The sequence below is a fragment of the Wolffia australiana genome, chromosome 16, assembly GCF_029677425.1.
Source record: "Wolffia australiana isolate 7733 chromosome 16, ASM2967742v1".
Classification (NCBI taxonomy): domain Eukaryota; kingdom Viridiplantae; phylum Streptophyta; class Magnoliopsida; order Alismatales; family Araceae; genus Wolffia; species Wolffia australiana.
In genome coordinates this window covers 12662493-12734581 of record NC_135850.1, presented here as the reverse complement: position 1 = coordinate 12734581, position 72089 = coordinate 12662493, and the positions used below count along the sequence as shown (strand labels likewise).

Sequence of the window (72089 nt, the reverse complement as noted above, 5' to 3'; positions counted from 1 at the left end):
AGGAGCTAGCGCTGTTGTCACAGGACCGTTCCCTCCCTATCCTCTATCCATGTCTTCCTTCGTCCTCCCTCTTCCTCTGTAGTATCTCTGCTTTTCGTTCACCCCCCCCCCCCCATTCTTAAATATTATGTTTCATATATTCCAAAATTCTATCTCCCTACCTTACCTTTTACAAGTGATTACATCGTGAGTTATAAAGCATAAACGATAGTTCACCAATACGAAACGACACATAAAATTTGCTGAAAAGGTATGCCTAAATCGGACTTCAATAACCCCCCTCACTCCCGTCCGCTCTCTAATTGTTCGATTCTATATTTCTCGCTTTTACCCCCCTTCTCTCTTGAATATTTTTATTCTGAATTTCTCGTTCTCATTCCTCCCTCTCCTGTTCTACTTCCTTCTCATATTTACTCTTTGTAATTCTATCTTCCTCTCTCTTTTACAATGTCTCTCTCATTTTCAGTCCCTGACTCTCTTGAATTCCATCTCCATCCCTCTTACTCTGTCCCTTCCCTAATTTTTTGATTCTACCATTATCCCAGTCCCTTTACCTCCATAGTTTCGATCGCACTCTCCTTACCCCCCACTTTTTTTTTTGGACGAGGAAGCTGATTTGGAGGAAATCTAAGTAGGCTTTGACAATTTGGACCGGGGACCGGTCGGATCGAACCCAACTGGGACCGAAGAAGACCAGATCGGAACTGGACCAAACATCAAGTAAGGTTTAGGTCCATGCCAAAAAACCAGACCGGACCGCACCCTGTCCCACGCATTCCCCATCCCCCTCTCCGTCGCCCTCCCCATCACCTGCCCCAAGCGCTCATCTCCGCTGCTTTGCGCGCACAACGCCTCTGCCACCCCCCTACGGGACCGGTCAGGGACCGACCAAGACCAGACCGGAAACGGACCGAACAGGGACTGAACAAGACTGTACCAAATTTCAGGTAAGGTTTAGGTCCATGCCAGAAAATGTGACTGGACTGGGACCGTTAAACACTAATTTAAAGACTAAAAATTATGAGATCATTTTTGCTACTCTTTTTTTTTTTTACCATTTCACCCTTTTAATCATGATATATTTCTTTTTTTCTTTCAGATTAAATATATCCAACACTGTCTCCCACTGAGCGCTCTCCAATCTAACCCCCTGTTGCGCGTGGTGTGACGACAAAGTGGAGTCAATGAGATCTAGGAAGGAGCATCTGACGCCATGGAGGGTGGGGTACGTACAATGTCATTCTTTGTAATAAACTTCATGGCCTCCAAAAGGGATTTCACAAATCGTTTGATAATTATGGATCTATCTTATAATTTTGAGGTTTTATCTCTTATCCTTTTTGGACTTTTTACTTCAATGTTTTCATTGACTAGTTAATCTTACCTCATTGAGGTCAGATCAAGCTTGGACCAATCTTTAGATTTAAGTTAAGATTATTCTTAAAATTGTGACTGAGATTGATACTGATATTCCAAATGTTTCAGTAACGTTTGATGGAGCGCAACAGCTTACTCCATCGGAGACGTCATCAGAGCCGCCATTGTTGTCATTGTCATCAAGCCTACAAACATGCCCCGACGTCAATGAAGACACCCAGGTTCAAGTTCCCCGGGTAAAGCACATCTGTAATTTTTGCGTTTTGATTTTGTCGGTAGGTGCTTCTTATCTTCGGTATTTTATCGCGTTCATGTGTCTGTGTTCATCGCATCCGTGTTTGTCATGTCATGTTTGTATCGTCATCAGTTGTGTCGTTTCCTGTTGTCGTCTTCGTGTTGTCAGACATGTGTAAAAATAGTTTAATTTTCCATTAAGGGGTTCCTATGTATAAGACCACCCCCCCTAGTAAGGGCACTCGAACCCTTCCTAAGGGCACCCTTGCTCTTACTAAGGGTCATCGTGCCGCCATATAAGGGGGCATGATGGTGCCCTAGCGTTTCCAGACCATAATGTAGTATTTAAGAATTTTTGTTCTCCTGCTGGTCTCAATGAAAAGAATGAGAGGAGAGGGAGGAAGAAGAAGATGAAGAAGTAGGAGGAGAGGAATGGGTAGAGAACGAGGGAGGGCTGAGGGGAACATTTTGCCCTGTAGGAGCTATTGTGTGCCGCTGACCCATCCTCGCACAGCCCACAGTTGCTTCACCCAATGTCGACGTACTGTGTGTCGACGAGGACTTCACCTCTCGATGGCACCACTCTTCCTAGTCTGGGCTTAGTGGACCCATGAGACCCCTTGTAGCGGTTGAGGGCTGACTTCGGGCACTTGTTGTACATGGGCCGGACTACCTTGCAACTGCGGATCACGGTGGGGACGTTCTTCTAGTGCACTGGTTAGTTGATGCATCGTCGAGTGACTTGTGCCCCGCTGCCAATGCAAGCGGGCTTCAAGTATGACCGATTGACCTGGCCATACTGCCTGCGTCTACGCAGGCATCTCCTCCTGTCCGCATTGTGCGCATCAACTAGGGGCTAGTGAGCATGTGAAACACTCACGATGGCCGACTCGAGACTTCTGGCACCTACTGCAGGAGTGTCCTCTGGCCGCCCTACAACCGCAGACCATCCCGCGGGTGTATTCCCACGTACGAGAGAGACCATTGATCCATTGTAGTGCGGCCGGTCTCCCGCTGCAAAGCATGTGCCCTTGGCTGATTGAGTTCCAGACACTATTTCTCTACAGCACGTCGACTCCCATCCTAGGCTCGCGGCATGCCACAAGCTCACAACCCTCCAAAGTTATCGACGCCGCCCGTGGTCGCCGCTGCGATTGGTGCCCGTGTCGTATTCTGGGCTTGCGCCATACCTTGACCACACTGTTTTCACATGCCCAATCGTGGTCTACTGCGCCCATGTCACCAATGCTACCCTAGTCATTGCAACCTCTCGTGCTTTTGCCATACCACACTATGCCACCCGGATGCCATTGACGTTTGCTCAACCATCGAGCCACCAGATATCGCACGCAATAGCTGTTTGTCGTCACTCGCGCCAAACCCCATCAGGTCACCCCTCTCGCACTTAGCCGTTTGCTTGAGCCGCACGCTGCTCCTCTACCTCTTCATCCTTCGCCTTCGCTCTCCAAATACTGATCGAGCACCACGCCGTCGTCGCCTATTGAGCTACACCATGCCTATATTCGACGCTACTACACCATTTCTACCTGCACCGTGATGGAAATATATGTGGCCAGCAAGCCAATCACACATTCCACATCTCGTTTCATGTTCACAAATACAACATATCCTTATAGTGCACATGTCATGCTTATAATGAAGTCCATGAATACATGATCAGACTTAGTGAACTATGATGAGATCGTAATACGGATATCACTAGTCTTTAAGCATGTGTTCTAAACATTCTTATTCCAAGGATACACGATAAGGACATCGAAGTATCCGGCTAGAATAGCACTATCTAGTCTCACTCATATGATGAATATGGTCCGTCCCGTAGCCATTAGTGTGGAGACATGAAGGATAGATAGTTGGTGCTCTTTAGAGGAAAGAGTTCACTAAATTGATTCGTACGAATCCCAAAATGGTATTATACCGAACTGTCAATCATGTTGATTTACGTCATGGTTGTGTAAGTGGTCCTTAGACCTGAGACACCAAAGACATCTTGTTGACGGATGGTTGTATTTTGGCTATGGCCAACGAGTCTCTAATCATGGGATTCTAAATGATCTTAGTTCGGGTGCATCATGAAATTCACGAAGACGATTGAGTGATCAAGATGGGATCATATACCCGCGGTATAAGAGGTGACATCTCAAGGAAGATGATGCGATGAAGTCCTTGGCCAAGGTAGTGAAATATGGGAGAAGAGTTCTCCAATGATTTCCGAATGCATCAGTACTAACTTGGATGACTGATTAGGGTTTGACAGTTGACCATTACCGTAGTCGTCCAAGGAGCGTTAAGTGGATGAGGGATTATATGTACACGGTAACTGATAATGGGTTCCATGAGTGCGTGATACGCACTCCTTTGTATTTTCTAGAATATGAGGTATAGCTTGGCACCCCACGTGTTGGAGTCTCAATCTATTGTTGGGTTAAATTGATCCGACATTAATATATCAATATGTTGATATAGTTAATTAGTTTGGAAGGGAAATAAAGGTTATTTGGCCATTGGAGGCATTAACTAGACTGATACATGGGCCTAGAGGGTCACATGCAAATGGTCTTTTGGACGTCAAAAGATATTATTAAGTTTTGGGGGTTTTAATGAAAAATACCCACTTAGTATAAATAGGTGAAGGCCTTGAAAAAAATTCACCCAGGCCAGAATTTTTCAGGCGCCTTCCCCTTCTTCTTCCCTCTCCCAACACCCCTCTCCATGCCCGATACGATCAGAATGGTGTAACGTCGACGGTGGACGTAGAACAGGGCTTGTCAACGAGAAGGAGGAAATTTGACATGTCGAGGATCGCGTGGATGCATCTAGAGGCTGCACACTTGAGCAGCTAGACACGTCTCACTAGGGATCTAAGAAATCAAGGATGCGATCCGTGGAAAGGTACATCGTTTCATGTTTTTAATGATGTCGTTCGATTCTGGAAAAGTCTTCCGCTGAGTGTTGATTTGATTTCTTCATCCATGTCAAGGCCTCAAGAGCCCAACAGTGGTATCAGAGCCAGGTTCCTCCTTGATTTGGATGAAGAACAACATCAAAATCGTCCAAAACGGAGTGCAAAAAGATGTCTTTCGCACTATTTTTTTCATTCTTGTTCGGACGCCCTTCTCGTTCCGTTCTCGGCACTCTAAAGCTTGAAAGGACCCCATTCAATGGTTGAATGGGGTCTGTCCAGGGTGTAACGGGTCCCAGTTCAGCTTGAACGGGACCCCTAGCCTCCCCATGGCATAACAGGCCCCGTTCAGTAGAACGGGGCCACCATAGGGCTGAAGGGGGCTACCGCAAGGCAGAACGAAATCCCGTTCCACTGAATGGGGCCACTACAAGGCATAACGGGGCCTCGTTTGGTCTGAACGAGGCCTGTTCAGCGGTGTCAGGTCACGTCGACTCACCAATGCCCAATGGTGGCTATAGCCAGCCTAGCATCGGTTGACCGGGACCAAGCCGACGCAGGCTGTGTGGGGCATGCCAGGGGTGCCCCCCTAGCTTGACCTAGGATATCTCATTTACTCAAAGAAATAACACTTTTAAATCTCTGAGACCTAATATATTAATAAATATACTCCTTGACGTATTTTACAGATAAATCCAATGTGAAGAAATCCATAAAATGGGTCAGTATTAGGATATGCATCATGAACTCTGAAGCAAAAATAAACCCCTAAATATATGTAAATAATTGACAATTATTTTGTTTCCTTTTTGTTTTAATGTCAATTATTTTGTAAAATACTAAAAATAGGTTTAAATCATAAATTTATTATATATCATAGAATGCATTTTGATCGCAAATGCAATAATGATTATCTGAATGATAAAAAGCACATGAACTTCTTGTGAAAACTATTATGTATTTGTATAATTATCAAATACGTTTCCATTTAAGTCAATCATATCTTTATCATGAGCGTCCCCTTTAATAATTTAGGTACTAGGTTGTTCACAATTTTATGGAATAAAAACTCCTTGTCTGGGAAGGGCTGGAGGTCATGCAAAGCGAAGCCCCAATTTCCTCACCTTGAAATCAAGTTTAGTATTCCTAAGAATTTATTTGTATTTTTGTATGACATATGATTTAGGTAAATAAAACACAAATGTTTTTATTAAAATGAGAGGTAGTATAAGACTAAGCCGTGGTATATCTCATAATTGGAGGCCCAATATTGAAGGATGATAAGAAAATACCTAACTTAACACTTTTTAAATAGCAGGTCAAAGAGAGGCATGGTTTTTAAAACTAACTGCATAAATTCATTTTTGGATGCTTTCCCTTGAGGGGATAAAAAATATGTTTATCAAGGCTCCATGGAGTTGGATCTAAGATATGAAAACATAAAGTTTTTTATTTACATTTATTGTCATACTCTTTCTGTCTAGTCCTTAAATCCTGTCCTAATAAATTTTGGTGACCTTAATAAATCAATTTTGTAATTAGTTTATTTATCATGGTTGCGAGACTAAGAAATAAGCGATCTAAAGCCCTCGATGTAGAGATGAAAAATTATTATTGTCTTGTGGCGTGACCTGTATGAGAAAAAGGTTTGTAAATTATCTTTTATTATCTCATATTTTCTCATTTTTTTATCAAGTTATCACACATGAATATAAGGCACATGCAGATATTTTCTTTGAATAAGATCGCACTAAAACATTACCACTGCAGCAAGCATCATTATTTTCCAGGCATCATTTGCTGTAGCCAAATTCTGGTATGGTCGTCACTCAGACTATCTTTGTAGGTAATAACCTCGAAAAAAAACATGTGTAAATTTGGAAAGAATATACAACATTTTGGTACACATGTTTGGGCCTAAGATTGCATTTATCCATTTTAGTTTCCAGATCAATTGACATGGATCACTGCTTCCTCAATCTAACACTCTTAGGAAAGAGGGGAACAGATAAAGCCACTGCCATAAAGCCGTCAATCGTGTATTGTGCCAGAATTCAATGATTATATAGAAATAGGGGGGAAGGGATAAGTTTATATTGAGAAGCCCTAGGGTTCTCAGCCCTTGGATCTTATTCTGGGGGATTATAAGGCTGTTATATATTGATATGCAGCTTTGGCAAATATTTATTGAACAAAATGTGAAATAGAAAAGCTTTTAAGATCAAAAAAGAAGATATGCAGTTAGTTTCCAAAACCATACCTTGTTTTCCCATAGCATACAAAGAGGATTGAGTATGGGGTTTTGCCCTAATACTTAAACATTGGACACCGGACTTTGATGCACACCAGGTTATATGATTATATCGATCTGAATTTGCATCCATGATTTCAATTGTTTGTTTACATAAATATTAAAATGTAGTAAATTGAAAGGAAAATGTAAGAATAGTACAATTAATTAAAGAAAATAAAGTAGGACTAGATTCAGAAACTATAAATTCAAAAAAATAAGAACTGATTATTTAAATATTTAATTTTTAATCATATGTAATGTATAATGTCTAAAAACAACTATAAAGAATAACTAAATAATTTATACTTATGCATAGTTTTCAAAACCCATCTGATCATATCACATGCTATAAAACTCAAATAATAGTACTTGCATTGCACGTAATATAGCTTCTTGAAACGCTCCTGAATCCTTGTCACCAAATACTAATGTGAGTTGAAGTGTGTCAAAAATATCAATAATTACAGAGAATGATTATCTTTTAAGATAATTAGATAATTTCCTCAAAAAGAGAAGCCAAATAGCACATAGAAAAAATTGAGCTGAGTATCTGAACAAATACCTACTTTTTGGGTTTGGTTTTATGAACAAGTTTGAGATTAAATCTCTTATTGAAAATTTGGGTTTTCCGACAATGTTTTTCTGTATCGAGGTTTTATAGTCAAAACAAGAGACTTCTTCTATATGTCTATCTACTTGACACGAGGAGATACGCACTCCTTTATGCATATGCAAGCACAAAAGGAAAAATACAAAATATCATACATGAAGAGGTTTTTCTCGACCGTAATGGTAAAAAAAGGAATGAAAAGATGGATGGGAAAACAATAGGGCAAAAGGTAGGCACAGATGATGCTGTATAGGAGTGAAGCAGATAATAAAGACACAGGATCAAACTTAATAATTTAATATACGCATGATTGGCTATCCATCATGCGAACTGGAATTATAACTACACTAGTTCACTCGCTCTTGTTTCAACCTTCTCATGCCCTGTTAGCTTTTTGATTTTTCCTCCCCTCTAACTTGGCTAGATATCCTCATTCCCTAAGTGGTCTCATAATTCTTATCTATAAATTATAATTCATCAGCTGTCCCTGTTGATTCTGTTAAAGATTCTAGCTTGTATTCTCGTCTGCTTTGGGCCAAGGATTCAATAGACAATTCAACGCGAGGCTTTTTAAACTTGTATAATTGTTTTAGAAGAATTAATGAATGTACTTTTAGGTAAACGTGAACTTAGATAATACTCGGTTATTTCTTCCATGCATAATTTTAATGCAATAAAACCAAACATTAAAATGAGTGGAATAAAAAACGGAGGGTACCTCATACTATTCATGCATTTTCTTCGCTCTGGATGATAATACAGTTGCGTGGTCATATCTGGTAGAAAATGCAAAAAAAGAAAAGGGGAGAAACAGATTTAGCAATTTACTATTAGTTTTCTTGCAGAGAAATGTGTAAGGATGCACTGAAAAGCAAAATGTGAGATACCGAAAATAAAAACAAATCTTAATTGGTGGGTTAAAGATGTTAAAAAAAATTAGGGATTAATCATAGGATCAAATTTATATCCCATTGTTGGTTTGAGAGATATTTTTCTCCACTGCTTTCTTGTGTATGTTTTGATTTTTGAAATATCCTTTTGGAAACATAAGTAATTTCATAAAAAACTGAAACGGATGTAAATAGTTTCAAGAAGTTAAGGTAACCTTCCATTTGATAGTGTATAGTGCTGAATTATTAATGTATATATCTTACTCACATTCGTATTGTTTATTAATAAAGAACCAATTATTACAAAATGTATTATGAAAAATAATCAAAATATCAGTTTTAAAATACATGAATAGGTTCTTATCATAAGAAATACGTTTCAAAATGAGGAAGGTGACCCCTCATGATATAAATATTCATGATAAATATAAATGGGGAACAGGATTGGCCTAGTATGTAGTCATATTAATGTTCATGTTCTTCTTTAAAAGGGATTTGACCTGTCCAATTTATCCTTCCTTAATGTCATTGATGTGATTATTTACATACCCATGTTCTTAATGGTATTTTTGTAATAAAAGGTGTATAATCTCCATTATTATATTTTTAAAATTCAAAACTACACATTATTCATCTGAAAAAAGAAACATGCCACATAAAATAAGATTAAAATTTTGTATGAAGTGTTTCTTCACTCCCTTGATTATGGTTCTGGCTAGAGTTCATGTGTCTTACTTTGTATTTAAATTTATTTTTAATTAGAATAAAAATGTATTTTATCAGGCTCACATTTTTATAATAAATAATTTAGGGTTATTAAATTTCTTACATGGAACCAACAATAAATCATCAAAGTCCCTCACAGGTCATAATATCAAATGACGTGTCTAACAAACTATAGGTCATAATAGCATCTTTAATCTCATATGAAACAAGTTACTTTGTACATATTATGATCTGGAAGGTTAAAAGAAGATCATTTCAATAGTTTAGGAGTCTCAGGTAAATCTTTAATGCTTAAAATTATTAACCAAGCAAAATATTAAGGGATACAATGATTCTGAAAATAGTTGCAACAAAAATGTGAATTAGATTGTTAACACGTTTCTGTAGATACTAACAAAAGTTTTTCTAGTAGGATGACAACTCATGTAAGGTGCATAGAGCTGATGGCGTGGGTCATAAGGGTCATTGTTTTTATCACATGACTATTATGCAAGTTTACTAGTGAAGTGCTCCTTTGATGTAGTTCTTGACAACAAAAAATATGAACATCAATCATTCTAACAATATTCACTAATTAGGCTTTAAATGTATGAGCATGAATAATTAGGCTTTAAATAATCAAAATATTCTTCTTTACAACTTTCTTTTTTAAGGTAATACAGATCATCGAAGTATTATGGCGTTAGTATGGACTAATCCATCTAGAGAAAATATTATAAAAGAAGTTTTGCGTATTTGGAAGAAAAAAACTATTCAGATGCAATGAAGCTAATAAAAATAAATTAAAAATATTTCAAATGTGATAAAAAAATTTAATTATATTTTAAGTATAGAAAATATTTAATTTAATATTAGATTTTTGACACTTCTTTACTTACAAATAATAATTAAATATGAACTAAGTTACTTTTATCAACACTTGGGTAGTTTTGAGTGATTGGGGGCTGTGGTAAGGGCTTGTGATGATCTGAAAAAAGTGATTTTACAATCACTGGTTTCATTGCAAATGGTGGTTCATACAGTCTGAAAAAGAGTTTAGGTTGCATAAACATGAGCAAGCGGCACAGTTGGTAATGGTGTGTGAATTGGTGAGGATTACTGTATCATGAGGGATGACAACCGAAGAAAAAGAACAATACCATGAATTTGAAAAAAAAAGATTACGATAATAATGTGGCCATGTTTGAAATAATATGGCTTGCATCTTCACTAGTCTTTATAATAATGCCACTTATTCTCTTGTTCGTGCTCTTAGCTAAGGAAACCAATTGTTTTTTGTTTGTGAATGAGAGTATCATTATGCTGAACTATTAAGGAAATATACAAGAATGTTGTTTATCAAAAACGTGGGTGTGGTTTCTCTGCATATTAAAGATAGTGGATTGATAGAGTAAGACAAACTACAATACAAAATATCAGTCCAAAACTCTTAAATTCATAGCAATCTGGGCACTTCTTTGTTTTGTCTCATCGTCACATATTGTTAATTTTGCATGAAATCCTTGGCGTTTGCTAATGGTCCAGATCAAATTTTATTTTTATCAATTTGCATCATTTATATATTGATACATGTCCTCAACCAAGATAAAAGATCAGGAATAGTTATATCTATATCCATGTTTAAGTCAGACACCTTACTTTTTACGATGTGTGCATTACGAAGTAAATAAAAATCAATAAAAATGTGGCACGTGTCCTTGCACCTTAAAAATGGGATGGCACGTGTTTTTGCTCCCTCTACCTGGTAAAAGGAGAACTAGAAAAAAACACCATAGTCATTAGCCACCAGTAATTGTTCGATGATATAAATTGTTTGAAACCAATCATTTGTCGTAATCTAATTAATGATGTCGTAATCTAATTAATTTGGAAGAAAAATATTATTCAAATAATATTTTTTAACCTCAGAAAAATTATTAAGTTTTCAATTTAGACTAAAATGTTCCAAAAAATTCACTTATGATTCACGTGTCAAGCTGATCAAACCTTGTCTAATTGGGTGAATCACTTCAATTTTATTTGTACAAATTAGATTGGTCACTGTCACAGTGTAAGAAAGTGCTGCAATGTTCCCCAAACAGTATCAGGACTATAAGACTTCTGTAGTAAACTTCGAGAGAGTAGTAATATAGCTTTGAAAATTATGAATAAAAATTCAAGTACTCTAGGTTGTGAAATATTGGCAATTGATTTCAAAAAAAAGTGTAGGTAGTCATGTTTACGTACATAATATAAATGACGACAATGAGTAGAAAAATATATAATATTGTCCTATTGAATATTTATACATACATCTAAAGGGAGCCTCGAGAATGTAACCTCAAAAACATTGCCAACAACAACATCCCCTACAAGATGAACAAATAGGAAGACGATGAAGTTGAGTCAAGGTGCAGCCGTCGAGCCATTGTAGGACCTTATTTTACATAGTAGCAGCCGAGGCCGGCAAGAAAGTTGTTTGGTTGAAGAAGTTCATTACAGAACTTGGCGTTGTTCCTTCCATCTCAGAACCTATTCCATTGTTATGCGAAAACAATGGTGAAATAGCACACGCGAAAGAACCATGGTCTCATCAGAAGTCAAAACACATTCTTAGGTTATTTCACTTTATTAGGCAGATCATTCAATGAGGAGACATTGTGACGGAAAGGTTTCCATCAGCAGACAACATAGCAGACCCTTTAACAATGGAATAGGTTATGAAGTCTTTAAACACAACTGTCAAACAATGGGATTGTTGAACCAAGATGATTGGCATTAGCCCAAGTGGGAGATTGATGGATATTATGTGGCCGTCAAGCCAATCACACCACCATGTTTATTTAACTTCACTGAATAAAATGTTTAAGTTCATTATTATTGCGGTGTGATGTTTATAATAAAGTCCATGAGTACATGCAATGGCGTAGTGAGTTATGAGGAGACCACAATACAGTGATCACTAGTCTTTAAACATGTATTCTAAATATTACTATTAGATGGACAGTCAAGATGAACATTGAATTATCTAGATAGAATTGCACTAGCTGATCCTACTTTTAGGATAAGTATAGATGATTATGTGGCTACTTGTGTGGTGAAACTAAGGACAAATAGTGGGTGCTCTTCGGAGAAGAATTCACTGAATTGATGTGTATGAAACCCTGAATAGTATTATACCTAAATGTCAATCAGATGGATTCAAGTCACGATTTGATAAGTGATCAACTGAATTGACACACCAAGAGCATCTCGTGAGTGGACAACTACATTTTAACTACAACTTACAAGTCTCTAATCATGGGATTGAAATAAGTCATAGCTTGCATGTAGAAAGAAGCTCACATAGATGATTGAGTGGTCAAGACGACATCATCTGCACTTAGAATAAGAGGAGATCGAATCGATGAAGACAATGCAGAAAATCCATGGCCAGGGTAGTGAGCAGACTGAAGGAGTTCTCCAATGATCCTCGTTACACATTAGTGCTAATTGAATGATGGATTAGAGTTTGACGATAAACCATATCCTAAGTTGTTTGGGAGTCTCGCGCAGTTGATGGGTTATGAATTACGATAAACTATGACGGCAAAGGTTCCATGTGATATTTCAACATTACTCGGTATATTTTAGAGCACGAGGTGTAGTTTGGTGACCAGGGGTAGGACGCTAAACCTATCGATTGGGTTAAATGAATCTGTAGTTACTTAATCTATATGTTTACATAATTAATAAGGTCGGCCAATATTTTTTATTGGGGCACTAAAGTTATTTACTAGAATGATACTTCAACCTAGAAGGTCCTACACGTAAGGTCATAAGGGCATTCGTGGATATATTTTATGTTTTATTGTTTTGGAGAAAACTTTAAGTGAAATATAAACAGGGAAGGGGCACTCAATTAAAACACCCGGGCCAGCCAGATTTGAGAGCCCCTTCCTTTCTCAACTCTCTTCTTCACTCATCCAAGGAAAGTGTCTTCATGGTCAGAATATCTGCTAGATTTTAAAGAGGAGTTGATGAAGAAGACGTGGAGATCGAAGCTCCAAGTGATCGTGTGGATACTTATAGACGTTGGACACATGAATGACTTCAAAACAATATCACAGTGGCAATGACAAGGGTGAAACGAGTTCCACACAAGGTACAATCAATGTTTGATTTTAAAGATCGATTGTGAATCAATCAACACGCTTCCACATCCATGGAATTGTGTTTTTCAAAGACAAATCAAGGCACAAAACACAACATTCTCGTTACTAGAGTGTGCTTTGTGTTTGTGGATTCAAGCACAACCTTTGTGGACTCAAGGGTTGGAGAAGCTATTCCTATGGATTTAAGACTTGGCTCCTTAAAGTAGAGAAAGGCTCGTGGATTCAAGTCCGGTTCCTATGCTGTTCTTTTAGTAAGGTTGCGTCACGCCTCAATGTGACAGCCCTTTGGCCTAGTCACAATCAAATCATCAACATAGAGTCCCACGAGCAAGTGTACGTCAACTGCAATCTTCAGGTAGAGTACATGGTCTTGGACGTTTCTCACAAAACCAAGGAAACTAAGAAAGTTATCCAAGTTGGTATACCATGCTCATGGTGCTTGTCTTAGGCCATACCAGGCCTTCTTCAATTTCAAAACCACATGCTCTTTGCCCCTCTTTATGAACCCCTATGGTTGCTTTGCATAGACTTATTTCTTTATCTATTCATTGAGAAAGGTTGACTTGACATCAAGATGATGAAAATCCCATCCTCTTTGTGGTGCCAAATCCACCAAGACACAAATGGTGTCAATTCTTGCCACTAGCACAACTGCCTCTTTGAAGTCAACTTTAAGTCTCTAGATGTTGCCCTTCACTATTGGCCTACCCTTGTGTCTCACCACATCTCCTTGTGTTCCTTGTGAGCTCTTCTTTAGCTTGAGAACCCACTAAAGGCAAGTTGTATCGTAGCATTTAGGTGGATTCATCAGCTCCCATGTCTGATTCTTCTCAATAGAGTCCATCTCCTCCTTCATGGCACGTCTCCAAAACTACTCCTTTGAAGCTTCGAAGATTCTTTCTACCTCCCTCTCAATTACCAAGCACTCTTACGGGTAAAAGTAAATTTCCTCGGTGTCTTCATAAAATCGTCAGAAACCTCTAAACCACTTGGGTGAGATTTCTTAAGCAGTGAGAACACAATCTCATTCAAATTTTACATGACTCACCCCATGCAGATAAGATGCAACATCAAATTTCTCCACCAACGCTATCTCATCCACCTGACCATCACAATCATCAGTTAACATTGGAAAATCATGAGAGAGCAGGGTACCTTGCCTCTTATTCACTTTAAGGACATTCCAATCCCACTTGTCATCTTCTTCAAAGATGATGTCGTTGCGCACATACACCTTTCTATTGACAGAGTCATGGCAGCAATAAGCTTTAGACCCCTTTTCATAGCACATGAAGATCATATGATTGCTTCAGTCATCCGACTTGCGTGAGTGCCCTCCTAGCACTTTCACATGAGCTAGACAGCAAAAGACATTATGATGTGAAACCTTAGGCTTTGACTTAGTCCAAGGTTAATAAGGTGTAGCTCCCTTAAGGCTTCTAGTTGGAGCTTGGTTATGAGGGTTGCGAAAGTTCTTCCCATAGCTCCTTGGATAGGCTTCACCCATTTAACATAGACTTAACCATGGACATAATTGTCTGTTTCCTTCTCTCAACGAAATAATTCTGCTGCGGAGAATATGGGGCCGTCAACTGCCTCTTTATCCCATTCTTATCACCATAAGCTAAAAGCTCTGCTGAAGCAAACTCGCCTCCTCTATTGGGTCCTAAGAACTCTAACCCTCGCATTAATCTCACCTTAAGCGATCTCCCGGAACTTTATTAAAACCCGAAGAGCTTCAGACTTCTTCTACAGCAAAGCAACATACGTGCGCCGACTAAACATCATCGACAATCAACATAAAATAAGAATTACCACTCCAATTGTATGGAGTGATTTGACCAAATAAGTCAACGTGTAGCAACTCAAATGGTGTCTTCACTCTATATGGTGACGAAGATTGAAATAGAGCTCTCAAATGCTTGCATGCTTTAACATCAGTGGTCTCGAGGCCATACAGAGGGTAATCCTTTGACCGTCTTTTGATCGGCCTGCAACTTGAATGCTTGGTGGTTGAGATGCCCATAGGGCTAATGCCATACTCAAGTAAAATATCAACTAATAGTGTTTAACTTCTTTACATGACCAAAAAATCTCTCATTCTGATTTTATATGATCAAATGCCCACGCTCCAACACAGTCTTGCAGCCATGTTCATCAAGCTGCCCAGTACTCAAGATGTTAGAGCACAATTAAGGGATAAATAGAACATAACCCAGCATCATTTATCCTCCAGCGTAACACTACGGTATGATGCTTCCTTTGCCTTGAATGTCCACCTTCAACCGATTGCAAAAAATGAACAAAGCCAATGTGAGCTTCATCTAGCTGATAAATTATATTTCTTATGTCTGTCACATGGTTGTTGGCCTCAGTATCAAGGTACCACATATCAGGCATAAGAGGATCTACCCCACTCCCTTCGAGTAGTGCATGATCTAGAGACTGTGTGAATGTAAAAGAAAGTTCGACTCACCCTTCTACTCTACGCTAGCAAATTTGCTTTCTTTGCTTTCTGGTTAGTGTGGTATGATAACATGGTATATGCATGTATATTTTATACATTTTACACATTTTTTTAATTATTAATTCAGAATTTATCTTACAATCACTCAAATTTACTAAATATTTATGCACTATCTATAAATTCTAATTTTTGTACATTATGCTTTTTTTTTACAAAAATACTTAACTTCTTTGAAGTCAAGCAATTGTATTAATGATGAGTATTCTATAGTTTCACATGTGCAGAAATTTACAGGAATGAGAAGATGGTCACTCTTAAAAAGTTTGAAGATTTTTGTGAGCTTAGTGATTCTACAATGGGGCTTGAAAGTATCAAGTGGAGTTGTGGACGTTCAAAAGAGAAATCTGAGGAAGATGGGCCACTACCTGACCTGCCCATTTGGCTCTCAAAAGCCTAATAAAGAAAGAAGCTAAAGATTACAAGGGGAAGCTCAAACCAGTGAAGAAAAAGAGGCAAAATGGAAAGTAAAGAAAAAAATTTCCAAAGGGTATTTTAGTAATTTACCAAATCTATAAATATACTTTACTCCCTCATTTCCCCTCATTCTGGATGTGATCTAGCAAGTTGCTGGCAAGCAGGACATGGCATTTTGTAGAGTCCAGGTTGTTCAACCTGCTTACTATAAGTTTATTGAAGTTTTCTCTTTATCCCATCTCTTGTTCGGATTAAAAAATGCCTGATCCTGAAAAAATATAAGGATCCAGATTTTGAAGGAAGCATTAAGGTCTCAGTGAAATTTGATTCAGGTTTTAGGATATTAGATTTCTATTTTCTCTATCATTACCCATCCATTTGCCCTTAAAATCCATCATTTTCCCACTCTAAACATTCATTTTCTCTACTTTTTTCTATTTGGAATAGGTTTTTTATCTATCTAGACCATCCTCTATATTCCTAGTTATTCTCCTAAAAACTGCATAAAAATCTCTTCCTTTGCACCTTCACATTCTATCTCAAACTCCTTCTACACTCTCTCTTCATTTTCTATCTCTATCTCCTCATTTTGGCTGTTTCTCTCTCTAGAATTGGTTCCTTCTCTCTCTAGACCTTCATCGATATCACTAGTTTATCCCCTGAAATTTTCATGAAAAATATCCTATTAAAATTCCCACTCAAACTCTCTCTAAACCATCTCTTCTTTTTCTCTCTTTATCTCTTCATTTTCTCTCTTTATCCTCTCATTTTGACATTTTCTCTCTCTAAAAATGTTTATTTTTTCCTCTAAAATATCTCCATCTCTCGCTATATCTTCAAGCATTCCCCACTCTGAATCCCAAAAAAGATCGCATTAATATCCCTTTTATCCTTTTAAAACTCAAAATTTTCCTCTTCTAGCCGCCACGATGCGCTGCCGTGGGTTGCTTGTGCGGCAGGGACAACCATCTGTCCCCTTGTCCACGATCAGGCAGCGCACATGATTTCAGGGCACAGGGTAGCCTTGTGAAAGGACTGGGCCAAATTGGCCAAGTCATGACCATTGGGTTAAGCCCAATAGGGTTAAGCCCATTTGCCTAAGTCTTTACATAGCCAAATTGGGCTGAACATTAGTGGGCGCACCCACTAAGGCCAGCCCTGTACCGGCCACACCAGACCCGCCGGTCCATCTGGTCCGCCGCTGCAACCGCCGTTCTGTCACAACTTCACTACTCATCGCCGCTGCCACCACCGCTCCGCCACTACCGCCACCGCAGTGCCACCGCCTGCTGCCACCACTAATGCTCCATCTCCACCGCCGACGCTCCACCATCGACCCTGCCGCCACTCCACTATCGCCACCACCGCCGCTGCTCCACCAACGCCACCGCTGCACTGCCGTCGCGGAAAATCACCCAATTCAATATATCTAATATTTCAAAATCACCAAAAACTTGAGTAAAAAATCAGGAAAACAGGAAACTTTTTTTTTGCATTTAAAAGTTCCAAAATGTTAGGAAAATCCAAAAAATGATAGAATCAATTTACAGCCATTTGAACATCTGAAGAAAATTATAAAAAGTATCTAACCCTCATTTATATTTGTGGTGATTTTTTGGTGTAAGTTAAATTCCAGAAATTTATAAAAATATTTATTTTGTTATGCAAATTTTGTAAAATCAGAGTAAAAATATTTTGTGTTTTTTTTTGTAGTTCTGCTTCAGTTTAAATCACGGGAAATTATATAAACTGCATAGAAACCAGAAAAGTCCCAAAAAGTTGTATTTTTCACTTTTAAAATCATTTTCTTCATCCCAAGCTTGAGAAATAATTCTGAAGTAAAATTTCTGCCTCTTTGGGGGTCAACCTTTACTTTCTGTGTATTAATTATAGAGTATTTGAGTGAAAAATTTACATAAATATTGTTGGTTAAGCCTGAATAAAAAACATTGACATAAAACCCCTAAAGTTGTACTTATCATGGTACTCATAAGCAAAACGCCCAATTTTGTCATAATTGTAACCTTTTTGTCTTATTTTTTGGTCTGTAGTATTTGTCTTTACCCATCGTTTGCCATCATTGCTTTGGCCATGACCTATTCCTCTAGCGCGCCCATGTCCAGGGCCACGAGAGCTTTCAACTGTTTTGTTGCTTCCCTATTTTGATAGCTTTTGCAAGCAGAACTAGGTCCAATCTTGTTTATTCGTGATCCTATTTCCCTAAATTTCCTAATGGAGTCAAATTTTTCCGGAGTAGCTCAGAGAAGCTTGTCTACCACGTCTCCCTCTTATAACTTATTTCCCATGGTCTGTTGATGAGTGGCAACCTTGGACAGCTTCCCTGCAAAATGAGTAACATGCTCCTCTTCTGCCATGACGAGCAGCTAGAACCCACATTTCAGGGCTTGAACTTCTGAACACGAGGAGTTCCCAAATTATTTGTCTTCAAAATCATCAATGTCTCCTTGGACTTTAGCTTGCTATCCAACCGTCCCAATCTCTCATTATATATTGCACCATAGATAACCAACACGTTTGTCGATCCTTCTTCTTCGTTATTGTCTCTACCTCACTAGCTTCCCATAAACCATTTGCCTCCAACATAATTTGGATTCTTATAGCCCATAGAGAATAGTGCTGCTTGAAGAGAATGAGGAAATGATGTCCACTATCGACCAGAGGCCTAGGCATCACAATAGAGGTTCCACCAAGTACCTTCTATTGAAGACATCCAACCAACTTGAGAGACAGAATCACCCGCCCGCCGTGGCATGGATCTGTTCTTACTTCCTCATTGGACCACACTAGCTCTGATACCAAATGATGGGATAAGATCCCTGCTGTCCCATTTTGGCAGCAGAAGTCCTGATGGGAGAGAACAAGGAAAAAGAAGAAGAAGGAGAAGAAGAAGACCAAAGAAGCAACCCTTGTTCTGCTTTCAAAATACCTAACATTGTTCTTTTGAACAAGGAACATTGAGAAGGAGAGTAAAGAAACTTTGAGCGGGATAGTAAAATGATGTGATCCCTAGTTTGACTCAAGAGATACCTCCAAAGGGGACACTAAGAAACATTTTTTGACCTTAAATCCATGAAGTGCCCCCTCAAAGCCCAAGGCAGATGCCAGACTGACCAGGGAGTTTAACTAGCACCGATTGCTTAGAACAACACTAAGACATGACACTGTTGTGATGTTGACTGACTTTTGTTGGCATTCTTCATAGTGGTAAGCATTTTCTTTGTTGAAATGGGCTTGCCCATTCCTGGACTTACGCTTCCTGTAGCGTAAATGATGAAGCGTGAACGACTAAGTAGCCTTATTTTTAGAGTCTCTCATCTAACTAAGTACTTATCCTTGATTCGTCTTTATGAGCAGAAACTGTTCAGACCTGGAAAGTGTTTCCACGTTTAAATGATTAAGACATAAATAAGCCATTGTCATTCAACTAATGACTTGTTAAGGTGTCACCTTTTTCCCAACAAAATAATGTTTGATGCTGGCTGTCCCGACAATGTTAGGATAGTGATTATTTCAAGTTCAATCCAATAAAGGTGTGACTTACCATTCTCTGGAAGCAATTTAGAGATACATATATCATACCAAATATTTATCGTATTTGTCTAAAGTCAATGTGTGACTAAACCCACGCTTAACAAAGCCTGCTATTAACCACTATACCTTATCATGTTCAAACCTTCTGTTAAGAATTATACATACACAATGCGTAATTTACATTTCATATAAAAATAAAGTGTCCAAATAATGTGTATGGTGAATGTAGGTGATAAAGTTCAACTCATAATAATCTTATATCTGTGAACAAAAAATTAATATTCTGAAAATTATCCAATAATATTGCATTGCTAAACTTATTTTTAAGATATCCGAGTGCAATAGCTAATTTGGGTAAGCGTATAAAGTCTGGGGGTTCTAAACTTTAACAATGGCATTATAAACTAGTCATCCAACAATGCTTTTACCAAATGATTGCATCACCAATTAGTTAAGAAGTACGATGTACATTAAGTATATCCAGGTCTATGTTTAGCCAAGTTAAGCTTGAATTTTCATACATCATTTTCTTCGAGTATGTGGCGAACATCAGTCTGTTTTGACTAGACATGGAAAAACTTAAAATAGACTGACTGTGTCCATGTATATGTTTTCCACTAAATATTTAAAGTCATTGTGATGGAGCGCACCAGCCAGCTCTCCTAGATATGCCATCAAAGCCACTAGCACTGTCATCATCAGCCCCATCGGTCCGCGTCCAGGCTAACCAGCACGCCAAAGCGACAGTGAAGACACCCAGGTTCAAATACCCCGGGTGAAAGCATATCCACGCTCGTTCAGTTCGTCGTTTGATCCCATTCGTGCGTTCATTTTGTCATGTTCGTATCGTCATGTGTTTACCATTCACGTTTCTTTGGATTTTCATATTTTTGTCTTTGGTTTTAAATGGGGTCCTATGTATATGGACTAGCTCTTAATGGACCCTCCCTCCGGGCCGATCTTGACCCCCTATATAAGGGGATAAGGGGGTGCCCTAGGTCGGTTAGACCAGGATTTATCATTTGAAAGTTTACGTTCAAGACTTGGTCTCACAGACGAAGAAGGAGAGAAGAGAGGAGGGAGGAGAGGTAGAAAGGAGAAGGGAAGTGAAGGGAGAGAGTGAATAAGGACCTTGTGGTTGTTTCTTTCTCGTGCATCGGCATCTTTGGCAACCACACGGCAACCCTCCCGCGTTTGGCCGATTGTTCAAGCTCACTGGTCAAGCCGTTGTGTCAGCTGACGCACATGTAGTGTAACGATGCACCAGCGCCTCTAGTGTAACAAGGAGACTCTTCGGTGTGCCAATCCGCACTGAGCACTCTCACAGTGTCACCTGGGAGGCTGCGAGACTGTTCACGATCTGGCAGCACCGAGGTTCTAGTCGGCCACCACGTCCATGAGATGTGGCTTCGGACTTCCACCTGCTTGTTTGTCAACCACGCTGTCGATCACCGCGTGTTTGTGGAGTCCATCTCCACTGGGCCCATGCTTGATGGACAAACGTGCAACCACACGATCAAGCAGCCACGTGACAGTTAGCTGTGCGACCACACGACCAAGCCACCACGCGATGGTTAGCCTCGCGATCGTGCAAACCTGATGCCATGCGGTGGGTCAGCCACGCTATTGTGCGACGTAGCCATCACGCGACAAGTCATTTGCGTGACCGTTGGTGACCAACCAGCCCCCGGACGACTCAACTGCGCGCTCACATGATATCACATCCCAAAAATTGGCCGCTTATCGGGCTGCCCCTCGCATGAGTTGTAGGAGCTTCACCCACCCTCCTGTACTATTGTCTTGCCTACGTGATGCACATAGGGACGTTCATTTGTGTGAATGTCGCTAGGTCACTACTGCATCATTCTAAAAGGACAGGACATCACATCGCATGCCACTTGTTCGTTGTTCTATAGGGATGTGCCCGCCGAGCTCAGATGTTAGCTTGAGCCATCTTGTAACTGCTCCTCTAGTCTCTTTGTCCTCACCCAGCTCTCTTGATATATACTCAAGCACCTCATTCTCACACCTGCCGGCCGAGCTACATTATACCTGTCTCATGCACCTCTCCCTCGTGCCCGATCGCACCGGCCCATGGCCCGACGAAGACCCCGACAACAAATTGCTACCTCGACGAGGTACACCGTACCCCGTGCTCGTCAGTTATATTGCATCTTTCGGTATATTTTTGGCTGCACTCCACCATGCTCAGGTTAGTTTAGGTGAGAGTCTACCTATCAAAAACTACGTCTTGAGTGAATTCCCCAGCATGGATTGAGCCCATCCAATACGTGCGAGCGTTAATGGAATTATTCCGTTCAATGTCCCAGTTGATGTCATCGCTCCGACGAGTGTCAGAAGGTCACCTTCACCATTACCTGTCACCCACCATGGAGCCGGAAATTGGTGAATCTGCACAAGTTGGGCTCTGCAAGTACATTGGGGTAAGGTTCACGTCATCACGCAATTACATTCCCCTTAGGGATTTATCCATTGGACAATGTTACTGAGTACGTTAGACATCATCTAGGTAGCGGAGAATCGCCTCGGTATCAGGTTTGAAGTAATATTCTGATCCCTAAATATCCTGGTTCACCAACTAATTTCAGAGTGCTCTATCATAAAGCAATCCACCTGAAATGAACATTTTTTGAACCACACATCCGTCATCATCAGTCATTTACCATTCCAAACATGTCATTTATCACAATACCACATTTATCACCATATAATTAAGGAAACTAGAAATCTGGCAAACATCAGTATGTTTTGACTAGACATGGACTGATTTGAAAATGTAGTTGAAAGGAATGATTGTGTTCCGGTGTATGTTTGACAAGAAAATATTTAAAGTCGTTGGAAGTAATTGTCAAATCCCTAAATATCCTAATTCGTCCAACTAATTTTAAAGGGTATTATCGATAAAGGAATCTACCTGAAATACACAATTCTCACACTAGGCATGTCGCGCAAAGATCAGTCGACTTGGCCAAGACATGAACTGCACAAAGATCTTGATTCACTTGAGTAATTACAAAGTGCTTAATAGATAAATCAATCTACCCTAAATCCACAGTTTTTGGTACACGCATCAGCCATTTTAAGTTGTTAACCATCACAAACATCTCGTAATGTCACTGCACCATATTTAACACCATATAACTAAGCACACTAGACATGTGGCATGAACATCAATTTGTTTTGACTACAGATGGACCAATTTAAAATATATTTCAAATAATTTTTTGTTTCGTGGTATATGTTTTTAAAAAACATTTTAAGTGATTGCAAGTAACTATATATTCAGATTCCCTATTATTCAGATTCACTCAACTAATTTTTGAGGGTATTATTGAGAAAGCAATCTACTTGAAATGCACATTTTTTATCCACACATCAGTCATTTTCACTCGTTTACCATCATTTACATGCCAATATATCATGATAAGACATTTATCGCCGTATACTTCAGAAAACTGGACTTTTTGCAAAGATCATGCTGTTCTATCTAGACTTGAACCAATTTAAAAATATATTTGAAATGATTGAGTGTGTCATAGTGTATGTTTGGCTATAATTTGTTTATAGTCATTAGAAGTAATTGTTTGCCCCCTAAGAATCCTGATTAACTCGACTAACTTTAGAGTGTTTTATCGATAACGCAATCTACCTGAAATGTACATTCACCATTACAAACGTGTCATTATATCACCTTATACTTAAGCAAATTAGACATGCGGCCTGAACACCAGTGTACTTTCACTAGACATGGACCGATTGAAAAATATATTTGAAATGATTGATTGTATCCGGGTGTATGTTTTATAAAAAAGTATTTAAAGTGATTGCAAGTGATTGCCCGTTCTCTAAGAATCGCGATTCACCCAACTTGTTTCAGAGTGCTTTATCGATAAATTATTCTACCGAAATGTACACCTTCCAATATATACATGAGTCATTTTCAGTCATTTACCATCACAAACATGTCATAATATTACAATACAACATTTATCACCATATAATTAAGTAAAATAGATATGTGGCGCGACCATCAATCAGTTTTGACTACACATGGACCAATTTAAAACAATATTTGAAATGATTGCTTCTGTCCGAGTGTATGTTTAAAAAAACATATTTAAAATGATTGGAAGTAATTTCCAGGCCCCTAAATATCCTGATTCATGTAACTAATTTCAGAGTGCTTTTTTTTAAAAAGCAATCTACCTCAAAATGCACTTTTTTGATCCACACATCAGTCATTCTCAATCATTTACCATCACAAACATGTTATTACATCACAATAGCACATTTATCACCTTATAACTAAGCACACAGACATGTGGTGCAAACATCAATATGTTTTGAATACACATGGTCCAATTTAGAATATATTTGAAATGATTGATTGTGTTTGGGTGTATTTTTTTAACAAAAGTATTTAAAGTTGTTTTAAGCAATTGCATGGTCCCTAAATATCCAGATTCTATAAAATAATTTTTGAGTGTATTATTTATAAATAAATCTACCTGAAATGCACATTTATCGATCCACACATCAGCCATTTTCAGCTGTTACCATCACTAGCATGCCAATACATCACGATATCACATTTATCACCCTATAATTATTCAAAATAGACATTTGACAAACATCATGCTGTTTTAACTAGACATGGACCAATTTAAAAATGTATTTAAATGATCGAGTGTGTCAGAAAGTATGTTTTACAATAAAATCTTTGTAGTCATTGAAAGTAATAGCTCGGTCCCAAGGAATCCTGATCCACCCAACGAACTTTAGACAAAGAAATCTACCTAAAATGTACATTTTTTGTTCCACACGTCAGTCATTTACCATCATAAACATGTTATTATATCACATAAAATAATAATCACTACGTTATTAAGCAAACTCAACATGTGGCACAAAGATCAGTCTATTTTGCCAAAACATATTGGTTGAGAATACATTTCAAACTGTTGGTTGAGTCTGGGTGTTTGTTTTACAAAACAATAGTTAAAGTGATTGCAAGTATTTGCCTGGTATCTAAGAATCCTGATTCACCCAACTGACTTCAGAGTGCTTTATCGGGAAAGCAATCTTCCTGAAATGCACATTTATCAATCTAGACACCAGTCATGTTCAGTCTTCTACCATTACGATGTAATAATATTAGAATACCACGTTTATCACCATATAATTAAACACATTTATCAATGTGTTTGGATTGTGAAAGAGCATAAGCTTCACAATAAAATATTTATAGTCATTACAAGTAATTGCTTGGTCCCTCAATATCTTGATTCGCCCTTCTAATTTCAGAGTTCTTTATCAATAAAGCAATGTACCTAAAATGCACATTTTCCATCCACACATCTGTCATTTTGAGTCATTTACCGTCATAAACATGTTACTTTATCACATACAACATTTTACACCCTATACATAAGCGAACATCAGTCTATTTTAACAAGACGTTGATCAATTTAAAAATACATTTGAAATGGTTCATTATGTCCGATTGTATGTTTTACAATGAATTTTTATAGTGATTGGAAGTAATTGATTGGCCCATAAATATCCTGATTCACCCAACAAATTTCAGAAGGCTTCATGGATAAAACAACCTACTTGAAATGCACATTTTTTATTCCACGCACCAGTCATTTGCAGCCATTTACCATGATAAACATGTCATGATTTCACAATACCACATTTATGACCCTATTATTAATCAAACTGAATTCAAATGTCACACTTAAAAATAAAATCTTTATACGTATAATGGTTTTTCTGTACTATTTTGACCTCATCTTATTTAAAGCTTTGCTACTCAACGAATACATATATCTCGTACCATTTATTGAGTAAGTTAAAGTTTTATTATTTTCGTAGCATTTTACTTTTTGGAATCATATTGAATTTTGAATTCATTAAAGAGGTACTGTGGCCTTTCTAAAGAATATAGTCTGTTTCTTTTCGAAAGTTTTGTCTTTAATATTTAAATAAGTGGAATTAATTTCTAGAGAAGCATTCATACCAAAGGCCTGGAATATTTTACTTAGTATACTTTAAGTTAAGAATTTTTGCTTTGTGTCACGACTATTTTGTGCTGTGCATATTTATACCTTTGCAAAAGACCATAACCTTAGTAATTTTACTATCCATGGCATTTCTCCTGAATGCAACTATAAGTGTTAGATTATTCAGGGCGAAAAATTTTGATATCGAGAAAAGGTCTGTAATTGTATGTTATACTAAAGAGATCAAGACCACTATAGGAAGAATATATATCAATATCAAATGATAACATAAAATCATTATTGTCAACAAATCAGAAATTTCACTATTAATTTATGGAATTCCCGTTTTTATGCTTTGGCAAATAAATGGTAACATAATTATGTTTTCTTGTAAGGAAGGCTACAGTTCTAGATTTATATAAAATAGTATTACATATTCTCCTATTACATTCTGAAATGACAAGGTCGTAGTCTCCTATTTCATAATAGAGAGCATTTTCACTTCAGAACTCAATACTTTATGTTAATCTGCGCGCCCATGCTGCAAACATTCATTAGATTTAAATGATGAGTTGCATCTTAGGCATATTTATGTACTTTATATAAATCATTAAAAGTAAACTGTTGATATTTTATTCACCATCTTATGGAGGATCATTGCGTCGATCGAGCCCTGACACGTCGCTAGGGACGTCTGGGAGCCCGAGCTGACGTGAATAATCTACAGTTCCATTATCAAGTTTGAGAAGTGGTGTCGTCATCTCACTTAGTGTCATTTGTGTTTCTATAAAAAAAATTTGTCGTCTTTGGATTGTTGGGAGGCCTCTCCTGCATGAGTACCGCCTCCTGCGTGCATTTTTTATTTTCAAATATTTATTGAAAAATACCCAACATTAATAATTAATAAGTAAAAAACCCACAAAGAGATAAAGAAAGAACAATATTTAGTAGGCAATTCACAGAAATTTCCTCATAGATTCACAAAAACAAAAACAAAAGATTTATTTTTTTGGCTTTGAACTTTTTGTATTTGATTTGAAGCTTTCAATTAAATAAAAAAGCTGCATTGGATTAGTAGGTTATCATTCGTGAAATCAGTGCCATAATTATGATAAACTGTATGAAGTTTCATTGTTTATGTTGGAAAAAGAGTTATGTCCTGGGTCCTATATAACCATGCTGATAACGTTTCATAGGGCTCTGTTGAAAGTTTATGGTTGTATTGATTTTCTAGAAGGTTCGTTAATATTGTCTCAATAATCCATATGGGATGATAGAACATAGAAAAATTGGAAAATTACCAAGTCTTCATAAATTAATTAGTTAGTGTTGTGAGCTTCTATAGTATGAAGAGGTGTGTCTTTCACTAGTGATGAAATGTAATGATGGCCATAGGTTGTGACAGGGTGAGATTCGAGTAATCCATAATCATATTGTTTTTTGAGTAGATCAAAATACAAAATATTTTCTTAAAGAGTACATGCAGCTAAATGTAGAACTTACTTTTGAGAACCAATGTACTTCTAAAGAAAACATGCATTGAGCTACAAACAACAGTTATACTCCCTGTACAGCCGTAAATATATATATATATAAGAGAATAATCAAAAAGTTATTAGATTTTATTAATCTGGAACTTGTTCAAATAACTTTGGAAGGGTAATTTATTCATCTCTAAAGGTATGTATTTTTTTAATATGGTATGTTGTAGTTGCTTGACCTTTCATATGCATGGTAGAATAAAGAAGTATGTCAAGAGATGATCCTCCAATGGTTTAGTGTTTGGCTTAAACTTTGCCAGATGTTAACGAGTACTGCGTCAATACATCGAATAATATTTTCTTTTAATACTACAGATATGAGTAAAGAGATTGGTATTATCTTAAAGTAGTTCACAGGGTAAGGAGATATTTTCTGTATATCTTGTGAAGCTAATAACCAATAATACCTCATTTAATTGTTTCACAAGTCAAGCCACATGTGGTTACTGATATTATCAACAAAAACAATTGTATCATGGAATGGAGTAATGAGACTAAATGACTGATACCACAGTACCAGGGGATAAAAGAGAATATTTTATTTGAATATTTAGAGTCATTACAATGATAACTGTACTCTTCTATAAAAATGACGTGAGGAAACCTTTACAATAGAATATTGTCATATGGCTTGAAGCAAGCTTCAGCTGGCTTTCTTCTCATTTACAATATGATAATAACAATAATAATGAACATTAGCCATAGCCAAGATGCTCATATCCATGATTTGTAAACTAATCATTATTTTGTTTATGGTTAGAAATAGACCCAAAATTCGTCATGTAATTATAAAAAATTATAGTCATTTTGGGATCATTTCTTATGATTTTCTCCAGTTATATAAAAATTATACATTTCATGCACTAAATAGAGAAAGTAATAAAATAATGCCTTAGAATGTCATTTTCATGCATGTTTTAGAACTTCAAATACTTCTTGGTAAAAGTATACTTAAGAGATTTTTAATTTTCTAATATAATATATATATGCTATCACTGGGAATAAAATAAAGTTTGAGAAATAAATATAATAAATAAATAAAGAAAATTCATTAAGAAGACAGAAACATATATATAAATATATAAGGTTTATTGGGCCGGCTAAGGAGCTGACCAGGCACATAGAGCCCAGGCCAGCCGTAGGCCAGCTAGCATAGGGCTCAACGCAGCCCATAGTTGACAAGGGGCAGCGCGCCTGGCAGGCAGGCCCAATCTGGGCGCACATGCGGAACAGGCCCACAAAGAAGCCCACAGAGACTGTCGCACTCAAAGTAGTTATGCATATGAATTCGATGATCAATATTCACAGCGACTTATATTGCACTTTTTCTTTTAGAAATTCTCGATATGGGACAACCAGTTTCTTATTTTTAATCGCAGCAGGGCTGGGTCGTTGATTAACCTGTTGATTGCAGACAACCGGGCCATGCTCTTAAAGAAAACAAAGTAAAAAAAGGGGACTGGGCTTTGAACCCTCCTGGCCCAGAGCCCTCTCCTTTCACGATAATTTAAAGAGATGGATATGATCCCGTCGAAGGCCACTGTGGCTGTGTGTGACACCAAACAGAGAGACATCATCGATGCGGCAGCGAGCATCAATGAAGAATGAGTTGCACTTGGCAGTCCAACCGTTGGCAAGAATGGATACGGTATGCAACGGTGCGCGCTTGAAAAAACACTAGCACTTCGTTGGCACGGCTGGTGGAATGGGATGCCTCCACTTCCCTCGTATATTCTCTGCTTTCTTCTTCATCTTCTTCTGCTTCTTCTCCTCCTTCTCCTCCTCCTCCTCCTCCTCCTCCTCTGCCTCCTTTCTCCTACCCTCGTATATGCCTCCACTTCCCTCATATAGTGATCTCGACCCAAAGAACCTTCCACAAATGAAAAAATAGATCTCTAACTGTCTTAGCGCCCCTCATATCATTATATAGGGCCATGATGGGCCCTTACAAAGGGTTCATTATGGGGCCCTTGTGGTTTGGGGCCCCATTTTGAAACAAAATAAAAAAATATATTTTTTAGAAAACACTTGACACCTTAAGCGAACATAAAACGACTAAGAAAGGACATGATATAGAATAGAATGGATATGGGCATGATGAAAAAAAACACAATAAAATGGTAAATCAATCAAGCATGAACCGATGATGATGAAAACACAAAGATTACAAATGTGCTTTAGGCGGGATACTTGAGCCAAGGTGTCTTCACTGATGCCTTGGCATGTCCGCCAGGCGGGACATGGACTGCTTGGGTTGTCGATAACAATGATGGTGGCTCTGAAGACGTCTCTAGTGGATTGGGCTGGCGCGCTCCTCCGATCCTCCCTAGGTCGGAAGAACTTGACTCCGACGGCTTGATGATGGCGAGCGGCAATGACTGAAAATGATTCGGCCACATACGTCATTACTCATCTTCTGTGATGCCCGAGTTGTCTGCACCTGCATGTCCCTGCCAACGCTCTAAAAACCTGTGTGATACTTTGTCACCTGTACAGTTAATTACATCCTCTAGAATACAATCGGCTGAGTCGTTCCAATGGGTGAAGTTATTAGGAGACTAGCCGCCGTAAACTCACTCACACTGAAGGGGTCTAGGATGGCTTAATCATAGGAGGGGGAAGGGGCTTGGTATAGAGCAACATTAAACGTGGAGTGGATCCTCCATGTAGGAGGGATTTCAAAGACGTAGGCCTTATTGTCCACTCTTTGGAGGATCGAGAACGGGTCAGCGCTACAAGCATGCAGCTTCTTAATCATTATGGGAGAATATATCTCCGGTCCAAGTCTCACCACCACGTGATCTCCCCCATCAAACACTTAGGGTGGGCGATGCAAGTCGGCAGTTTTCTTGTACAATGCATTTTGCCTCCTGATTCTATCCTGAATATGCTTATGCAACGAAGAAACATGCTGGGCGAATGCAAGGCCGTCCTTGGATACTTTAACACGAGGATCTACTTGTGCTACGTGATGGAAATATATGTGGCCGTCAAGCCAATCACACATTCCACTTCTTAGTCCATGTTCATTAATAGAAAATATTCATTATAGTGCACGTGTGATGCGTATAATGAAGTCCATGACTACGTGATCAGACTTTGAGAATTATGATGAGATCGTAATACAAAGGTCACTAGTCTTTAAGCATGTGTTCTAAACATTCCAATTTGAAGGATACGCAAGAAGGACATCGAAGTATCCGGCTATAATAGCACTATCTTGCCTCACTCAAATGATGAGTATGGCCGGTCTCGTAACTATTAGTGTGGAGTTACTAAGGACAGATAGTGGGTGCTCTTTAGCGGAAAGAGCTCACTAAATAGATTCGTATGAACCCAATCCGCCCTAGGCGCCACGCCCGCTTGGCGGTTGCCACCTAGGCATCGTGCTTGCACCCTAGACGGACAGGTCAAACCCGATCCGCGCTAGGCGCCATGCCTGCTTGGCGGTCACCACCTAGGAGGGGCGGTGGCAACCTAGGGGGCCGGCCCACGTGGTGCGTGCGCCCTTGGCGTTGTGCACCTAGGCGGGTGCCACGAAGGTGAGCCGCCTGCATGGCAAATGCCACCTGGATCGGGCCCGTGCCACCTAGACTGGACCTGACTGGTTGAAAACTTTTGGCCTCGATGGGTATTAAACCCTGGTCTCTCTTATGGGAAGCAGAGCTCTTAACCAAATGGGCCACATTATGGTTATTGAAATAGAACATAGTTTAAATATATTTAGTTAGTTTAAAAAATCGAATATATATTGTAGGTACAAAATTAGAAATAATTGTTTTAGACATGAAATAAATTATGAAAATTTTTAGAAAAACCTGGGAAATTATATTATTGATTTTGCTGACACAAAAAATTTAAATGTTAAATTTAATGTCAAATCAATCAAAAATATAAATTGGAAATGTTGATTTCCCTTTATTCAAGTTAAATAATTCAAATGTTAAATTATTTAATGTCAAAAAAATTCCAGAAAAATCAGGATCCTTAAGTTTTGGTTATCCAATATAGAGAGATATTGGGCTTAAAATTGTGACTATGGTTGATGATGGAGTGCGCCCAAGCGTCATCAACAACACGTCATCAGCATCACTGTCGGTGCGTGTCCAGCCTGACCGGTCTGCCAAAGCTTTTGTGAAGACTCCTGGGTTTAAATACCCCGTTTATAGCATCTCCGCGTTCGTATCTTTGTATTTTCCATTATCTGTTTTCATTGGTTTATTTTCTGTTTCGTGTTCATCCCGATGAGTGCTCCTACTCGTCATGGCGCGTCTGTAGTATTTTTATTTCTTATCAATTTAATCTCCTAGTTTCTTTATTTATGTTGTAAACTGGGGTCGCTTATTGGGCCCCCTTGTTGGCTCCTTGTAAGGGGCCCATAATGGACGTAAATAGTGGGAGTAGCATCAACGCCATCTCCGATGCGATGGTCACTGATAAACTAAAATAAGGGTAGTTATTTCCATGCATTAATCATCTTATATCTTCTAAAAGTAAGTACATCATTGCCAAAACTGCTTGTTTTTGCATAGTAATGAGATCATCCCTTTTCACTACCCTAAAGATGAAAAAACTTACATTTCTACTTAATTAGTGTTTCCATCAATGATTTGACATGAATTTCACAAGTTAAACAGTTCTGGATTTACTCTTAATTGGATTTGAGGGATATTTCTAACCCCCACTTGACTCATTGAGTCAAGTGGGATATGAATCTAACGATTTCCCTAGTGTGTTGACTTTTCAGGTCAAGGTTGACTTTTCATGGTCATAAAATTACGAAATTTTATGGGAAAGTCTGAAAGCTTGGGACAAAAATTCAAGTCAAATGGAGCAAAGATAAAAAATATACACGCTGACCAGTGGAGCTGACTCAATTGTTAGGCTTGGTGCAAAGGAGCTTGAAGGAGACCTTCTAGAATGTCCTTGGAGGCTTCCAGATTGATCAAGACATATGGGGGTGACTCCAGATGGCAGATCCTAGTTGGATGAGAGCCCAAGGTCGAGATCCAGGCCAGGATCCATGAGGTGGAACCCATCCATCCATCCATTCCAGCCCAAAACCAAGGGCTAGAGATGATTTGTAACAAACTCTAACCTACTCTAACCAACTTGTTCTGTTCCCTCCAAATTCGACCTGGAGGGAAAGAATCTGGTTGGTTGGGGTCTGTTCACCTGGATTGAAGCTTCAAGAAATCAATCCTAGACGTTCATCCATGATCCAACCACCAAGAATGATTGAAACAAACACATTGATGGAGGACCATCGTGCCGACGACGACCTGATGACGACGACGACATCAGCCGGACGACCGACGACGACTCGCCAGCAGCCACGTCGGACAGCTCGTGCCGACGTCCGCAACCCGGGGTTTAAGTACTCCGGGTAGGTTCAAACAATTTATGTTTTTTCTATGTGTATTTTCTTTGCATTTCGAATTATGGATTGGGCCAGTATCGTAGGGCCCATCCTCGTCTTTATTTTCATTTTAAGATTGTATTTTGATTTTGTAAGGAGAGGTCGAACCACGTCTCATGACGGTTCAACCTCTCCCCACGTCTCCTTGGCACCCCTCCTCCCTATATAAGGGGAGGGCATGCCCAAGGGACTACTTGGAAGTTTTTGAATTGAAATTGTTTCAAGAATCTTCCCCCTATCGTACTCGTAACGTAGGGGGTTTGGCTAGCCCCACCTCTTCGTCGAGACCACTCCGAGGAGTAGAGCCAACGTCCTGTCCGTCGAGATCACTCCGGGCGTGACGTGTTCAATCGTACCGTCGAGATCACTCCGGTACGTTGAAGATTTTCAAGAAGCTGTTGAAATCAAGAATCGAGAGAGCACCCATCGAGATCACTCTGGGCGTCCTCGAAGGTTCGCGACGACTACAGCGCCGCGCTGCATTCGAGAAATCATCTCCAACGAGGAGAACCACCCGCGACCCACCAAGAACTCACCACGCCAGGTTCTTCGCTCTACCCATCCCCCCCCCCCCCCCTTCTCCTTCATCCAGCCCATCTCGCCCACATTTCCTTGGACGCCACCCCTTCACCCTCGCTTCTTGATCATCTAACCCCATTTCTTGATCTTTCCCGCCGATTCTTGAACGCCACCCATTCTCCTCCCCCCTTTTCTTGAAATTCTTGATCGCCCAACCGCTTCCCTACCCTTTCTTGATCGCCCTTCCCCTTCCCCTGCCCTTCTTGATCGCCCAACCACCTCTTCTTGCCTTTCTTGATCGCCTCCCTACCCTGCCTTTCTTGATCGCCACCCTCCTTTCCCCTTCGCTTTCTTGATTCCCAACCGCCTCCTCTTGCCTCTCTTGATCGCCCACCCTCTTTTCCCCATCGCTTTCTTGATTCCCAACCGCCTCCTCTCGCCCTTCTTGATCGCCCACCCTCCCTACCCCATCCTTTTTTTGCATCTTCCTCTTCACCCTCATCGTTCTTGACCATTCCCCACCATCTTCCATCGTTCTTGACCATAACCACCCCATTCTTGCATCACCCTTTGGCTTCCCCCCCCTTTTCTTGATTCGACCGCCACTTCTCCCATTGCCGCCCCCCCCCGAACTCCGATTCCCGACCACCCGCATCATCGCCCGCGCCGGGACCCGCTTGTGCCGCGACCCCACGCGTCGTGGACCCATTCCGCGCCGCGACTCCCGCGCCGCGCCGCGGCTTCGCCAGCGCCGCGGACTCGCGCCCAGCCAATCGCCACGGTTTTGCCGCCAATTGCCACGGTTTTGCCGCACTCTGTGGCGCCACGCCGCGCTGAGGCTTCGCCCCGCGTCATCAACCCCCCTGCGCCGCTGTTCTACCCTGTACCGTGGCTCTGCGCCACCGCCACTGCCAGTTGTGACCGGTGCCGCCCCGTCACTTGCGCCAAGCCACGTTGATCCCTCCTGGCATTCCGGCCTAGGACAAGACGAATCCGTCCCCGGAACGCTATCTCTACGCCCGTCTTTGATACACCGTGGACTACATATTTTAAGGTCAGCTCGTCTCCTCTCCCTCCTTAACCAGTATTATTACCTGTTCCAGTGCCGTCCTCCGCTATCGCATCCTCTGCCGCCACTCATCACTCGACGACGGATTAGGAACAAGCCACTGTTGTGGGAGCAGGACTTTCTTGAGGTAAACGGTCTGTCACTTGATCTTTAAATTCCGAACTTATCAGGGCCGTTAGACGCCCCTCTCGTGTAGACGTCTAGTGGTCTTGAGGGTCATTGGGAATCTGACTTTCGGATCAATCTATTTGGTGATCGTCACCATCCATCGCGTTATCTCCTTGTGTTTTAATTGCTCGATCATAAAATCTCATTGTGTTTGCATCATGTCATCATTATTCCTGTGACGCGAAACGCGCCGCTCGATCCCGGCCGTCGGCGTTTTGCATCACACATGTACCCCTTAGTTAGGACCAATCAGTCACCCAACTACGGTTGGCAGCCATACCCAACCTGAATTCCTACGACATGTCATGGATTCTCGTATATAGCGGCACGCGAGACAATCATCTCGAGCATCTTCGAAAGGTCTGCTTGATTCTGAGATGAGATTAATTATACGCCCATCCAAAGAAATGTAGCTTCCTTACTTTGGAAGTTACATTCATATGGTGTATCATATGAGCTCAAGGTGTGGCTGCCGACCTAGAGAAGGCCCGAGCCATCACGTCATGGCTTCCGCCAGCTAACGTCCATGACGTATAGAGTTTCATCGTACTAACCACATTCTACCGGTAATTTATACAAAACTTTAGTTCTGTCACGGCTCCCATCACCGACTGCCTTAAGGTAGAGCTGTTCACGTGGACACAGGCAGGAGATCGAGCTTTCTATTGAGTGAAGCACATCATGACTCAGGCGCCCGTCCTTTGCCTACCTAACTTTGGGAAGGTCTTCCAGGTTACATGTGATGCTTCTGGCGTCAGAATCGGGGTGTGCTTATCAACGTAAGACTCCACTACTTGACCCACAACAAGGAGTTCTACGCAGATCACGAGGTGCTCAAGTATGTTCATTCACAGCAGAAGTTGAGCGACCGCCACGCGAGGTGGATTGAGTACTTACAGGATTTTACCTTCATCATCACGCATACGAAGGGAAAAGATAACGTCGTCGCCCATTGATATTCGAGAAAGATACACTAGCTGCCCCGACTTCGGGCCTATCGTCACAGAGATCCAGTGAGGACCATCCCCCGAGCTCAGGGACTATGTCATCACCGACTGTTACATATTCTTCCAAAACAGGCTGTGTGTACCACGCACGTCACTTGGTGACTTCCTAACTTGGGAATGTCATGGAGGAGGTCTTAGTGGCCACTTTGGCCGCGACAAGACCATAGCTGTTGTAGAATACCAATTCTACTGGCCCAGCTTGAAGCACGATGTTGGTAATATCGTCACCTAGTACCGCATATGTGCCTTGGCCAAACAGGTCAAGAAGAGTGCTGGGTTAAACACCCCACTACTACTGCCCAAGTGATTGTGGGATGATGCCAGTATTGACTTCATCCTAGGGTTGACGTCATTAGAGCCATTTTTGTCGACATCGGCATCACCGTCGGTCCGTCTATAGCTCGACCTCCACGCCAAAGCGCCCGTTAAGATGCCCTGGTTTAAATACCCCCAATAGAGCACGTCCTCTTCGTATTTTCTGTTATCTGTCTTCATTGGTTTATTTTCTGTTTTGTGTTAGTCACGATGAGTGCTCCTACTCATCATGATGCGTCTGTATCATTTTATTTCATATGGTTTTAATCTCCTAGTTTCTTTATTGATGTTGTAAAATGAGGTCTCTTATTCGGCCCCCTTGTTGGACTCCTTGTAAGGGGCCCATCATGGCCCTATATAAGGCCATGACGAGCCCCACGTTCAGACCAGATATGGTTTTGTTTTTGGCAGTTACACGTTCCAGGTCTCACGAGAGAAGAAGAGAAGGGAAGAGGAGAAGGAGAGGAAGAGGAGGAGGAGGAGAAAGAAAGGACAAGGAAGAAAGAAGTAGAAGGGACGTTGTTCTTCCCCTGCCCCATTTGCTTTGTCAAAGAGCACCTCTATCAAGGATCGTGCACAAAGCCGTCACTGTGTCGCCCAAACCAGGGATTGCTACACCCTCTACTTGTGCGACTCACGTGCACCGTGAACACCCCCCTCATTCGCTGCGGGATTGTAACTTCTGCGGCCCAAGATCCCTTTGCTGTTGGCTGGATCTTCAATACCAAAAGTTGACCTGCTGCCGTCAAAGACTGCACACCCCAATCAAGGTGTCCCATCACCCAAAGGTAAGAAGCCCATTGGCTGCGATTGGGTATTTAAGGCCAAAAGGGATTCAAAGGGTAATATGGAAAGATATAAACTCATCTTGTTGCGAAAGGTTTTACTCAACGAGAAGGCATAGATTATAATGAGAATTTCTCTCCAGCATCATCGAAAGACTCCTTTAGAATTATAATGGTACTTGTAGTGCATTTTAATCTTAAGCTACACCAGATGGATGTTAAGACTGCATTTCTCAATGGAGACATTAATGAGACCATATATATGGTTCAACCAGAAAACTTTGTGATCGGAGATCCAAAGTCAATGGTCTGCAAATTAAAGAAAACCATCTATGGTCTAAAGCAAGCTTCTCGTCAATGGTATCATAAATTCATCAAATTATTGTTTCTTTCAGTTTTGAGGCAAATTTAGCAGATGAATGTGTGTACCATAAGTTTAGTGGTAGTAAATACATATTTCTCCTCTTATATGTTGAAGACATATTACTTGCAACAAACGATACAAACCTACTTCATGACACGAAGAAATTTTTGTCGAGTCATTTTGAGATGAAGGATCTCGGTGAAGCCTCATATGTATTGGGCATTCAGATATATCGTGATCGCTCTCAAAATATCTTAGGTTTGTCTCAAAAGGGATATATTGAAAAAATCCTTAAATGGTATGGCATGGAAGATTGTAAACCTCTAGACACCCCTATGGCTAAAGGAGATAACTTTAGTCTCGATTAGTGTCCAAAGAACAATTTTGAAAGCCATGAAATGCAAAAGATTCCTTATGCATCATCTGTGGGGGGGTCTTATGTATGCATAAGTTTGTACACCCCAGATATTGCTCATATTGTGGGTGTACTTAGCCGATATTTAAGTAATCCAGCTATGGATCATTGGTAAGCAACCATGAGAGTAATGCGATACCTTCAGAAAACAAAAGGAGATATGCTCACATACAAGAAATCAGATCACTTGGAGATCATTGGGTATTCTGATTCTGATTTTCTGGATGCATTGATAGCAGAAAACCTATTTTAGGCTATATTTTACTATTAGTTGGAGGAGCTATATCTTGGAGAAGTGCAAAGAAAGCATTAATAGTATCTTCTACTATGGCAGCAGAATATAAAGCATGCTATGAAGCATCAAATCAATGTAATTGGCTGAAGAATTTTGTCACAAGCTTGAGAATTATTGATGGCATTGAAAGACCGGTGAAGCTTTATTGTGATAATTAGTCAGCTGTTGTGTTTGCCCATAACAATAGGAGCTTAACGAAGTCAAAGCACATTGATATCAAGTTCCTAGTTGTGAAAGAAAATGTTCAGACAAGGCAGTTGTCTATTAAGTATATTGGGACAAACTCCATGGTAGCGGATCCACTCACGAAAGGACTGCCGCCAAAGGTCTTTCATAAGCACACTGCAAATATTGGTTTAATACATCACGAGAATATGTAAGTCAATGGGAGTTTATATTGATGCTTATTTAGTAATAGACTCATTATGGACTTCTTTTCATGCATGAGTAATCTCCTAGTTTTAAGCCCGTCTGATGTAATACGAAGAGCGCCGGGATCGGACGGCTCGTATTATGTCACAGTAACGATGATAAATGGAATTTGATAAATCCATTTAGATGAAATGAATGTCGTGAGAAAGACCCCGATGAGCAATAAGAGATGACTACGAATGAAGAGTGTCGGCCGACGACGTCCACTAAGAGTGATATTGATCAAATTAGACTCCCAATGTCCCTTTAGGACCAACTAGACGTCTACGAGAGAGGGGCGTTTGATGGCCCTGAATTGTTCCAGTCTAAGATCAGCGAGTAAACTTTTACCGCAAGAAATCCTAACTCTCGATAGGTGGCTAACATATAGCAGTTGTCATCGAAATCCTAGGCAGAGGAATCGATAGCGGGAGGTGGCACTGCAATAGGTAATAATACCGGGAATTAATGGAGGAGAGATGAGCAGGTACCTTGTTGATGTTCGTCCATGGTAGCGTAGTTCGGTTGGAGATTAGGCCGACGAAGGAGACTTGACAAAGGCGACTGGTGTGAGGAGGACAGAGACCCGGCGAGGCGTTGATGGAATGGGTTGACAGCGGCGTGCGGGCGTGCAGGTGTGGACGTGCACGGGATGCGAGTGCAAGCGCGGCGAGAAGGAGGCCGCGGCGCGGAAGGATGCGGGTGCGCAGGGGCGCAGGCGCGCGCGGGCGCAAGCGCATGGGTGCGGGCGCGTTAGGGCGCAGGCTCGCAGGGCGCGAAGCGCGGAGTGTACGCGCAGGCTGGGCGGGCGCAGGAGTGCGGGCGAAGCTGGCGCGGGCGCGAGGAGTGCGGGCGCGCAGGAGTGCGGGCGCGCTGGCGCGGGCGCGCAGGCGCAGACACGCTGGGGTGCCGGTGCGTGGGCGCGGACGCACTGGGCGCGGCGTGCTGGACCATGGGCACCTAGGGGTGCGGGCGCGTTGGGGCATGGCCGTGCAGCCGCGGGCTCGTGAGCGTTGGCACACCGGGCGTGGGCGCGCTAGCGCTGGCATGCAGGGTGCGCTGGGGCAGGGCACACGGGCTCGAGCGTGCGGGCGCGGGTGCGGCGCATGGAGGAGCGGGGCGTAGGGCGCGGGATGCTGGAGATGGTGTAAGCGGTGCAGCGGCGGTGGAAATGCTGGACTCAGAGAGGTTGATGGTGGGGGCAGAGCAAGAACTCTGAATCTTGGAGGGTAACTGCCCAAGAACCCCAAGAAGGAGGGCGGTTTCTTGATTCATGGTGGTTCTTGGAGGCAAGAAGAGGGATCGCTGGTAGTGAAGTCGACGACAAGTCCCCAAAGTAGTCTCGGCGAGGAAATGTAGCGACGACGACGCTCACAAACTGCAATATTGAATCTTCAAGGACGACCTCGGAGCAGTCTCGACGAGGAAGCGACGAAGACTCCCAAGAACTACAAATCTTGGATCTTTAGCTTCGACCTCGGAGTAGTATCGACGAGGCGGCGTGGGCAACTCACGGAGTAGTCTCGACGTGAGGTGGGGAAGGTAGACACGTTCCCCACTACTCTCTAAAATTCTATCTAGCTCTATCTCTGTAAACTCTATGGTGGAATAGGAATACAAATTTTCAATTCAACAAAAGCCTTCTTCCACTTGGGCATGCTATCCCTTATATAGTGAGGATAGGTGCCAAGTGACGTCGGGTAGAGGAAAAACCATCACGAGACGTGGTTTGCCATCTATTCAATGGTTACAAGAGCAAAGGAAAAACAACATGGATGAGGCCTAAACACCGGCCCAGTCCGTAAGATCCATGAGCAAAAATTAGAATCACACGAGACAAAATAAAAATGCGGAAATGGAAGATTCTTACGCGGAGTATTTAAACCCCAGATGGCGAGCGTTGGCGCGAGCAGCCCGGTGTGGTTTGACTCGTCCTATCCCGATGTCAACTGGATGGTCCCCCATCACCGTCTGAACAAACTTTAGTTGATCTCCATTCAGAACCGGAGGACTAAGTTGGAAATGTACACTTATGAATCAAGTGTTCTGTAATTTCCATCCTGCACGTCCATACGTGATCTATGTCATTCACTATATTGGTGTATATGATCATTGTTTGGATTTAGTCAGAATTATTGTGACAAGAACCCTTGGTTCTATGCCAGCTTATGATGGACGAGATTGGTTGAAATGTGTGAATAATGATAACATGAATTTTAGCTCCTAAAGTGATGATATGCAATAATTTATTAACATAAATTTATATATATTCCAAGTGGGACATTGTTAGATTAAATTTTAATCTATGGACAATTATATGTCTATGTTAAGCTATTAGTTATAAATCCCAATTTATATATGATTAACTTAATGAAGGGATTAAGACATTTATAACAATAAGTATGGTAATTAACTATTGATAATATCAATTTATGATATTTTTACTGGTTAGTCATGTGAGTATTTGAGATAGTCAACGATAAAAATCAACCTCATAGCCTTAGGGCGAATAAGGTGTCAAACCACAAGGAGCAGGTAATGTAGTAGTAATTCCTTTCAATTTAATTTGTGTTATCAGATCCCTATAATTTTTTCTAACAATCAATTCAAGGATCATTAGTAAAACTATGTATAATATTCTTCAGTAAATTGATTTAGCTGGAACTCCAGGAGATAAATTTAGTTTACATAAATCTTAACTAACTTCTTTTGGGTCCTTCTACAAAAGATTAGATTTAGAAAATCTAATCTTCAGAAAATGCTGAAGGACCTTCGGCCTTTTTCAGTTACAAGCTCTCGCTTTTAACTGCTTTGTTACAAGCCTACGCTTGTAACCTGGAACGAGGGCAGGCTTGCGCGTGGGCTTCGTGCAGTGATGTCTGCGCGCAATCTCAACTACGCGTGGGCTTGCCTGTGCGCAGCCTACGTGCAGCGCTGACTTGCGCGCGGCGTCAGCTTGCGCGCGGGCTTAACTGTGCGCAGCCTGCGCGCGACGCTGGCTTGTGCGCGGGCTTGCTTGTGCGCAGCCTGCATGCGGTGCGGGCTTGCGCGCTGCCTCAGCTGCGCGTGGGCTTGCCTGCGTGCGGCCTCAGCTGCGCGCGGGCTTGCCTGTGCGAGGTGCTGCTACTGGCGCTTCTTAAGCCCTCTATTGAGCTGAAGAACGGTAAGGATGGATTGATGGAAATGGAAGATTGATGGAAATAGGGGATTCATGGAAATGGGAGATTGATGGAAATGGGAGAATCACAAGAAACTTCAGATGAACTAGAACAAACAACAATTTCAGCTGGAAAATGCTGGAAATACACTGATTGGTGTTTCCAACCTAGCCTAGATTATCTTAGAGGGAGAAGAGCACAATCTCTAAAACCAAAACAATCACACAAACCTTGTGTCACGATCCTTCCGGCGAGTTGGTGATCCTCTTGCTCTGGTTATGCCTCAGCTTGCTTCTTCTCTCCCACTCCAATGCTCATCAGCTCTTGGAGGGTCTGTATATCCTCTACTCCAAGCCCCAACCTGTTTAGGCAGAACTTCTAGACACCCCCAAAATGACTCTTTGAAGGGCTGTTTATAGGTTCCTCTCTTGGGCTTCTTGGGCTTTTAGGCTGGCCCAAGTGAGTGACCTTTAGTATTTTGAGAATTTGACTTCGTCTTTTAAATCTTGTAAGTGTTGCTTAATCAGGTGCCTTCTTAGGTTGATTTCATCTATACCTTTATTCATTTAAATGAAAGATAAGATCTAATCCACTTGATTCTGTGAACCAAGTGGGGTTAGTAAAAATCATATTTGAAATGGTAAATATGGAAATACTGCATGCAAATAATGATTTGATTAATGACAATTCCCTGATTATTTTATGACATAATTAAAGTCATCAAATACCTCCCAACTTGTATCATTACTAGTCCCTTGGTAATGAAAAGTGAGTACGAATAAATGATGATCACTAGTTTACTCCTTGTTTTTGATAGTTTTGATTCTCTTGCGCATCAAGGAATGTCTTCGTCGATTGAACATAGTCTGCTTAGGCAAATTCCCAAGGATCTATTTCAACCTTAACCCGAACTAAGTGCACTTATGATCTACATGTTACATATAAATAAGTACATATTCTATGAGGTAAGGTCGAGTTAACACCCCAAGTGGATTACTGAACAAGGCGTGGACAGCGGTACTAACGCTGGCTCATTACTAATGGCTATAATACAATCGGCCCAAACACATGGGAGACAGCTTTTCCACTTTTTTTTTATTTCACATTTTGCTGCATGTTGGTCATATTTGACGAGAATCAACTTTGCTTTCTAAGACTCAAGCTTTAAGCTTGTAGTACTTGATGCAGCTTCTTTGCTTTGCATTTAGTGGCGCTTATCCACTACCCATATGCTGTCCTTAGTAGATCGGCAGCTTATTCCCCCGAAAAGGTTTTGTATTCCTCTTGGTTCAAGGAGCTTCACTCACATCAGTAAGTAATAATGCCTTTGAGCCAACACTAGCCCTACCCTCCACTAAAGCTAAAGGTTTCATGCATGTAAGTGTTAACTCAACCTGAACTAGGTGATAAGATGAGAGAAGTGTGATGCTAAGACTTGTGAAATTCAGCTAATATGAACATCCGTGCACTTAGCTAGGCTTAATTTACCTCGGGTATCCTTGGCTGTCAAGTCTTTCAACTCCACTCATCCTTGAAAAGGATCTGAATGCTATATCTATCAGTGCTTGAATGTCCCCTAAGATCATCAAATATCCTTGGTTTGATACAAAAAATAAAAAAAAGATGCCTTTTTCATGACACATTGATGGTTAGATACATTGATGTCGATAACTTTTTCATGACACCTCCCCCCCTTTGAAAAGATGGCATGTTTCCACATGCCGGTAAGTAAAAACTCTAGCTAGTAAGAGAAAGCAACCCAAGGAGTGAAGGTCTTTAAAATGGTAGAGTTCAGTCCAGTTGGCTACGACTTGTCCGATCCATTTTGTGGATGACTTGGGTCTTGAACAATTGATTCTGCAAACTTTACAAAGAAAACACAAACAAAGCGCATGGGAAAGAAAGCAATAAAACAGAAACTAACTAAGTGTTAGATCATGCTACTATCATTAGGAGGTTTTTCTAGAGAGATGTTAATGGGTCCATGCAAATCCTCATCTTGTAAATATGGTTTGAGTCTTTGTCCATTGACTGTGAAGCGGTTTTTAGATTGGAGATCTAAAATCAAGACTGCTCTATTTTCAAAGACTTCTTGCACAATGAAGGGTCCATCCCACCTAGTTTTCAGCTTGCCAGGAAAGAGTTTTAACCTCGAGTTGTAAAGCCAAACTTTTTGATTTTGTAAAAAATCCTTCTCCTCAGGCTTTTATCATGAAATGTTTTCATTTTGGCTTTATAGATTTTTGAATTCTCATAGGCTTCATTCCTGAGTTCTTCCAACTCATGCAATTGAAGGATTCTACGCTAACCTGCTTGATCTAAAGCCAAATTGAGTTTCCTAACTGCCCATAAAGCCTTGTGTTCTAATTCTAGGGGTAGGTGGCAGGCTTTCCTGAAAATTAGTCGAAATGGGGACATTCCTAGAGGGGTTTTGTAGGCTGTCCTATAGGCCCATAATGCCTTGTCAAATTTCTTAGACCAATCTTTCCCATCAGGACACACTATTTTCCTTAGGATTTTCTTGATGTCTCTACTACACAATTCTACTTGACCATTGGCTTGGGGATGATAAGGGGTAGTGACTCGATGATGGACGTCAAATTTAAAAGGGTTCTAAAATTGTAATTACTGAAGTGAGAACCTCCATCACTAATTATAGCCCTAGGACATCCATGTCGATAAAAAATATTTTTTTCTATGAGAGTGGTTAATACTTTGCTATCATTGGTCTTAGTAGGGATGGCTTCTACCCATTTGGACACATAATTGACCTCCATCAGAATGTATTCATACCCATGAGAGTTTGGAAAAGGTCCCATAAAGTCTATTCCCCATAAAACGAAGATTTCACCTTCTAGGATAGGCTGTAGGGGCATGCGGCCTTTCTTATTGATATTAATCGAGGCCCTGCAAGCTAAACAATTATTGTAAAATTTATGTGCATCTTGAATTAAAGTGGGCCAGAAAAATCCCAATTCTACTATTTTATGAGCTGCTACCTTGGCCGAGTATTGTCCTCCTCCTGGTTTTGCATGACAGAACTCTAATATACTCTTCTTCTCAACTTCATGTACACACCTCCTTAATATTTGATCCAGCCCTTGGTGGAATAATTATGGGTCCTCCCAAAAGTAAAATCTGCTTTCCTGCAGAAGTTTCTTTCTTTCATTGGAGGTCCATCTTGTAGGTACTTTTCCTGAAACAAGAAAATTGACCATGTGTGCGAACCAAGGAATCGGTGTTCCTTGTGCTGTTAGAACATATTCATCAGGAAATTCATCATTTATTAGCTTAGGTGGAGTGCTGTATATTCTAGATAAGTGATCAGCGACCACATTTTCACATCCCTTCTTGTCCTTTATTTCTAAATCAAATTCCTGAAGCAAGAGAACCCATCTAATCAACCTAGGCTTAGCCTCCTTCTTTGCTAATAAATATCTAATCGCTGCATGATCAGAAAAAACAGTAATTTTACTACCTAGGAGGTGGGATCTAAATTATTCTACTGCAAATATGATTGCCAGCAGTTCTTTTTCTGTAGTTGTGTAGTTCAGTTGTGCATCTACTAATGTTCTATTGGCATAATAAATGACCACTGGTTTCTTATCTATCCTTTGGCCCAAGACTGCTCCTACAGCATAATCAGAAGCATCACACATTAATTAAAAAGGGAGGGTCCAATCAGGCCCTTGCAATAGGGGTGCATTCACTAATGCTTCTTTCAAAGTATAAAATGCAGTCTTGGCCTCTAGTGTTAGCTCAAATTCATTATTCTTAGACGATAAAAGGTTAGTAAGCGGTTTAGAAATCTTAGAAAAATCCAAAATAAATCATCTGTAGAAACCAGCGTGGCCAAGAAAACCTCTAAGGGTTTTTAGGTTGGTTGGAGGTGGAAGGTTCTCGATGATTTCGATCTTGGCCTTATCCACTTCCAGCCCACGATTGCTTACCATGTGCCCCAACACCACTCCCTCCTACACCATGAAATGAGATTTTTCCCAACTTAGTACAAGGTTGGATTCAATGCATCTCTTTAATACTTTGGTGAGATTTAGGAGGCAGCCTTCATATGTAGACCCGAAAAAAGAGAAAAATCATCCATGAAGATTTCTAGGCATTCTCCAACTAAATCTGAGAATAAGGCATTCATGCATCTTTGGAATGTTGCTGGGGCATTACATAAGCCAAAAGGCATACGCGTGAAGGCGTATGTCCCTACAGAACTGGTGAACGTTGTTTTCTCTTGATCTTTAGGATGAATGTTCATTTGGTTGTATCCTGAATATCCATCGAGAAAACAGTAGAATTTTTGCCTAGATAATTTTTCCAAAATTTGATCCATGAAGGGTAGTGGGTAATGATCCTTGTTAGTGGCTTTGTTGAGCTTTCTATAGTCGATGCACACTCTCCATCCAGTGGTTAACCGTTTATGCACTTCTTCTCCTTTTTCGTTCACTTCTACAGTCACTCCGGACTTCTTTGGTACCATGTGAACAGGACTCACCCATCTACTATCAGATATGGCATATATGATTCCAGCATTTAGCCATTTTACTATTTCCTTCTCAAGGACCTCTCTCATTTAAGGGTTAAGCCTCCTTTGATGCTCTCTACAAGGTCTAGATTCTTCCTCCAGGAATATTCTATGTTCACAGATTGAGGAAGGAATCCCTCGTATGTCATCAAATGTCCACCCTAATGCCTTCTTATGATCTCTAAGTACTTTAAGTAGATCATCTTCTTGGTTTTGGGTAAGTGATGAAGATATGATCATAGGTAAGGTCTTCATGGTATCCAAATATGCATATTTGAGGGAGGATGGTAACGGCTTTAACTCTAGATTGACTTCTACTAAAGGGGTGTCTGTGATTTCATCTTCTAAATTGACCCCTTCTACTCTTGATAGATATTCTTCGATCACCCCAACATGTCTTTCTTCCTCTACATAAAGTTTTAATTCTTCATTGCTTTCTAAGGGGCACTTCATCATTTTTGATATGTCAATTTGGACTCTTTCGTTCCCAATTTTAAATTCTATAGTCCCCTTCTCCTAGTCCATGATCGTCCTCGCTGTTACTAAAAAAGGCCTTCCTAGAATGATAGGGCCTAAACTAATATTCCTTGATATTTTCTCATCAGTTACTACTAGTGGAGCTCGCTCGCAATGCTCGCGCAAGGTAGAGAGATGAATATGAAAAGCAGGGCCGTTACCGTGCTGAACTGAATGGTTATAGTTTAACAGGGCAAGTTTGGGATGTAGAAGCAAAATTGTTTTGGCGAATAAATTTTGTGGTGCTGATGTGATATCTAGTGCAGTGGATGCTGATGAGAAATGGCATTGGCAGGCCGTGCTGAGCGAAATTTTTTAGACCCCAGTAGAGGCTATGGGGAAGATGCCGTAATGAAAGAGAAGTCCCTCAGCCTGACGTTCCACCTGGAAGGAATGAAATATTAAGTAATTATGTGGCTTGAGTTGGGCAAAAATTGATGATTTTCCTCTGGGAGCAAGACATGTTTGAAAGAAGCGACCGGAGAACGGGGTAAATTTTGACTTGTTTTTGGCTCGATGTTTAATTGTAAATTTTTCCCTGATTTCGACAGTGAAGAGCGGGCTGACATAGCTGAGTAGGCTGAGTCGGGGGAAGTAATGATTTTCGGGAGGTAGAAGGGCAAGTGCACTGATTAATCAAAACAGTAGTATCAGATATCAGAGCAATATTGCGGGAGAAAATTTAACAGTTGGAAGAAGACGTAATTCCCAATAAAGTGGATAATTAAGAGAGGAAATGAGTAAGATTCAACCTCCTCCTAGTGGTGCCCGCTTGCAAAGCTCACATGGGGTATGACCATATAGTGGATAAATAACACAGCCGCAACAAAAATTGGTGCACTCCACAGCTATAATTCACATTTGAAATTGACATCAGAATTTCAGTGGAAGATTAAATCGTGTGTTGCAAAAAATCAACAATTGTAGGACATAAAATGCTCAATGTGATATAAACTTCAATAATAAACGGAACCCCGTGGAATGAAATTACCATTCGAATGGGAGAAAACATGCCACCTCTGAGCAGGCCTCACGTCGTGCAGAGTGGATTAAATGTGTTGTTCTGATAAGTTGTTGTGGCTTATTGATCGTGCAATACGTATGGGAAAGTTGCAGACACTGCAAGAGAGTAATTGTAGAAACTCAGTGATAATCAAAGTTAGGCGACATTAGTTGAATGGACCGAACTTACCTGGCTATTGCAGTAGCCTTCGATATTTTGCACTGATGGCCCTTCTCCATAATTACCCGATTGCTATCAGAAGTGAAAAATATCACGGTGATAAGTAGTAAAATATTATGTACCGTAATGTCAGTAATTTACATCTTATCTATCATCTATTGGGTCTGCTTGTAGCCAGTTAGAGTTAGTAATAGTTAGATGACATTAGATGAATGGGTCGACCTTACCTGGCCATTGTCGTAGCGTACGATATTCCGCACCGATGGGCTTCTCGATAATTATCCGATTGCTTCATAAGAAAAACAATTCACGGTGAGAAGTAGTAAAATCCTATGTATTGTAGTGTGAGCAAATCAAGATTTATTTATCACCTCTTGGGTCTGCTTGTTGCTTTGGTTGCAGGTTGGGGAGGAGGGAATCATGCCGTAGCCCCGTGTCACCTGAAGGATCCATTTATGGGGCGTTGAGATTGTGATAGCAATGCAAATATGTTGTGGAGGGCAAGTTCGAGAGTGTACCAGAGAGTGTAACGGAGTATGGAGATGCTCATCGCCTCGGTCGTGATCGCAACGTCGACTTTTGGAAAATCTCCGTGTAAACAACATTAGTCACGTGCGATCGATTTTTCCCACCATCGCAGAACACGATTCCTGTTGGACCGAGTCTTGTTCTTGAGAGGGCGACGTAGAGCTGGCCATGAGTGAAAAGAGGGTTTGGTAGATATATCCCAACAGTGTCAAGAGTTTGGCCTTGGGATTTATTAATCGTCATTGCGAAGGCCAGCCGAATTGGGAATTGAAGGCGCTTGAATCGAAAGAGAAGCCTTGACTGAGATGGGTAGAGCGACATCCGTGGTAGGAGGTGGACTTGACCATAGAAATTTCCTTGACTGATGATACTGACTTGCACCATTGTTGGAAAGAAGCTAACAACTCTTAGCCTAGTCCCGTTGCAAAGGCCTTGTAATGTGTTCAAGTTTCGGATGAGGAATATTATGCACCCAATCTTAAGACGGAGCCTGTGCAGCGGCATAGTTGCATCATCAATTGTGTTCAGAAACTCAATCGGGTATAGGGATTCGTTGTGAACTTCGCCGGGGGGGATTGCATCGGAGCTTAACTATTCCATTGTCTCACCGGGGAAGACGTCTAGTACCATGTTGTTGACCTCAACGACATCATCGTTCAGAGGGGTATTAAGATCGTTTTCGTCAACAGCTGAGTTTCATCATCATCGAAGGAACCATAAACTTGGGAAATGAGATCTGTTAGGGAGGATACGCGGCGTATCTCATTTGGAAGACAGACATCTGTGCCAGCCCGTCCTTCTCCAATAGCAAGTAAGAACTCGCTCCATGCTCGTTGGTCTGGCGAAACACGGACATTTGTTTTGAGACGGAAAACAGAGCAATGTCGCCATATCTCACTTTGGTTAAGGGCTGAATTGATGATCATTGCGCGGGAGCCTTTCTGTATTACTAGAAGCATCTGTCTGAAGTCACCTCCCATCACAACAACTTTGCCGCCGAAAGGAACATTTTCCAAATATGGGTTGGTAGTCTTCATCACATCGCGAATACTTCGATCGAGAGTCTCAAAGACATGGCGGTGCATCATTGGTGCTTCGTCAACAATTCTAATACTTGCCGCTTGAATCTGGAGGCCGATCATCGAATCAGGTGAAAATCCTTATGTTGAGACGTGAGTTACAGGAATAGGAATCTTGAATGTGGAGTGTAAGGTTTGCCAGCTTTCGAGGAGGAGTGCGGCAATACCACTTGTTGCAGTTGACAATGCCGACAGGCGAGAGGCCTTTATCTTTGCAAGAATTGCCGAGTAGAGGAACGTCTTACCAGATCCACCAGGCCCATCGACGAAGAAGACATTACCCATAGTAGCATGTTGTGGAAATTCGATTGCTTCAAATACAGCATCGTTAAGTTGTCTCTACTCTTCATTCAGCATGCTTTGTAGGTGTTCTGCGGTGAGGATTGCATTCTCGATGTTGTATCTATGTATTGCATTGCTGGTGACATGTACTGACAGGTCTTCGACTATTCAGGGTAACCCTGGGAATGACTCGAGCGAAGATCCATTGTGATAGAGGATTGAATCAATTAGGATCAGTACTTTTTTTTGTAGATGATGTGGGTCTTGTGATTGGCTGGTTAAACGTAGGTCATCCGACATAGCATCAAGGTGTTTCTGGAGAAGCATAAGAGGGTTGGAGATTTCACAGTAGAGCAACATCATCGCATAGAGCTCGCGAACTTGACTGGGAGAAGTGACACCTGTTGCCAAAGACAGATCATTGTCAAACTCTGCATCAGAGTGGAGTAGGCCGCGAGCAGTTGCAGCACCCTGATATGTGTCATAGAGAACACCAGCAACGGTCCTTAGATTGTCAAAACAGGTAGCTCCTGGAACATGATGAAGCATTAATCGGAGGTAGTACCGTGCAGTGTCACGAGGACAGACAAAGTGGACCCTTCCAATGCACTATTGTCGTTGACGTCGTGTCCAACGTCGGGTGGAATTGTTCCACGTATAGTATGAGGGGAAGTCATAGTACAACATATGTTTGGCTTGAATATCGTCCGGATGCTCCCTATTGTAACGCATCCACTCTGTGAGTGGCGTGCGATCCGACCTACCCATGACTTCACCAATTGTTTCTCCTTCTGCGTATACAACGATTTGCATATTCTCATCGTGAACTTGTAGGGGGAAAACTATTGGGTACATTTTTTGTAGGCTGAACTCGCAAATTTGCCAGAATGCCTCTGATACAGATATGTATCGCGCGTCCAGATATTCTTGGGCTTCGTCGTGCGGAGTATAGGGAGTGGTACTGCAAGTGCCGAGGTTTGTAGAAAAAACTCTTGCCTGAATGCGATCGTGGCCCTTGTACACATACTTGTACAGGTACTTCACTGACTGAACGGAAGAGCAAATTTCCACGTTAATGTGACAGTTAAATGCCTTGCACAAATATTTATTGTATGGGACAACCCAACGGTTGTCAATGACATGCGAACCCTTTTGGATGAATTGCCCGTTGTTGCGACGTCGGTAGAGAGGGTACCCATCATTGTTGACTTGCGTGGAGTCTATGAACTCTTTTGGGAACTTCTTAGAGCACTTACCTTCCTTCATACATGGGGATCTTGGGTTTGCAGAACCGCAGGGGCCATGGATCATGTGCGTGGTGACACAGTCAAATAAATCTTTGTCGCTGGGATCAGGAATTTCAGCCCACATTGTCTTGTCAATGTCCTCTGGGGTTTTCGGCTTGTGGGGAGTATCTAGTACCAATAACAAGTGAGCGTGTGGGAGACCACGTTTTTGGAATTCAACGACGTACACACGTCCGTTTACTTTGCCTGATACTTCATTCTCGATTAACAAACGGAGAAGCTCCTTTAGTTTCAAGCGGAAAATGCGACAACAAATATCAAATCGATCATGTGACTTCTGGCCAGGGAGCAGAGCTTGTGTGATTTTTGGCCATTTTGGATTGCAAGTCATTGTGATAAATAAATCAGGCTTTCCCATCTTTCATACGATGGCCATAGCATCCTGGTACAACCCTTGCATGTAGCGGGGTCCGCCAGTAAATGTAGGTGGGAGTATGATCATCCGTCCCGCAGGCATATCAACATTGTCCGAGGCTACTTGATCAACTAATCCTCGATAGAGGCATCCACGCAATGTTGTCTGGTTGCAACGAACCCAATGTAATCGTGATTCTTCAACTTTAGCGTAAGAGTCCACGACATATTCCTGGAAAAGCCTGCCGGAGAGATGAAGCACTATTGATGTGTCACGAACCATGAAGTGGTAGGCGTAGAATTGTTTCATTGTTAATTGGAAGTTTTCCTTCAGCTGGGTGCTCCATCCCGGACTACCATAAGGAAATAGCAGCACAAAGTGGAGTGGGTCGTAATATCCATGTAGCTGATTAACGAATTGCAGTTCTCCACCACGCTTGCGAAGAACAATGCTACGCCTACTGTCTCCTTCATTTCCATCCCCAGTCATAAGAACAGCGATCTCAGAGCCTGTGGGTTGAGCATAACGTCTGTCAGCAATGGAAGGCTCTCCAACCCATAACTCGAACTCTTGCGTGGATGCGGTGAGTAGTGTTTCTTCATTGTTAGCTTGGAATTGATGAACAAATGTGTTGGACACATTCAGGCAGTAGTGGATCTTTTCTAAGATGGTGCGATTTAAGTCAGGGAAGATTGAGTTTCGTCGCTCTATCTGATAGTCTGTGTCGTAGATGTAGATTTGAGCAAAAGAAGGAGAATGACCGGGGAGGGGCAGCAAAGCTTTTGAGATTTGATGATAAACAGCACCTTGGATTCGAAAAGTGTACACACCTGCGGAATTGTCGGCCAGGTTACGATCAAAATTTTCACCGCTTGATGTGAAACTGAATGCTGAATTGTAAGCTCGAATAAAATTGCGGAAGTGCTTGGACTCATCGGTCGTGCCCTCAAGCAGCTCAAATAGCAATGGAGGCGGGTTGGGGAATGTTGGCAAGTTGATTTTACCATCCCTGCAACATAAGTAGAAGACGGGGTTTTACTGACTGGAACTGGGTTTGCGTTCATCTATCCAAAACTTTGACTGGCACGAAGCACATGATGCATTCATGGTACCGAGAAAATTGGCTTGAACATTTTTCACATCGCGCCTAGCTGAGAGGAGTGTGGGCACAGTTGTCGATCTCGTGGATCGACGATATGCAAGTCTTTTAGCCCGACAGTTGCTCCTCATAACGGGGGTGTTCATATTATTGTCTTCGGAAGGAGAACCTACTAATAGCATTGAAGATCAGAACAGATGATAGAGTACTGAATGGAATTGCTGATTATTGGAAGATTTTTCAAAGAGGTACCTATTAATAGTTTTGAAGATCAAAAAATAAGTGTCTTCTAAAAAGGATCTATGTGAATAAAACATGATCAGTGTAAAGAAAGTTGTATGGATGACACGAAGAGTGGTACTAAGTTACACTGCTACGTCCACCAAAAGAGGAGGAGAAATTGTTAGACGGCAAGGTGGAATTAGTTTGGTTTGTGAGGGAGTTAAGTCAAAGAGAAACTTATTTCTCCAATAACCAAAAATTAAACTAAAGTCTTTATGATCGGTGGCTCACTGAGAAAAGAGATTCTCGATTAATAAGCAGATAATGGAAGGGCAGTTTTCAGCGATGGTCACCTCGACTTCCACGTCTCGATCGCGATCAACGTTATCGGTTTGACAATCTCCGGCGAGCTATCCAGATCGATCACGCGCGTATGAACCCAGAGGTCGAACTAATCCCAGGTGTTCGTCCCTGCAAATGAGTGATTTCTAATCACAGTTGTGGAAAATAGTAATTCGGATTAAAAGAGTTCGGAAGAAGGCGATCGAACCTTCGCCGCTGACGGATTACCTGGTGGTGATGTTGATACCCGCATTGTAAAATTCGCCCCGCGTTCTAAAAACATCATGAATAAGAGGTAGAAAAAGAAAGAGAAATAAGAGTTGCGAAAACATAAGAATCGCATAGAAAGAAAGAGACACTCCGGGTGAATCGCAAAACATAAGAAACCTTGCACTAGCGAGGATCGATCGTTCCGGAAATCTGGCGTGCGGAAAAATTGAAAGATATGAAAAACTCGCGTTCCAAAAATCAATTCGCGTTATAAAAATTCACGAAAAATTTAATCGGCGAAGAGAAATACATTTCCACCAAAAAGTTATGGCGGAAGGAAAGACAGAGAGCGAAAGATCGAAATAAGGCGATAAGGCAATAAGGCAAATAAGGCAATAATAAGGCAATAAGGCAAATAAGGTGATAAGGCAAATAAGGCAGTAAGGCAAACAATATCCAAGATATATAAGGTGATAAGGCAAATAAGGCAGTAAGGCAAACAATATCCAAGATATAAAATACCTTTCACGTTTTAGGAACGTGGCTGGGTGCTGGAGAAAGGGGCTGAGAGAGCTGGTGGGAGCTGGAGAACGGGGCTGAGAGCTGGAGAATTCACATTCTAAATATTCGAAAGAACGTAAGGATTTTAAGAATCGAAAGAACGTAAGAATCGAAAGAATCGCAAAAATGGTACCGCGAGGAGGCGGCGTATCTGGTTAACCTGCGAAGCGAAATACAGTTCCACCAAAAGTTTATGGTGGAAGGAATGATTCTTAAGTTAACCCCGCCGCGTCCATCTAATAAAATATTTTGGCCTATTGGAGAGGAAAATTATTTTATAAATTACATTTTCGATCCAAACTTTATATTTTTAAGGTATAATCGGGAGTTCATCAAGAGAACTTCGAGCAATATTTGTCGACACTTCCTGTTCAAAGAGATCGGGACAAAATTTAAATAAATGAAGATATAGATAAACAAATAGAGAAAGAGAGAGATTTGATAAACCCATGAAATCATGAATACATTCGGATAAAAAATCCAATGTCAGTAGAGAAAGTATGCCATCAAATCCAATAAGGATGAAGAGTGAGAGAGATGCGATAAACCCATGAAATCATAAAATACCTTTCACATTTTAGGAACGCGCCCGGGAGCTGGAAAACAGGGCTGAGAGCGCGGCTGGGAGCTGGAGAAGGGGTCTGAGAGCTGGAGAACGGGGCTGGGAGCTGGAGAACGGGTCTGAGAGCTGGAGAACGGGGCTGGGAGCTGGAGAACGGGTCTGAGAGCTGGAGAATGGTGCTGGGAGCTGGAGGAAACGCGGTTGGGAGGTGACGAAATCGAAGTGGAGAAATCGAGCTGGAGAAGGGGTCAAAGTCTTAGGGCAGTCTAGTCTCTCTCCTCTCTCTCAGTCTCTCTATCTCTCTTCTCTCTCCAACCCTTCCTGGCCAATCAGAGGCCAGAAGGGTACACGTTTTCCTTTTATAGTAATAGAGATAGAGATGAAATTTACAGGGATTTCACAATTTTTTACAGTGATCATGACATCCGTCAATCTCCCCTCAGGTTGCCTAACAGTGCCATCAGCTAAAAGCAAATCCATATGGAACATACCCAGCTAAAAGCAAATCCCCCTCAGGTTACCCGCTCACACCTAAAGGAACATACTCGTCCAAATCTTCATGGGAGCATTTCCGTGAGAAATCCCCCATCTAGCACTGGGTTCGTCGCATCTGGCATCCGTCGATCCTCCCTCGAGTCTCCTTTTTCCTCCGGTGACTCTTGCATCGCGGCCTACCGACTGATGATCGAGTGACCCATAGAGGTTACTCCCTCGGTTCCCACTGTCACTATTGTCCCGCAGCTCCACACACTGAGACCATAGACCACCTTTTCTTCCACAGTGAGACAACACTCGCATGCTGGTGCCTCATCACTGATCGTTGTTGTCAACTGACCCCGTCTAAGTGTTTTGGCAAGTTTCTTATCTCGCCAACACGCTCTACACGGAGCCCCATCCTACACATCACCATAGCTTATCTACAATGGGAGATATGGAAAGGGCAAAACTCTTATCGTTTTGCAGGTATGCCCATGCTCGTCGTGGATATAATGAGTTGAGTTCAGCTATGGCTACGACGCATCCACAACCTAATCCCCCCTTGAGCCAACCGATCCACACTCGCTTGCGACCTCCTACACTCTGTGGGCATTCCGGTGACACCCACCCCCATCCGCATTTAGTATTGAGTTGTTTATTGGCTACCACGGCCCATAGGCATCCTTAAATTGAATGTGGATGGTGCTGCCGAAGGGAACCCGGGCACAGCGGGGGGAGGAGGTATCCTCCGGGACCATATGGGGAGTATACTCTTTGCTTTTTCTTCTTTCTACGGCATACAGACTAATATAGTAGCCGAGGCTATGGAGATCCATGATGGCCTACTCCTCTGTAAGGAACGAAAACTTCACAATATCGTCGTGGAATCGAACTCACAGATATTAGTTGATATGCTTTGTCTAGGTACATGCTTCCCACACCGAGTAGGGCCGGACATCATGCGGTGCCAACCTCACACACGATGCTTTCGTCATCCCCTACGAGAGGGCAACCAGACAGCAGATGCACTCGCTAACCATGCAGTACATGCACGAACCCCCTCCTCCATCTTTCTTTCTTAGTAGGTGCCCCCTCCGACAGCTAGAGGCTCTTATTGCGTCGATCATCTCGGCATGCCGACCCTACGCACACGGCCCATCCTCGTCAGCCCACGGGATTGGAGGATTGCATGGAACGCTGGAGCAAGATGGGTGGACTGCGCCCGCCTCGACTAGAGCCCTCACCACGCTCTTCATCCACTCCACTTGATGGAGGCGAGGACATCTCCTGAACTACATCGTCATCACGGAGCGGCTCTAGTGGGACGATGACGTGCACATTTCCCCGAGCGCCTTCAAGGTATCTTATATGTATCTTTTCCTTTTCTCCACTTGGGCATGGACGAGTGGGATCCAAGTGTAATTGGGATATTTATACTCGCTCCACGCCTAAAAACATTGACAAACACTTCACTTTATAAATAAAATCCCGCTAGGTGGTGTCCAGGGCACGGATGGATCGGTCTACGGGCATAACCCTAGGGTTGGCCGTACCCGGCACCGTGTTTTTTGCCAAAAAAAAAAACATCCTTGTGGATTTCCTCTAATTCCCCAAATCCATATTCCTCATATAGCGTTGTAGGGATGATACTTATGCTGGCTCCGGTATCTAATAGAACTCTGGAGAAAGTGTTTCCTCCGATTTCACACGTGATGAACGGAGCTCCTAGAACTCCCATCTTGATCGGAATCACATTTAGAATGCTGGAAGCATTCTCTGAATGGTTCACTACCTTCCTAGGTTTCCGACTAGTGCAGGAATCCATAAGATACTTCTTCAAGGAGGGAGCACATTTAAACATATCTTCTACAGTCACTATCATAGTGGCCTATTTGAAGTTTTCTAGCAACCTAGTTTCATAATCACAAACAGGTTTTTTTCTATTTAAAGCAGAGGGGTAAGGAACATCGTGAGCATGAGTTGAAGGTAGAGATTCTTTCTCATAAGAAGGTTCCCTCTCTTCACTAACCTGCTCATTTGCATTCTTTGAATTCTCTGTAGAATTCTGATAAGGATCCTGAAGTTCTTTTCCACTTCTCAATTTGGAGATTTCTAGAACTTCAAGATCTGCCTGATTGATCTCTTCATGGACGTAATATTCTATCTGGAGTAAGTTGCATGGATTAATCATAGGTTGAGTAGGAAATCTACTAGATTGGCAGTTATGTTCTACTCCCTTACCTCCGGGTTCAGCATTTCCCATTCTGAGACTCTCTAGCAGTCTTCTGCTTGGTTCTTGAGACTCTGGCATTTGCTTTGTTTGAAACTTCATCATCACCTGCATCCGCATCTCCATTTCTGCTCTCAACTTCTGATTATGTTTTTCTATCATGTCTGAAATAACAGGGGTTAGTGCAGAAAAATCTGGATGGGGTTGGGATTGAACCTGATAAGGCTGTTGGGGTCTAGACTGGAATTGCGGTTTTTGCTGAAATTGGGATTGAAACGGGGGCTTGCTCCCTTGATTGAAGCTTTCTCCACTATTGAAATTGTTCTTCTTCTGTCCAGCCCAAGATTGTTGTTATTGGTTGAAGGCTTTCACCTCCTCCTCCATGGGCTGACAAGCTCCATCTTCATGATCCCTGTTGAAACATAAAGAGCATATTTTATCTTTAACTATTGGAGAATTGTTGAGAAAAACATTTCTCAATGTAGAAGTAAGCTCGTCCAATCTCTGATTTGTCTCCTTGAGTCCTTGATGCAGCTCCACCTCCTTGGCATTGCCTTGCAGCACTCCTGCCCTTTTAGGCTGCGCATTTCTCCCATTTTGATTTGCTCCTATCTCCTGCAAGTCAGTCTCTGCTACTCTCTCTAAAATATCAAAAACTTCATCTTCATATGCCGTATAGAAAGTTCCACCAGTAGCCAAGTTCACCTTATTTTTCATGAAATCTGACAGAGATTCATAAAATATTTGGGCTAATTGGCAATTTTCAATTCCATGATGAGGACATTTCCTCATCAGGTCGTTGAATCTCTCCCAGGCTTCGCTAAAAGCTTTGCCTTCATGGGAGTGGAAATTGTTAATTTCCCTTCTATAGAAATGTGTTTTGGAGAAAGGGTAAAATTTCTGTAGAAACTTTTCATGCATTTCTTCCCTAGAGTTGAAAGTAATTCCTAAGTTAGGATACCAAGCAAAAGCTTTATCTTTTAGAGTTAAAGGAAAATACTTTATCTTTAATATCTCTGTACACAATCCTGGCACATTTTGTGAAGAGCACCTAATATGAAAATCATCTAAGAATTCTAGGGGATTTCTGCAGAGTGACCATTTAACTCCAGTAAAGCCTGTAGCAAAGCATTATCAAACCTGAACACTATACCCTCACCTATGTTTAGGTTCACGTCGGTTTGCCTCGACCTTCCTGAGGGAGTTGATCTGTCCAACATGGTTCTCCTTCTGTCCTGCTGTTGACGTCCCTCTTCTGCCATGCCTTGCTGCTGGTTACCTTGTTGTGTGACTGAAGATTCTGGAAAGGAGTTGCTTTGTTGCGTAACTTCCTCTTCGATTCTCCTACAAGCTTTTGACCATGTCACTACCATACACCTCAAACAGCTATTAGAAATGCAATAAGCCTAGGAGTTTAAATCCTTCAGCTTCAAGAGAATGAATCAGTACAACTAGAAAGAAATAAAATTACTACTTTTATACTGTGCTCCCAGCAACGTCGCCAGTTGATAATCTCAATTTATGATGTTTTGTGGTTAGTCATGCGAGTATTTGAGATAGTCAACGATAAAAATCAACCTCACAGCCTTAGGGCGAATAAGGTGTCGAACCACAAGGAGCAGGTAATGTAGTAATAATTCCTTTCAATTTAATTTATGTTATCAGATCCCTATAATTTGTTCTAAGAATCAATTCAAGGATCTTCAGTAAAACTCTGTATAATATTCTTCAGTGAATCGATTTAGCAGGAACTCCAGCAGATAAGTTTAGTTTACATAAATCTTAACAAACTTCTTTTGGGTCCTTTTGCAAAAGATTACATTTAGAAAATCTAATTTTCAGAAAATGCTGAAGGACCTTTGGCCTTTTTCAATTACAAGCTATCGCTTGTAACTGCTCCGTTAGAGGCCTAGGCCCTTAACGTGGAGTGAGGGCATGCTTGCCCGCGGGCTGCGCGCAGTGATGTCTATGCGTGGCCTCAGCTGCACTCGGGCTTGCCTGTGCGCAGCTTGTGCGCGGCGTCAGCTTGCGCGTGGGCTTAACTGTGCGCAGCCTGCGCGCGGCGCTGGCTTGCACATGGGCTTGCTTGTGCGCAACCTGCGTGCAACGCTGGCTCGCGCGCGGCTTCAGCTGCTTGCGGGCTTGCCTGCGCGCGGTGCTGCTACTGCGCTGCTTAACCCTCTATTGAGCTGAAGAACGGTAAGGATGGATTGATGGAATTGGAAGATTGATGGAAATGGGGGATTGATGGAAATGGGAGATTGATGGAAATGGGAGAATCACAAGAAACTTCTGAACAAGAAACTTCAGATGAACTAGAACAAACAACAATTTCAGCTGGAAAATGCTGGAAATACACTGATTGGTGTTTCCAACCCAGCCTAGATTGTCTTAGAGGGAGAAGAGCACAATCTCTAAAACCAAAACAATCACACAAACCTTGTGTCACGATCCTTCCGGTGAGTTGGTGATCCTCTTGCTCGGGTTATCCCTCAGCTTGCTTCTTCTCTCCCACTCCTATGCTCATCAGCTCTTGGAGGGTCTGTATATCCTCTACTCCAATCCCCAACCTGTTTAGGCAGAATTTCTAGACACCCCCAAAATGACTCTTTGAAGGGCTGTTTATAGGTTCCTCTATTGGGCTTCTTGGGCCTTTTGGGCTTCTTGGGCTTTTAGGCTGGCCCAAGTGAGTGACCTTCAGTATTTTGAGAATTTGACTTCGTCTTTTAAATATTGTAAGTCTTGCTTAATAAGGTGCCTTATTAGATGGTTTTCATCTACACCTATACTCATTTAAATGAAAGATAAGATCTAATCCACTTGATTCTATGAACCAAGTGGGGTTAATAAAAATCATATTTGAAATGGGAAATATGGAAATACTACATGCAAATAATACTTTCATTAATGACAATTCCCTGATTACTTGATGCCATAATTAAAATCATCAACTGTGTAGAGGGTAAGCCTATCTTAATTATAATGATGGTATTAATTAAGATAGACTAAAGAGGAATTAAGTATCACCTCTTCCTATTAATAGGGGCTAGGTCCTTGGGTCATAAGGTAATTGACTTTTCTCCTGAGCATCCCATTACTCAGAGAGACTTCAGGAATTCATCCGGTATTGATCCAAAAGGCCTGCCCTCAAGCTTGTTTGTTTTGACTAAGAGAAGATGTGATGGATCGAGGTATGATTAACATTCACATACAATGTTCATTATCCATGAGAATTGATGTAAGCCTCTTGCAGGTCTAACAAGTGGATCATTCAGATCAGACCATTAGTGATGGATAAAAATTAATTACTAATTAGGGTAAAATAGTAATTATTACCATTTAACCTAAGTATAAAAGCCAAATTTTGAGAGGAGGGGGTCATTCTTGATGGTGCTCTATCACAGCTGAAGGACAGAGAGGAGCTCCAGCTTGGATCAACCTGTTTGGTACTTTTTTCTTCTTTGTATTTGAATATTTGGTCTATTTGGATGATGTTTTAGTTAAATTCCTCCATCAATCTTCTGGAACTTGGTCTGAACTTCTGAACCGCTACGCTTGAGCCAAATGTACAGGCCCTTAGTGAGATTGAGAGGACAGATTGAGAAATTTACCTATCTATTCCAAGTACGCATTAGAAAAAACTATTTAAAATGATTTAATTTTTGGGAGATTACATTACCCTCTTTTACTATCTAATAGTATAGTTATTTCTAAATTATCAAACCAACAAAACCAACCAAAACACAATCAAGTTTCCTTCTGAATCCCTCTAATTGACTACTTTGATCCTTTAAATTTGATCAAATAATTCAATTTAGAGCCCATATTTATTCTATTTCTGTCATCTCTCCTACCTCCCTTTCTAAATTCCTCATTTAATTAGGGTGATTTGATTTTCATTGAAGATCAAATTAACTTTAATTGGTGTCAAATTATTCAAGGGGATCATCAATTGAATTAACTTACTAGCTTCCATTGGACGATACACTTTTACCTATCACTATACATAAAGTTAGGGTTTTATAAATTTTATTGTATAAGCTAAAATCACCAACGACAAGGGATTGTAAAATTGCAAAATTTACCCCTATTTTTTGCCTATCACCGGTTTATGGCCGCTGAACACTCGGGACCGCCACTACCGTCCGAGCCGTGTTGTAACTTGCATGCCCCAACGACACTACATCGACTCGAGGCGTAAGGCCGTCGTCCCTCACTCGCCTCCTCACCTCAAACCTATAGTACCACGCTCCTACAGTGAACCTCACTACTAGTTGAGTGACATCGTGCTCAGCTCTAGCAGGCCTCCACCTCACCAGTCCGCACTGGAATTTAGTACTAACGAAGACATCAACGATGAACACCGCCACCGACAAGGTATGTTACTCCCCTGATCGTCTGTTATATTACTTTCTACAGTATATTGTCAACTGCACTCCACCGCGCTTGGGTTAGATTAGGTGAGAGAAACACTTCGTGAAAACTACAAATTATGTGTCTTCCTAAGTGCGAGACAAGCCCGCCCGTTACGATCGAACCCCTACGGAACTATTCTATTCGGTGCCGTAGTCACCGTCGTTGCTCCAAAAAGGGTTAGAAGGTCAGTGTCATCGTCATTGATCACCCGCTCCGCAGCTCAGAATTCAGCAAACCCTACTCGTCGGCCGCGCACATTCATTTTACCTAGGACAATTGCATCACGTAGTTACATTCACTTAGCAATTCTGCCCATTGGACGAAGTCATTGACGACGTCCATTGTCAATTGATTGTCAAGATACATTCACATCCTTACACCATACATGACACATATGTATTATTGATACGCCCTAGATGAAGACACATGTGATATGAGATATCACATAGTGCTCCTCGAGATAGTTGAGACCAAACCTAAAATCCCTCAAAATTAAACTCTGCGCCATAGCACGAGAGTGACAAACTCAAGTGTGGTCCTCCTTCATTATAGTCTTAGGATCCAAATTCCTTTAAGTTGGGTCAGTGGAGTCAACTCCAGGCCCTCTTATTTGGGAGGAGGGACTAAGTACTAGTGTATAACACAAGGGAAGGGTAGAGGAACTGTGTAGTTTGGTGGGGGTATACTCCAGGATTACACGCAAATCTATTTCCGTCAAGTAATGAATGTATTCTTAGACCAAACTCAATTTTTGGTCGGGGTATACTCTAGGCCACATGAGCGTTGGGGACGAAACTATGATTGGATATTGCAATTGGTTGCAAGTCCCATGAGACGGGTGCTCAATAATATGTATTATGATTGGTGGGGGTATACTCCAGGTCAGAGTATGTGTTTTGAGATGCTGATCCCGACTAGTTGAATGTCGGTTTCTCTGCTTCCGTACACGTGAGGGTTGTATGGATTGATAAATTTTAGTGGGAGCCCTAATTGATGAATAGAACATCTGCTTAAACGTTTTTAGGTCTTTCATTGACCTAGTCTCCTGTGAAACTCGTTGTCAAGTAGACCATCAGATTGCATGTTTGATGCAACTCATTGACAAGGTGATAATTTGTGATATGCTCCTAGACTTGTGTCCTTGCAACCAATGTCAATGACGGTGATGGGATACAAGTAAAAAGTTGGAGCGAAGAGTTCACTTTGACATGGTTCAATGTTAACGCACCGTCAATCAGCTGTTAGCTCATAACACCCTAAATTATGTCATTATTTCATGTTATTAGCACAATTTTATGCATTCAAAGAGCTGAAAATGGGGTTGTTATCATATATTTACATGAAAATAGTGTTTTCAAGTGATTTCTGATATTTCCCTAATTTTCTGTTAATTCTATGAATTTTAAAAGATTTATTGAAGCTCGAAATAACTATTTTTGATGAAAATGGCAAGTTTAATATTGATTTTGACATTTATCAGCATGGGGATGAATCAGTGAATTTTCTAGAATTTTTTACAAATGTTTAGGAATTTTCTGAGAATTATTTGAAGAGGAAATGTATTTATTCTAAGGAAAAAAGGTATATTTATAAGAGAAAAAAAAGTATTTATATAATTTTCGAACGTTGAAGGCCCTTTTTGCAAAGTTTCGTTGCAAAAAGACCCTGAAAACAGCTCTCGGTCGCCACTACAGCCGTAAAGATATAATTTAAAATCTTCCAGGGTTTTATTGCAAATAATTTATTAATTGTTTTAATGTTTTAGAAGAAAGCGGAGGAGAGAGAATGCAAAAAGGGGGTGATTTCTGGGAGCGACGACGTGGCCTCATCACGACCGTCGGATGAAAATCTGACGGCGGTTAGTGAGAGAGGACATTTGTGGTATGATTACCGCCCGTGCGACGCATGCGAAGGGCACGCACGACCAGTGACATGGCAACTTATCAATAGAAGCAAGCAAGCCCAGACGCACCCAAGGTGCGTATCAAAACGTACGCAAATCCCAACTTTTGAATTTTCTGTTTTTTTCTTATTTCCGTCAGGGGGGTACATGGAACAAGGAGGATGTGCCCGCCTCGAGAATTTGAAAAGTCACTGCCAATAAAAAAATGACACGTCAACGAGCGGTTAAAAGAGAAAAAAATTAAAGAAATGAATTTAATCCAAGGGCTAATATTGGTTTAAATTTTTGATGGTGCTCTATCACAGCTGCAAGACAGGGAGGACCTCAGCTTGGATCAACCTATCTGGTACATTTTGCTTGTTTGTATTTGAACTTTTAGTGTATCTTGGATGTTGTTTTAGTAAAATTTCTTCTTCATTCTTCTTGATCTTGGTATGAACTTCTAAACAGCTAGGCTTGAGCGAAATGTACAAGCCCTTACTGAGATTGAGAGGACAGATTGAGAGATTTACCTAGCTATTCAGAATGCACATTAGAAAACTATATAAAAAAAAAGATTTAATTTTTAGGAGATTAAATTACCCCCAATTTATTTCTGAATTATCAAACTTACAAAACCAACCCAACTCAAATCAAAACTTCCCTCTCAACCTCTCTAATTGACCTCTTGGACCCTTTTATTTGGATCAAAGAAGCCAATTTAGAGTTCCCTATTTCTTCTATTCATCTCATCTCTTCTATCCCCCTTTCTAAATTTCTCTTCTAATTAGGGTGAGTTGATCCTCATTGAAGATCAAATTGACTCTAATTAGGGTTAAACTACACAGAAGATCATCAAATTAAATTCCTTACTAGCTTCCCTTGGACGACACTCATACTTATCACTACACATCTTAAGTAGAGTCTTTTTAAATTTTATTGCATAAGCCAAAATTCACAACGACAAGGGCTAAACACTGCATAATTTGTACCCCTATTTTTGGCGTATCATTAGCTATTGAGGCACCATGAATACAAAGAACCTAAGGCCATGTAACACTATATGATAGTTATTTGGATGTGCAATCCAAGAGTCAATTCAAGGCTCACATGGTCGAGGGATATTCTACATCTGAGGATATGCTGAAGATGATTGAAAGGACAAGAGACTGATATCTACAAGGGGAATGTGCTCCGTTAAAATTTATTGCTGATCTTGTCATTCAATTCCTTCTTGTTTCGAGCTTAACTTGCTTAAGAATGTCAAAGGTGAACCTTTAGAAGCTAACATCTCGAGACACCTTATTTGGTATGACCAATGGGAAGCTGTACCATGTTCTTGAGAAGGAAAAAGGAACAAAGCATGTTTAGGTGTCCCTATCACACAAGGATATAAGCATCAACAAATATTTATACCACGGTCTGAAAGGTCACTATAAGTGGAACTATGCGTAGTAACTCGTTAAGATTGCTCAGAGCAAGATGAAACATATGGATATTTTAATTGCTTAAAATGTGGAAGAAAGTTGAGGAAAAGGAAACATGAATTTGAGGCTAGGAAGTATTGTAAAAGTTACGACGATCACTATATGGATAGTGAACCTCAAATTTCACTTGAGAGATATGGTATCTTTAGATTATAATCATGTTCCTAGCATTATGAAGAACATCACATCAGTTATGAACCGATTTGAATATTCCCTAACTATTGAGAACAATAGTTGATCAATTTATTCGCGAAATAAGTTGATTGTTTTGGCATCAATAGAAAGGGAATAATTCTCCATTATCTCAAAGTGATATTGTTACTAATATGAGCAAGAATTATGTTAAGAATGCTCGTCTTTATGAGCATAAATGGTATTGACAAAAGGTAGAGAACTTCAGATGCACGGGATGCATAGTTAGCGCATTTAATTTTGAATCACATGCTAGATGCTAATCATACCTTTTTGGGTAAAGTACCCACGCCTCCAAACTATGAAGCAGAGAACATATGAATGATTTGATGTAGTTGATACATGGGAATGTATGTTTCTACATACCTGAAAGAGTATGACAACTTTTTGATGAGATCGATGAGAATAATACTTGAGTATGGAGTTCACATAGTTCATGCAAGAAAATGTTACCTGTCTCAACTTAGTCGTCCACTTATGAGACGAATGGTTCAACAGAGACATAGATTCACACTTTGTTGGACATAGTGGAATCCATGACAAGCAATTTAAGACTTCTAGTGAACCCATGTGTACATGCACTCATTGCAATTGCATGAATACTGAACTTGTTAACCATTTAAATGTGAATTCTATTCCATAATAGTCTTGGGAAGAGATTGAAGCCCAACTTTATGAATGGGAACAAAAGTGTTTTGTTGGCTAAGGATTGTCTTGTTGGAAGACACATATCTTATGTGAGAAGATAGTGGGAGCAAAAGTAGTCTCAAAAGGAATTCCTGATCCATAAATATCATAACCTCATTGGATCAGGAGTTAGTCCTAAACTTGTTCAGAAGTATACAGAATAAATTCATATGTTTAGAAATGACTAGATAACTCAATCATAATGTTGGACATCATGTTTCTTGAGTTATGTTAAAATACTCTATCTAAGAGATGGTTATCACTACAATATGAAGAGGCTATTCTAACTTTTGGGATAAGCGAGGACATATGGATTCTGGAATTGGGTCCAAACATCTTAACTAAGTTTTGAACTTGGTCGACACTCTGAAGGGTAAGGTACTTATCATGAGTAAGTAGTATTTTGATAAAGATTAGGTGCTAATGGAAAAAAATTGAAATTGTTCAAAGGAAAAATTCATGGAGTAAGGGTTCACACTAGCTTCCATGATACAGTCCACAGAATCATTCTCGCCATAGATGCACACTATGATTATGGAATCAAGAAATGGATGAAGGTGTATATGATACAACCTAAAATTATACATCTGAGTGTGCAAGCTGCCAGAATCTAATTATGGATTGAAGCAGGCATTCTGTAGTTAGAATGTGAGTTTTGATTGAGTGACCAAATCTCATGTCTTCATTGAGAATGAAGAACGAGCCATGAGACTATACATGATGACCAGTGGGAGCAAAAATACAATCGTAATTATCATATTCTTTATGTAGAGTACATTCTACTCATTGAGAACGATGTAGGAATGTTATAATTGATAAAAGAATAACATTAAAATATCTTCTCCATGAAAAGATTTTGGAGAAGTAACCTATGTATTGAGAATTCTGATCTATAGAGATGGGTCAATAAAGTTATCTCTACTCTCAAAATTCATAAATGAAGATATCATCACCAAAAGGAGTTTTGGGATGGGAAACTCTAAGAGATGTTCATTATGCCATGATAATAAGAGTACTCATGCACATAACTCTATGTGGGAGGCCTAAAGTCGCCTAAGCTCTAATTGTTATGAGCACTAAAATAATATGAAATATGTTCTTGACGTATTGAGAAGACAAAAGAAAATACTTAAGTTCGTGGAGAAGATGGATTGAAACTCAAGGGCTTCATATAATTGAGTTCTCAATGAGATTCAAATACTTCTTAGTAAGAGTATATTAAAGACATTTTTAATTTTCTATGAGCTATATAATATATGTGTATATGTTATTTCTGGAAAGGAAATAAAGTTCAAAAATAAATAAAGAAAACTCATGAAGAAGATATATATATAGAGAGAGAGAGAGAAATAAAAGGTTTATTGGGCCGGCTAAGGAGCTGACAAGGCGCATAGAGCCCAAGCCCGGTGTAGGCCATCGTGCACAGGGCTCAACGCAGCCCACAGTCGACAAGGGCTAGTGTACCTGACATGCAAGGCCAATCTGGCCACACATGAAGAACAGGCCCATAGAGAAGCCCATGGAGGTTGTCGTACTCTATGGAGGTATGCATATGAATTCGATAATCAATATTCACCGCAACTTATATTGCACTTTGTCTTTTACAAATTCTCGATATGGGATAACCAGTTCCTTATTTTTAATCACAATAGGGCTGGGTCGTTGATTAACCTATTGACTGCGGACCAACTGGCCATGCTCTTCAAGAAAACAAAGTAAAAAAGGGGGCTGGGCATCGAACCCTCCTAGCCTAGAGCCCTCTCCTCTCATGATAATTTAAAGAGACGGATATAATCCCGTCGAAGGCCAGTATAGCTGTGTGTGACACCAAACAGACAGACATCGTCGATGCGGCAGCCGACGTGAATGAAGAATGAGTTGCACTTGGCAGTCCAACCGTTGGCAAGAATGGATACGGTATGCAACGGTGCGCGCTTGAAAAAACACTAGCACTTCGTTGGCACGGGCTGGTGGAATGGGATGCCTCCACTTCCCTCGTATATTCTCTGCTTTCTTCTTCATCTTCTTATGCTTCTTCTCCTCCTCCTCCTCCTCCTCCTCCTCCGCCTCCTTTCTCCTACCCTCGTATATGCCTCCACTTCCCTCGTATAGTGATCTCGACCCAAAGAACCTTCCACAAATGAAAAAATAGATCTCTAACTGTCTTAGCGCCCCTCATATCATTATATAGGGCCATGATGGGTTCATTATGGGGCCCTTGTGGTTTGGGGCCCCATTTTGAAACAAAATAAAAATATATATTTTTTAGAAAACACTTGACACCCACCTTAAACGAACATAAAACGACTAAGAAAGGACATGATATAGAATAGAATGGATATGGGCATGATGAGAAAAAACACAATAAAATGGTAAATGATGACTCTCAAATATGTCATCAAATAATTAAACTTTTTAGTTTTCATTCATCAAAATTATAATGTTAATTCATGCTAATATCATGTATATGCATCATTTTATGAAAACACTAACCCCACTTGATCCTTTGAATCAAGTGGAACATATTTAACGTTTTATGGTTAGTAAACATTCAGAGACAGGTTAAGAAGATCAAGGAAAGAGACGAGGATCAAGAGGAGCGGGCGAAAATTCAAAGAAGCAAAAATTATGAAAATACCCCTGGGCATGACTTAAGAGAAACCTATAAATACTCTCTTGAGAGTTGATTTTAGGTTGTTCAGAATTTTCTCTAAGGGAACTAGGGCTTGGAGAAGAAGGATTTCTGCACCCTCCAGGAGCTGATGAGCTTTGGAGTTGGAGAGAAGGAACGAGCTGAAGATTAGCTTGGGATTGAAGACCTCCGCCTCGCCGCAAGGACGTGACACGTGGACGGAACGATTTCTCAAGTTTCAGTACTGTGTACTCCTCTCCCTATAGACAATCAAAGTTGGGTTGGAAGAAACATTCCAGTGTTCTTCCAACAATTCCAACTGATATTGTTTCTTCTGCTAGTTTGATTTTGAGTTTAAAGTTCGTTTGAATCGTTTCTTTCTGCTCATCCCTCTTGAAATCCTCTGATTTCCACTGCAACTTGTTCACAATTACATCATCAGAATCACCTAGGTTGTGAACACGCCCAAGCCAAGCGCAACCACAGCCGCAGGCAGCAAAGCAACCTGCAGCCAAGGTTGCAGCCAAGGCCGTTAGCAGCATAAGCCGCCAATAGCCAGGGCCACCATCGACCAAGGCCACAGCCTCGGTCGCCAGCAGCCCAGGCCGCCAGCAGCCTAAGCCGCGAGCGGCCAAGGCTGCCAACAGCGCAAGTGACGTGCAACTGCAGCTACACGCAGCACCGGCTGCGCCGCAGCAGCGCCCGCGCATAGCCGAGCAGCGCGTAGCGACTGCTGCACGCAGCAGCGCCCGCGCGCGGCCGAGCAGCACGCAGCAACCGCGGCGTGCTGCCTAGCAGCACGCAGCCTCAACTACACGCAACCAGGCCACGCGCAGCGTAGCTGCGTGCGCTCTTGCAGCACGCAGGCGCTCCTGTAGGCGCGTCTGCACATTGCTGAGGCCGCGGGCAGAAACGCTTGCACGCGCGCTCGCCACGTGTTTGGGTAGTTTTCTTCAATTGCTTTGATTGATACAGTTATCTTATAAGCTAAACTGAATTGGAAAATAATTAATATTGATTTACCTGCTCCCTGTGGATCGACACCTTACTCGCCCTAAGGCTGTGAGGCTAAAAAATATTATTGCATAGCTCAAATTCTCACACGACTAACCAGTAAAAACATCCATATTTTGAGTATATCAGTAAATCAATCAAGCATGAACCGATGATGATGAAAACACAAAGATTGCAAATGTGCTTTAGGCGGGATACTTGAGCCAAGGTGTCTTCACTGACGCCTTGGCATGTCCGCCAGGCGGGACGTGGACTGCTTGGGTTGTCGATAACAATGATGGTGGCTCTGAAGACGTCTCTAGTGGATTGGGCTGGCACACTCCTCCGATCCTCCCTAGGTTGGAAGAACTTGACTCCAACGGCTTGGTGATGGCGAGCGGCAATGACTGAAAATGATTCGGCCACATACGTCATTACTCATCTTCTGTGATGCCCGAGTTGTCTGCACCTGCATGTCCCTACCAACGCTCTAAAAACCTGTGTGATACTTTGTCACCTGTACAGTTAATTACATCCTCTAGTATACAATCGGCTGAGTCATTCCAATGGGTGAAGTTATTAGGAGACTAGCCGCCGTAAACTCACTCACACTGAAGGGGTCTAGGATGGCTTAATCATAGGAGGGGGAAGGGGCTCGGTATAGAGCAACATTAAACGTGGAGTGGATCCTCCATGTAGGAGGGATTTCAAAGATGTAGGCCTTATTATCCACTCTTTGGAGGATCGAGAATGGGTCAGCGCTACAAGCATGCAGCTTCTTAATCATTATGGGAGAATATATCTCTAGTCCAAGTCTCACCACCATGTGATCTCCCCCATCAAACACTTAGGGTGGGCGATGCAAGTCGGCAGTTTGCTTGTACAATGCATTTTGCCTCCTGATTCTATCCTGAATATGCTTATGCAACGAAGAAACATGCTGGGCGAATGCAAGGCCGTCCTTGGATACTTTAACATGAGGATCTACTAGTGCTACGTGATGGAAATATATGTGGCCGTCAAGCCAATCACACATTCCACTTCTTAGTCCATGTTCATTAATAGAACATATTCATTATAGTGCACGTGTGATGTGTATAATGAAGTCCATGACTACGTGATTGGACTTTAAGAATTATGATGAGATCGTAATACAAAGGTCACTAGTCTTTAAGCATGTGTTCTAAACATTCCAATTCGAAAGATACGCGAGGAGGACATCGAAGTATTCGGCTACAATAACACTATTGTGCCTCACTCAAATGATGAGTATGGCTGGTCTCGTAGCCATTAGTGTGGAGACACTAAGGATAGATAGTGGGTGCTCTTTAGTAGAAAGAACTCACTGAATTGGTTCTTATGAAACCCTGAATAATATTAAATTAAACTATCAATCAGGTTGATTCACGTTATGGTTGTGTAAGTGGTCTTTAGACTTGAGACACCAAAGACGCCTTGTTGACGGACGGTTGTATTATGGCTATGGCCAACGAGTCTGGAATCATGGGATTCTAAACGGTCTTAGTTTGGGTACATCAAGAAGTTCATGAAGAAAATTGAGTGGTCAAGATGGGATCATCCTCCCTTGGTATAAGGGGTGACCGCTAAAGGAAAAATGATGCAACTATCAGAGAAGAGTTCTCCGATGATTTGTTAGTGCATTAGTACTAACTCTGATGACCGATTAGGGTTTGATAGTTGACCATACCCTAATATGCCAAGGAGCGTCAAGTGGACGAGGGATTATAGATACACGGTAACTGATGAGGAATAGGTTCCATAAGTGAGTCAATATACACTCCTTTGTGTCTTTTAGGACACGAGGTGTAGTTTGACACCCCACGTGCCGGAGACTCGACCTATCGATTGGGTTAAATTGATCCGACATTAATTAATATATATGATGATATAGTTAAGTAATTTGGAAGGCCAATAAAAGTTATTGGGCTGCTGGAGTTGTTAACTAGACTGATACATGGGCCTAGAGGGTAACACGCAAGTGGTCTTTTGGATGTCACTCACAAGATATACTTAATTTTTGGGGGTTTTATGAAAAATAACCATTTAGTATAAATAGGGGAAGGCCCGAACGAAATTGACCCAAGGCAGAACTGTTCAGGGGCTTTTCCTGTTCTTCTCGCATCTACCAACATCCCCTCTCCGTCCCCGATATGATTGGGACGATGTAACGATGCTAACGGAGAAAGAATGGGGCTCGTCAACGAAAGGGAGGAGATTCGACGTGTAGAGGATCGCATGGATATGTCTAGAGGCTGCACATTTGCGTAGCTTGACTCGGCTCGCTCCACGATCCAAGAAATCACAGATGCGATCTGTGTAAACGTACTTTGTTGAATGATTTTGTTGATTTCGTTCAATTCAATCAAGCCTTTGGCTGCAAATCATTTTGTTTTTGTTCATCCATGTCAAGGCCTCTAGAAACCAACATTAAGCTGAAAGGTCGATGAGGAGCCTGGCCATAGGCGATCTCAAAAGGACTCAACCCTGTTGTTCGATTCACGGAGGAGCTATAAGCGACTTCAATAGGAGGGATTATCTAATCCCATGTTGCAAGGTGCTCGCCTTCTACGGATCGGAGTGGGTTACCTAAGTTCTGAGTGACTACCTCTGTCTGAGCAATGGTGTAAGGGTGCTAAGCCATCGCAAACTTTAGTTTCATCTTGAGGACACACCACAAGGTCTTTCAGAAGTAATTGGTGAAGTGGACATCTCGGTCTTAGACGATTTAAGTGGGAAGCCGTGTAGGTGCACAATCTCTTAAAAGAAACATTGTGTGACCTGTGTGGAGTCAGATGCTTTGTGCAAGGCATGAAGTGAGCCATCGTAAAAAAACCTATTAACGATGACCATGATGGAATCATGTTGTCGTTCGGTCTAGGGTAACCCTAGGACGAAGTTCATGCTGCCATCGTCCCATGGACGCTTGGGTACCTGTAGCGGGGTGTATAACCCTGTGCTCTTCTTGACCTGTTTGGCCATGGCTTCAAGCTGCCAAAGTGGACACAGGTTGAGGATGTTGCGAAAGTTGGGCTTCAAGTTGGGGCTAGTAGAACTGATATTCTACTGCAGCTATGGTCTTATGGCGGCCAAAGTGGCCGCTAAGCTCGCCAGAGTGACATTC

The 72089-nt window shown here is 41.2% G+C and overlaps 2 protein-coding genes and 2 long non-coding RNA genes across 4 annotated transcripts; 1 reads left to right on the top strand and 3 right to left on the bottom strand.

Moving 5' to 3' along the window:
* Nucleotides 1-231: 231 nt before the first annotated feature.
* On the top strand, nucleotides 232-1837 carry LOC144713866 (uncharacterized). The gene is made up of 3 exons (XR_013584176.1): nucleotides 232-947; nucleotides 1100-1225; nucleotides 1486-1837. It is a non-coding gene; the product is annotated as an uncharacterized LOC144713866 (long non-coding RNA).
* Nucleotides 1838-47225: 45388 nt separating this feature from the next.
* LOC144713743 (uncharacterized) lies at nucleotides 47226-48466 on the bottom strand. The gene is made up of 5 exons (XM_078588421.1): nucleotides 47923-48466; nucleotides 47776-47844; nucleotides 47632-47693; nucleotides 47414-47476; nucleotides 47226-47340 (listed from the first exon to the last, which is right to left on the bottom strand). Exons 1-5 carry the CDS (start codon nucleotides 48007-48009, stop codon nucleotides 47271-47273), a joined length of 351 nt encoding a protein of 116 aa, XP_078444547.1. The 5' UTR covers nucleotides 48010-48466; the 3' UTR covers nucleotides 47226-47270.
* Nucleotides 48467-49636: 1170 nt separating this feature from the next.
* On the bottom strand, nucleotides 49637-52062 carry LOC144713523 (uncharacterized). The gene is made up of 5 exons (XM_078588114.1): nucleotides 52031-52062; nucleotides 51136-51964; nucleotides 50434-50823; nucleotides 50147-50340; nucleotides 49637-49694 (listed from the first exon to the last, which is right to left on the bottom strand). The coding sequence occupies exons 1-5, from the start codon at nucleotides 52060-52062 to the stop codon at nucleotides 49637-49639; spliced, it is 1503 nt and encodes a 500-aa protein (XP_078444240.1).
* A 388-nt stretch (nucleotides 52063-52450) lies between these two features.
* Nucleotides 52451-53529, bottom strand: LOC144714046 (uncharacterized). Its single transcript, XR_013584216.1, has 3 exons — nucleotides 53351-53529; nucleotides 52847-52891; nucleotides 52451-52747 (listed from the first exon to the last, which is right to left on the bottom strand). It is a non-coding gene; the product is annotated as an uncharacterized LOC144714046 (long non-coding RNA).
* Between the last annotated feature and the right edge of the window lie 18560 nt (nucleotides 53530-72089).

Coding starts and splice junctions, on each gene's coding strand:
- LOC144713743 (XM_078588421.1), bottom strand. CDS start 48,009: ATGTTGTTTACACGGAGATTTTCCAAAAGTCGACGTTGCGATCACGAC. Junction 47,845..47,922: donor ATACTCCGTTACACTCTCTG/GTACACTCTCGA, acceptor TGGATCCTTCAG/GTGACACGGGGCTACGGCAT. Junction 47,341..47,413: donor AAGGCTACTGCAATAGCCAG/GTAAGTTCGGTC, acceptor ACTCTCTTGCAG/TGTCTGCAACTTTCCCATAC.
- LOC144713523 (XM_078588114.1), bottom strand. CDS start 52,062: ATGAATGCATCATGTGCTTCGTGCCAGTCAAA. Junction 51,965..52,030: donor TGTGCTTCGTGCCAGTCAAA/GTTTTGGATAGA, acceptor CTTATGTTGCAG/GGATGGTAAAATCAACTTGC. Junction 50,824..51,135: donor AAGAATCACGATTACATTGG/GTTCGTTGCAAC, acceptor TTGAAACTAAAG/GAGCTTCTCCGTTTGTTAAT.